The 72,089-nt window shown below is 38.9% G+C and overlaps 1 protein-coding gene across 3 annotated transcripts; it reads right to left on the reverse strand.

Moving 5' to 3' along the window:
• Positions 1-2,527: 2,527 nt before the first annotated feature.
• On the reverse strand, positions 2,528-57,445 carry LOC115258208 (uncharacterized). 3 transcript variants are annotated; one of them, XM_062848873.1, is made up of 4 exons: positions 56,696-57,444; positions 42,431-42,846; positions 3,182-3,556; positions 2,528-3,097 (listed from the first exon to the last, which is right to left on the reverse strand). In XM_062848873.1, the coding sequence occupies exons 2-4, from the start codon at positions 42,555-42,557 to the stop codon at positions 2,910-2,912; spliced, it is 690 nt and encodes a 229-aa protein (XP_062704857.1). In that variant the 5' UTR covers positions 42,558-42,846; positions 56,696-57,444; the 3' UTR covers positions 2,528-2,909. The 3 variants fall into 3 exon arrangements, with proteins under 3 accessions (XP_062704857.1, XP_062704856.1, XP_062704855.1); XM_062848872.1 differs by having other exon boundaries at positions 3,155-3,556; positions 56,696-57,438; XM_062848871.1 differs by having other exon boundaries at positions 2,528-3,556; positions 56,696-57,445.
• Between the last annotated feature and the right edge of the window lie 14,644 nt (positions 57,446-72,089).

Here is a 72,089-nt window from a genome sequence, read left to right on the forward strand (position 1 = left end):
CCCTACCTGTGAAAAAATGTCATTGAAATCTGAGAATGATAAAAAAAATCCCCATTTTACAGATAAACGATTAGATTTTACCGAAATTTTGTATTTTTTACACAATTTCTTTAAAAAAAAAAAACATACCGTACGTACGCAATTAGATGTGCACATAAAAACCTTGCGAGGATAAATAAAATTGAACTTTATAGCTTAGAGGGTTCGAAAAGTATGTGCAAGATAAAACAAAATCTAACTGTCTTTAATATTAATCTGAAAGTAAACTAGGGTATGAGCACCCTTGTTCTGCCCTATGTGATTAAATAAAAATAAACGATTTAAGCACTGATTACTTTCGTTCTTTCTGTTATCAGTAACGCTCTCTCCTAGCAAGAAATACTGAATTAAAATTCCGGTCCCCTAGCTAGACAATACACATTCCAAATTTCATAAAGATCGGAGCTCTAGAACCAAAGTTACAGCCCACTGTAGCGCGCACCCTCCATAGGGGGCGAAGCGCGAAACGCGATTGTCTCGAAATAGTGTTTTTAAACTGTGCCGTTACGGTGATCACCATATCTAGGTATATATCTACATATCTACATATATAAAAATGAATTTCTGTCTGTCTGTCTGTCGGTCTGGCTGACCGACAGACAGAAATTCATTTTTATCTATGTAGATATGTAGATATATACCTAGATATCGTGATCACCGTAACGGCACATTTACGGACCGTTATGGATTCGACAACTACTGCACTGCCGTTCTACGCATAATTGTCCCATGTTATATGGGATTCCCATATAACATGGGACAATTGGGCGTAGAACGGCAGTGCACCGATCGGTGTGAAATTTTGTATGTGGGTATTTTTGGGGCCGGGGAAGGTTCTTAGCTTGGTGCGGGACCTCTGGTCTCTGGAGCGGGGGGCTCCCATACAGATGACTTTGCGGGGGACGTCCCTATGGAGCTGTACGTCAAAAAAACACAGTAGACAGGCAGTACGACGTTTGTCGGGACAGCTAGTATTAAAATAAAATTGACCGATTTGCAATTTTTTTTTCTATTAATCGTTTTTTAAATCTCGAGACACTGAACGGTTCAATTTTCACAAAAAAAATGCTTAGTTGACTTTGGATTTTAAATAAGAACAATTAATAAAAAGAAAATCGGTCAACTTGTTTTCAAGAAATTGTGATCACCGGCTCTTTTTTAAAACACCATTTCGAGATAATCACGTTTAAAGTTTCGCGCTTTGCACTACATTGGGTTGTAACTTTGGTTCTAGTGTTGGAATATTTATGAAATTTGAAATGTGTGTTGTCTAGCTAGTATACTTTTTAAGATTATTTATCCTCGTAAGGTATGTAACCTATTAATCTTTCTATTTCCTCCTTCGTATATTTTGTCCAAATGAAACTATTAGGATTTGTATGGACCGTTAACCTTGACCACAGGCTGTCCCTTCTCACAATTTACGTATTACACATAAATTCTGATTATCCCATTCAGTTCAGTATTTTTTTTTATCTTTTACTGAGTTCTCAACAGCTTATTTAACTCGGTACACTCGGAAATCGATTTGTACTTTATCAGTAACTTTTCAAAACTACAATTGTACAAATTCTGTTAAATTTCACCAAAAGATACAACGAAGCGTTCCAAATAAATTGTGCTGTTGAGAATTCAGCTGGTTAAAAAATACACAACACGTTCAAGTGTGATTTATCCCTTTCGTGACGAACCATCACAATTGTGCTGTTGAGCGGTAGTATATTTTTTCATCTGTTTTGACTTTATGTTATGTGATGTAAACTGTTTCAATAATTCAGCCATTACTTATACTTGTATGTGTGCAAACATTCTTTTGCTTACGTTGCCTGTGAGATTTACAACAACAAGGTAACCAAAAAGTGGACAAAAACAGTAGAACATGAAAAAGTTTCATCTGTCGCATATTTTTTATTTCCGATTTATGTAGATAGCCAAAGCTAAAAATCGAAAGACGAAGAGTAGCTCATTCAAATGAGGAAAAATATTTGTTGTTTTGTTCTGGAGAGCCAAAGTTGAGCAAATTGTACTGAGGTTTCACTTCTTGCACTCCGTCCCGAAAGGGTAATAGATGGTATCCCCATATGATAGCATGATGATACAGGGTCATCAGGGTCATCTACGTAGAAGCGAATATTGTTCAGCATATGTATAAGCTACAAGCTAGTTTAGAACTGCTTGCAGAAAGTATCACGTTAAACAGCATTCAACAGGAAGCCCTATAGAGATCGGTGACGTGAAGATCGCGAAAAGATAACGAATGAAGAAAAGGACCTAGGCTTCCATGAGTTTGGGGAAAACTGCAAAACTATTGGCAAATATCAATTGGCAAATATTAACAAAATTGAGGATCTACAATAATATATACTTCAATAGTTTACACAAGGAATTTGATAAATTACAAACTTACTCCATTCTACGGTGCTCTACTTGATTCTACTTAAGTGTATGGATGTGATTTCTCCTCGGAATGATTTTTATACAGCTGAAATACAACATTGAGATAAGTTTTATTTAATCTAAACTTCTGTTATGTACAAAATATTGCTTGTATTCCTCATTCACATGTCATCTAATAATGTATAAGGTTCTGTAAATCAATCTGAAAATTAAATTATTCATACTGAAAGAAACAAACTGAATGGTTTGTATTTACATTCTTCAATCTGCTCTCATGCGGTTCCATTCTCATACCAGTCGAAACAATAATCTACAAATGATACGTATCTACCCTGAAAATTTGTACAAAAGTTTGCAGCAATTCTGATACCGTGGATTTATAGTTGCATGCCGCTACCACACGATGAACGAGCGGGCGAAATTAGGTGATTTTGGTTGTGCGTGCGTTGCCCGAAATTGTATCAGTGCCGTACTCACGCTTCTCGTTTGCTCTCGTCATGGCCAGAGTCCGGTTTCACCTGTTCGATAACGGTCGCCGCGGAATCAACGGCTTCGGACTCGGTGGCTGCACCGTCCGACGACGACACGAGGCTGTTCATCGTGGCTTCCGGCGTCGGGGGGCATTGCGGGTCGTTGTCCAGTATCCGTTCGATTTCCGGTTCTGGTGAAGAGGTTTTTAAGCTATCAATGGAATGAGTCGGAGAGCTAGTGCTATTACCTTCTAAGTTGAGAATTTCAATCGTACCATCTTCCGATGAAGTTATTCGCGTTAACATGTCTTTCCCTTGATCCACAATGCCGGTCTCGGCGTCCCGAATGAGATCTTCCGTTTCCTTCATGATGTCGTCGGCCATTTTTTCCGTGTCATCGCTGAAGCTTTGTGCCTTTTTCAGAAGATTATTTTTCATATTTTCTAGGCTTTCGTCGACGCTGGGTTTATTCGGGTCTTTCAGAGGAATAATCTGATAGTCCGAGTCGTCCTTATCGTGTCCGTTCAGCTGAGGAAGATCGCTTTCGTTTACGTGATCGCTCTTGTCTTTGCTGACTGCCTTGCCTCCCAGTACACCTTCGATTTCACTAGCCACGTTTTTAACTGCATCTTTCATGTGCTCTCCAACATCTGTAAAAAAGTTAAAAATAAAGAAAAATAATTATTCAAGCATTTTCAAAAGATGTGACGTGACAATAAATCTCAGTATTGACAAGAGAGGAATTATAGATGTTGTAAATCTCCCATTATACAGACTTGGTCATCCTACACTTAGAGGAATGGCTAAATCTATCGCTACCTACTTATTTATTTTTATGGACTCCCCCTCGTAACCGAACAGTGAACATCAAAGAAAAGTAATATTTTAATCATTTATATTTTCGTGTTAATTGTGCGAGCATTTTCAAAACGAAGCATTACTTTTTACTTCCAACCATTTCATAAGTGCAACCAAATTGAAGCTATAATAAATATAACACTAGATACTATATTTTCCAATAAAAACAAAAACAATGATCTCCCATACGTAGTGCCATCCATCCTTATTCGTATTCTTCAATAATGGTCAGCGATGTAACCCACTGACCACCGGAGGTATAGGAACCAACAGTCGCCCACCACCGAAAGCAAAAGCAAACGAGCCAACATGTTTTGACCGACCAGACAGGAAACCATAAATAACCACATGTCTGGTCGTTTCCAAGTAGTGTGCATCAACGGGTGGTCCAAGCCCTATAGCTTTTCGTTTATATCGTCATTTTTCCACCATTTATAGCCCGTGGTCATTCAGAATCCACCACCATCACGGTACCTACAGCCATTACCATTGGTCGAAATCAACAACGTAAATTACGTTAATTAACATTCAAGAGTATTTTTTCGCCATCCACATTCAAACAGTGGCAGCACAGGTTCCCTCTACTCAGAATGAATTATGGTCTACATTTTTCCACGTTTCAAGCCTTTAGAACAAAAACCCATTTCTGGTGCATTCAATTCAACCACGTTTTCGGGAATACCCACTGCCAAATGCAACGCGAATGAAAAGTGAAAGAAAATATCCAGGTCATACCTACCATGCCATTACGATGCGACGGGTGCAAGCACAATGCATTGCGATGCATTTCTAACGGAAACCGGAGAAGGGGGAATATGTGTGTTCTGAACAGATACAGAAGAGAGGCTTGTTTTGACGGAAGCTAATGTTTTCTTTACATTTCCACCCACATCGAGGTCTGGCAGGCGTATAATAGGAAAGATGGTTGCATTTTTTTATTCAGACTTCTGTGTTTCAGATCACTTATATTCGTCAGTTATTTTGTCAGGCAGCATCATTTTTGCTTTAATGTAAAAATATTTGAAGACTTATGCATCTATTTGCACAACATCACATTTGAGATAAAGCATAATAAAAAAAAATACTACGCCACACTCCCTGAAAATCAAATCCCAGAAGGATTTTCTGGAGGAATACATATATAGAAAGATACAAATTAAGAGGAAAGGGACGGGCCAGGGATTGAACCCGGGATCTTCTGCAGATGAATCAGAAGCGGTAGCCACTAGACCACCAATCCTGACTAGTGCTGGGAATGGTAACAGTCTGTAACAGTAGTTTTCTTGAATTTGATGATTGAATCGCTGGCTTTTCATATCCAGGAGCAATTTTTTTGAATCAGTATAGTAGGCGATCCAATAAATTGCTACGTAGCAACAACGCGGGAGCTACAAATGAGTTTCATTGAAATTCATTTGTCGTACTGGCGCACTTCAGTAGGATCATCGTCCATCATACCAGAAGCACCGCACCGTACCGTATGCGTGATAATGTTTGCACCATCGTTAAATAAAATTCCAGTTTTACTTGTGAAGACAATGTATTGGTTTTAATTGCAGGCATTTAAGCTACAACTCATATCATAGTAGGCTGTGAATAAAAAGTGTTGAATTTCTAAGTTTAACACTTGCATAATGACTAAGTGGCAACCTAGCTCGTGATATGTCCACGCGCAAATGTCGAAAAGTATACGTGGTAGTGTTAAAGTCAAGATTAACATTTTTTGAATTTATTTTTTTATTTTGACATTGCCTAATGGTGTAGTCATTGACACACAAACAAAAGTTTGATTCTGGAATTTGGTACGGATCGATAGTTTTTCGGAAATCGAAAAAAACGGAGGTTGCGTTCGGGCAAATTCAAGACTTTCTTATATGGCGCTACACGTAGCTCCTGGATGTCATTGGTAATAATTTATTTTTTTTTTCTTTGGTCGAAGGATCATAAAGGCCACCGTAATTTTCCTTTTCGATATGCCATGCCGTTAAGTCGCTGATTTTACGTTCTTTGCCATTTTTCTCATTGAGCGCATATAATTCACCCAAATCTTATTTTTGGTGGCAGCGATAGCTTTCTTAATCCATGTTAACATTGGACGACCAGTGGACACCTTCGGGAATAGTTGTCCTTGCTTTTTGCCTTTCTCGTACACTAAGTGTACTGGAAAGGCTATATGTTCACTCCAAAAATGACTTTTTGATAGAATGCCCGGAGGGTCAAATCACATATACCAATCGACTCAGCTCGACGAATTGAGGTGATGTCTGTGTGTGTGTATGTGTGTGTGTATGTGTGTGCGTGTGTGTGTGTCTGTATGTGTGTGTACAAAAAAACTCACATCACTTTTTTGCAGTAAACCTCATCCGATTTCAATGACCGACGGTTCATTCGACGCGGAATCTGGTCCCATTGTTTCCTATTGAAAATGGTTCGGATCGGTTCAGCAGTTCCGGAGATATGGCCATTTAGGTGTTCCGGAACGGTACCCCAGGAAGGGACCAGATATGAAAATGCATCAAACCTATGCATGCGACACATAAAACCACGGCATTTTCGATAACCTGATGAGCGGTAAGCAGAAAAATAGTCTAAGACCATATCTGAACCGGTAGTGTTCCGGAACCGGTTCCGGGTGTCCCGCCGGAAGTGGCAAATATCAAAGTGAACCAAACTCATGCATGAGACACATCAAACCACGGCATTTTCGATAACCTGATGAGCGGTAAGCAGGAAAACCATCTCAGACCGTATCTGAACCGGTAGTGTTCCCGAACCGGTTCGGGGCGTCCCGCTGGAAGTGGCCAAATATACAATTGTACCAAACCCATGCAAGCGACACATCAAACCACGGCATTTTAGATGACCTGATGGACAATGAGCAGGAAAATCATCTCAGACCATATCTGAATCGGTAGTGCTCCGGAACCGGTTCTAGGCGTTCCACTGGAAGTGGTCAAAAATACAATTGAATCAAACCCATGCATGCGACTCATCAAACCACGGCATTTTCGATGACCTGATGGACAATGAGCAGGAAAACCATCTCAGACCATATCTGAACCGGTAGTGTTCCGGAACCGGTTCTAGTCGTCCCGCTGGAAGTGGCCAAATATACAATTGAACCAAATCCATGCATGCGGCACATCAAACCACGGCATTTTCGATGATCTGATGGATAATGAGCAGGAAAACCATCTCAGACCATATCTGAACCGGTAGTGTTCCGGAACCGGTTCTAGTCGTCCCGCTGGAAGTGGCCAAATATACAAGTGAACCAAACCCATGCATGCGACACATCAAACCACGGCATTTTCGATAACCTGATGAGCGGTAAGCAGGAAAATAGTCTCAGATCATATCTGAACCGGTAGTGTTCCGAAACCGGTTCTAGGCGTCCCGCTGGAAGTGGCCAAATATACAATTGAACCAAACCCATGCATGCGGCACATCAAACCACGGCATTTTCGATGACCTGATGGAAAAGTAAACCAAATCCAGGCATGTGACACATCAAATCGTGGCTTTTGCGATAACCTGATGAACAGTTAGCTAGAAAACACTGAAGACAACTGGTAGTGTTCCGGAATTGGTTCCGAGAGTCCCGTCGAAATTGCCAAGCCCTGCATGTGACACCTTCAATTTGCAGCGTTTTTGGTTAACCGATGAGCAGTTAACAAGACAATAATGTTAGACCATATTTGGTTCAGCCGGTAGTTACCCGGAATCAGATCCGGGTAGTAAAATGTAAAATTTAACCAAACCCATGGATGCGGTACATCAAATCACGACCAGTCTTGTAAACATTCGACACTTTTTACTACCTTCATTTCGTTGCCGCAGTCGGGTGTCAGTCGGCTTTGTTACATTCGTGTGCTATCGTTACCTCTTACCTACACACAACACGAGCAGTAGAACGAAGATCAATAAACATAAGAAAGGGTCAAATCAATGTCATCTGATACGATGACATGTGTCTAATTCTAGCTTTACGCATAGATTTTCAGCCAATTCCGATTATGAATGTTAATATTAGTTTATTATTGCATGTTGCATTGAATACGACACACAGATGGGCAACATTAGCTCTTATTATGGAAGAAGACAGGAATAACAAAGCCGAACCGTCTCCCGAAGCCGCTATCGTGGTGAAGTGCATTCGTTTGATATTTTTGTTACGAACAGTAGTTTGATTGCTTGTGTTGCGAATGTCGGAGACAAAGGAGGCCGAATATCGACGAAAAGGTTCAAATGACTGTGATCTCTAACAAGACTGATCACGACTTATCGACAACCTGATGGAAAAATAGGGTCAGACCACATTTGATTCCCGGTAGTGTTGCGGGTTCAGCTGTGGCTTCGAAAGTGATTAGAAATAAAAGTGAAGCAAACCCATTCATGTGATATATCAAATCGCGGTGATTAGGTAAAGGTGAATAAATAGCAATAAAATATTCTCAGACCATAATTTTGACAACCGGTAGTGTCATGGTCCATGACTCATGGAATCAGATCCGGCTATCCCACCGGAAATGACCAAATATAAAAATGAATCAAACCCATACATACGACATACAGATCGCAGATATTTTGATAATCTAATGAACGGTTAGCAAGAAAATACCCTTAGATCACATTAGAGACTAGCTGTTGTGTAGCAGAACCAACGTTCATGTGAAAAATTAAATCGTGACTTTATGGCCTGATAAACATTAGGTATGAACAGTGACGAATAGGTCTAAGTTCTCATATATGAGAATAAAATATAGACAAAACTAAAGCGATTTCATCAAATCGTACCATTTCAGATTCCTAAGGTGTAAATTTATAGCAGGATGGGTCAACGTTGAATGGCAAAATAAGTATTTGATCGCGTCAACAGAAGATGATGGCTGTTTTAAGGAATTTTCGAAAATAAGGGTATTTGGTATGGGAAATATGTTCGGAGTCCACCAGAGTATCCAAGATAGCGTTCCAAAGTCCAAGATAATAGCCCAGTATTCAAGTTAGTGCCTATTTTATAGGATTTTTAATTCTTGCATTATGGGCATATTTTGTATGAAAATATGTCCAGAATTCAAAATTTGTAGTCAGAAAACCCAAACTGTGCGCTGTTTCACAAGGTCTACAATATGACTATAGTTTGAATGGGGAAGAATGCCGGTCTTCGTCCAAAACTGGTAACCAGAAAATCATAACCGACATGCCAAAATTCAATACGGCGACTATTTTATGTAATTTTAGGTGCAGAGTCCAAAAATGAATACCAGAACATCCAAGATGGTGTCTCAATGTTCAAGATGGCAGTTAGTTTAGTTGGGGTAGATATCCGGAGTCATAAAATGATGACCGGAAAATCTAAAATGACGTTTCAAAATTTTGCGGCTTCATGACACTTGTTTGGTTTGAGTTTTGGATCGTTGTCTTATATTTTCTGAATATTGGATGTTATGCTAATATAAAATGTATCCATATTGAGTAGATTTAGTAAGCAGTTTTCATTTTGTATTTATGTCTATGTCATCAACATGTCGCTCGAGTTTTGTTGAAAGGATATTTTAAAGCTCGAGAAAGGCACCATCACCACTAGGTGGATTAATTAGGGTTTTTGTAACTACGAAGACTTACGGGGCTGCTCCGCAGCCACAGTGGCTCCCAATTACTCCCGGTTTCAAGCTCAGTAGCATGAGACCCCTCGAGCTGGGTCTCAGGGCCGGCATGCTACTAGGTAATCGGAGGGGCTTCGCGGACAAAGTATGAAAACTAAGAAAATTCACATTTTTAAAACAATTTATTTGAAATCTAGTGTGGCGTGTGGGTGTGGGTGTACATTTTTGTGTGGCGTGTAAGCGAGACGTGGACAATGGAAGGTGTACTCACTACCGTTGCTGCAGATGCTTCTTCGCTTCGTCGCTTTGGCCCACACGGCTGCTCCTGCACTACCGTGTGGCCGGTATTTCGCCGCCGGGGCAGCTTGGGAACGGTGAATGGCAGTATTTGTCGGGCTTAGGCCGGTACTCTACCGGCAGGGACCAGCGGGCGTTGCTGGGTGGTGTCGGGCGATCAGGCGTCTTCCCTCGTAGACACGATCGGCCGGCCGTGGCATGGCCACTTTGGACGGCCGAGAGGGGAACTCCTCCTTGACACTTAAGGCCAATGGCCTGAGGAGATCGTCCTGCATGGACGATGGCAAATCCTTGACTATTAGGCTCGGAAGCCATCTTGACTTCCGAGCCGCCGTGTGTGACCGTTCTTTTAAAACGGATATGAGGTCCTATTGGAAGTGTAATTTAGGAATTCCGTCAGGGGGATCAAAAGGTGATATTTGGACCCAATTACCTGAACGGAGGTAGTCTGGTAGCTCTGGTTTTCTAATCCCTGCCCCCACAAGGGGGGGGGGGGGGTTGTTAACGCTTTTGCACAGAACTACACTACATGAAATGAACTACACACACGGACGCCTGGTATACTTCTGACTAATCTTCAGTTTATGAAGATGGCTGCGCCCATTGGCACTCACCTGATTTTAAATTCCTTCTTAGCGCCAGCCATCTTAACACCCTTTTGAGAGCAGCGGTTTATTTACAGCGGTGAAGTTTCTCGCTAGGGTGCGTCCTACTGTATTTTTGTTTACATTTAAAAACGTGAATTTTCCAAAAACAATCACTCATACAAACGAAAATCTTTGAATTGGAACCAACCGGTTACATTTTTTCGGTCTTAGACTGTTTTACGGTTCTCCTGAACATTCCTGAAATGTCTTTTTTTAACATTTGCGCGTGGACAAGTCCCGACTACCGCTGCTACCTCTTCATGGTGCAAATTTTAAACTTAAGAAATCGGATTGTTTTACCCGCAACCTACTGTGATATGAGTTAGAGCTTACGTGCATGCAATAAAAACCAAGACATTGTGTATACAAGTGATATGGGTACATTATTTGTACGATGGTGCAAACATTATCACGCATACGGTACTCCCCGTGACGCATTCCCGAAAAGCTCGTCTATGCCTGCCAGCAGAAACCTTTCCGTTACACCAGCATTAGTCCTCGTAGGCCTCATCCGTGATTCAGCAGGATGAGATTATCTAAACCATCTCTCATTTCAGTGTGAAATCGACGCAAATCGGCTTGCGGTTTCCCCAAGTTCTCCAGAAGAAAGTATATTGCATCCATGATGAATCTGGTGGTGGACTCAGTTTTTAGTAATGATGTAAGACGCTGTTTCAGAAAGTACCGGTGTGTTGGCGGCGTGAAAACCCCACGCCAATCGGCGTATCGCTCTACTCAAAAAAAAAAAAGAAATAAAAAAATTTGAATTATCACATTACTAAACTGCCCATAACCGCATAACAGTAACATTCGACAAAAGTAGGCATTGGAGAAAATGGAACCCAAAGTTGCAACTTTGAATAATATAGGAATGAATTGAAATTTTAAAAATTTCTCATAAATTTGTCATCAGTCGTATAGCAATCAAATTTTCTACAGCAGTTCCTGTATGCTGGGGGAATTGTCAAAAAATAAATCGAACCTCAGTATGATTGATGTCACGCTTTAAAGCCAATCTATTTTCCTAGTGTGACTGTTATGCGGTCACATTGCTCATTGAGACAAAATGACTTGGTATTTTTTTTTCATAAATCCTAGAACAAACTTGATTTTTTTATGCAGGTTGTCGAAAGCACTTGTGATTTGATGATGATCCCCGATATTAACTCAATACCAGCAAAATATGCAAATGTTACAAATATGCAGTTATGGGCAGTAAATATCCTGTTGTTCTCATTAATCTAATTGAATCATTAGGAGATATTTAGTGTTATTGTATGAGAAGTCACAAGCCGATGCACGCTGGTTACAACTACGTACAGTGTTTCAAGAGGTCCACCCGTTGCCCGTCCGACTTTGTCAGTGAAAAACCTTCCCATCAATCGGTCATGGTAACGGTCCTAAAATCGTATCGTCCCAGGAGCCCGACCGATTCATCCAGCGGAGGTTTATCTAACCTGAAATCAAATCATCACAAAGCCTTGTTCCCAAAAAGCCCGTTAGCGACATAGCGATCTACTAAGCGAAATACCGCAGCAACATAGGGTTTTTAATGAAATTCAACAAACTAGACTACCGTAGCGAACGGGTTTGCATTCGAAACCTAGGGTAGCTGTTATTATTCTTATTATTATCTATTAAAGAGGTTTTAACTTGAGTAATTCGCCTCTGCCTAGGGCAGCTGTGATTTGAATAATTTTGACTCCGCCGAATGAACTTCGTGATTTTTCCCAGCACTGATCCTGATTTATTGTGGTATGTATAAGTGTAAATTAATAAAAAAAAAATGATCATACCACCTAATTCAAAATGTTAGTCGGTGGTTTTCTACGAAATTTGCTTGGAAAAATATGAAAACTATTGTTTTTCACTGTTTTCGTGTTATGGAGGTAAACTTTAATTTCGGTTCCTAATGTTGCGGTATCCCATTGAATTCATACGGAATTTTTAAAGATAGGAGCAATACCGCAATAATAGGAACACAGCAGCAGAAAGAATTATGACACATAATTTTTAAAAAGAGGTTTTTGGGCAAAGGTTATGGCTTTTTACGGCATCATCAGCATCGGCAGCCATATTGGATATGTGGCTTGAAATTTCAAAGTGATAATTCTCAACCACGAAAACGAATATTCGTATGGAAAAGTTTCATCCTATATGCTCACACGCAGTGATTGGGGAGCGTCCATAAATTACGTCACGCAAAATTTGCCCATTTTCAACCCCCCTCCCCCCTATGTCACACTTTTTGTATGAGACCTCTAAGATTTTTGTATGGGTTGTCACACTTCACTGAACCCCCCCTCTCCCCTAAAAGCGTGACGTAATTTATGGACGTTCCCTTGCGAAGATACTTTTTCAGCTGCGTTATTGCAGAATTATCAGTTTTTTATCACTTCAAAAACGCGAGGCAAACAATCATTGAAGAGCAAAAAGTCAATGATTCGTTTGAAAACTCAGTGATGCATCATGACACCTTAAGCACACAAATGGTGCAATCTCATAATTGAAGCATAGTACATCTATTAAAAATGCCTTTTGGTAACATTTCAGACGAAAAAGTGCTTAAATGCCACTACCGCAACAAGAGGTGCTCAAAAATCAACTTTTTTTACAACTCGTTACATAAATAATCATTTTGATGGCGATTTCCTTTATTCGTGATTTCGTGATGTTTTTTTTTATTTAAATTTTTATTTTTAAACATCCCGAAACTTTTATTTTTGCAACAAACTTATTTTTTTTCAGGTCCTTCGGCTCGCAGGAAACCCCCCAATCCGTGGTGGGATAGCGAGTGTACAGAAATCTATCGCGAGAAATCCGCTGCGTTCAAAGAGTTTCGGAAACGCGGTTCGGTTGAAAACTTTAAACGGTACGTTTCCCTTGAAAGCAAGTTCAAGAACTTGATCAAGGCGAAGAAAAGTGGTTACTGGCGTCGGTTCGTCGAGGGTTTATCGCGCGAGACATCAATGAGAACTCTTTGGAACGTCGCACACTGTTGCGGATGGCCCAAAAACGTGATCGAAATTGTTTTGACCATGAAAACATGATTTTTGATCTTTGGTGTCTTCGGCAAAGTTTTTCTATAAAATAAGCCCTAATTTATGGAAGTATCAGTTTTGTGATCAATCCCCCTAAAAGTGAGAAACGATTTCTATCTTTTTCATTTGTATACCAAAAAAATATGTTTGTTCAGAGAAGTTGTAGACAATTTTACTAGAAACAACTTTGCCGAACATACAAAATTTCTATCTTTTGATTTGTATGTACATTTGAGGCGTTTTTTATGAAGCACCCCTAAAAATCAGTTTTTTGCTTATAACTTTTTCTATGAATTTTTCACGATTTCCAAATGTTCTAGCAAATGTTTTGCTTTATTAAAACGCGTAACTTTTGCGAAGAAAGTATATATTTATCTCTCATATTTATCATGTTATTGGAAATTTCACTTTAAAAAATGCTTATGTTTGACATACCCATTTGTTAACTTTCGCACGTTTTCGCAGACCAGGATTTTCACATTTGAAAATATGGAACGAGTTTTATCTATTGCAAATATAGCGAGTTTTAGCCTGATTTCGCCTGCATATTTAAATTTACATACTAGAAATGACTATCATTATAAAATGTGTTATTGTAAAATGATCAAGATATCAAAAAAAATGTACTTAGTGCTTTTCTTACATGATTTTCCCACATGAACACGCAAAAACGTTTTCACAGAATCACTTGGAACTGCATCAGATGACTTTCCCATAAAATTTAGGTTTTTTTTCAGATGAACAGTGGCTCTCATAGTAGTACGATAAGTCCCTTCCACAAAATAATCGATATTTTTATATGCTCTTGCTAATGCTCATAAAATTTTTCGTGTTCATGTACACTTTGCGAAAATGTTAATTTGCAGAACGTTCAAATAACAACAACTGATGTTTCGATTAATATTGATTTTTAATTTGTTTACTTGAAAAATGAAACTTATCTGTTAATATTAACACATATCATTGATTACTGTCATCATAAAATGTATTGCTTCCAGTTACTGTATGTATGTTTTTCTGTCCGAGGAAGCACAAGAGCCACGCAACAAAGACACCAGGAATTACAGAGAGGATCATAGACGTAAGTTTCCAAAAATCTAAACTAACACAGATCTCCTACATCGTCTGCTTGAAACATCTGATCCCATAATAAGGAATATTGGACTATTTCCTAAAAAAAAACTAGAACACCATAAACGTAGGATGCGAACAACCTTTTGCTCTAAACATATGACGAGATAGTAACTGGAAGCCATGAAATAAGTGATGACGTTAATCAATGATATGCGTTAATAATAACAGATATGTAATAATTTTCAAGTAAACAAATTGAAACCCAATTTTAATCGATTCATTAGATGCTGTTATTTAAACATTCTGAAAATTTACATTTCTGCAAAGTGTACATGAACTCGAAAAATTGTATGAGCATTAGCAAGATCATTCAACAATATCGTTTATTTTGTGGAAGAGACTTATCGTACTACTATGAGAGCCACTGTTATTATTTTATGGGAAAGTCATCTGATGCAGTTCCAAGTGATTCTGTGAAAACGTTTTTGCGTGTTCATGTGGAAAAATAATGTAAGAAAAGCACTGAGTACATTTTTTGACATATTGATCATTTTACAATAACACATTTTATAATGATAGTCATTTCTAGTATGTGAATTTAAATATGCAGGCGAAATCAGGCTAAAACTGGCTATATTTGCAATAGATAAAACTCGTTCCATATTTTCAAATGTGAAAATCCTGGTCTGCGAAAACGTGCGAAAGTTAACAAATGGGTATGTCAAACATAAGCATTTTTTAAAGTGAAATTTCCAATAACATGATAAATATGAGAGATAGATATATACTTTCTTCGCAAAAGTTACGCGTTTCAATAAGGCAAAACATTTGCTAGAACATTTGGAAATCGTGAAAAATTCATAGAAAAAGTTATAAGCAAAAAACTGATTTTTAGGGGTGCTTCATAAAAAACGCCTCAAATGTACATACAAATCAAAAGATAGAAATTTTGTATGTTCGGCAAAGTTGTTTCTAGTGAAACTGTCTACAACTTCTCTGAACAAACATATTTTTTTGGTATACAAATGAAAAAGATAGAAATCGTTTCTCACTTTTAGGGAGATTGATCACAAAATTGATATTTCCATAAATTAGGGCTTATTTTATAGAAAAACTGTGCCGAAGACACCAAAGATCAAAAATCATGTTTTCATGGTCAAAACAATTTCGATCACGTTTTTATGCCATCCGCAACAGTGTGCGTCGGGAGAAGAATGCGTAACGCGTCGTCGGTAAACGAGGATCGAGAAAGCTCTCCTCGGTGGATTCTCGAGTTCGCAAAAAAAGTTTGTCCAGATTCCGTACCCGTGGAGCGAATAATTCGGGATGTTGCCGAGGATAGGGACGACATGGATAGGCAGTTTTCGATGGTTGAATTCTCACTTGCTCTTCTTTCATGTAACAATTCCGCTCCATGAATGGATCGAATTAAGTTCAACTAAAAGAACACAACAGTGGGAACAATATAAAGAGTCCCTCACAATCTATAACCGGGAAATTCGAAGGTCAAAGAGGATAAATTGGAGGCACACATGTGAAAACATTGAAAGTACTCCGATCGTTGCTAGATTGCAAAAAGTCCTCGCTAAAGATCATTCAATAGGTCTTGGAACTCTTAAAAAAGAAGATGGTTCTTTCACGAAGAGCTCCGAAGAAATCTTAGAAACAATGATGAAAACACACTTTCCGTGTTCAATCGTTGCTTTCACTGATCAGAATGCATCTATATCGCAAACTGAGGCCAATGAAACCAGGAGATATATTCATGAAGATGATGAATCAACTGTGTTAGAAGGTGCCAGGAGTGATGCATGCATTCTGGCTAATCAAGTTATTACTGAACAAAAGGTTGAATGGGCGATTGATTCCTTTGAACCCTTCAAAGCGCCTGGTAGGGATGGAATTTTTCCTGTACTACTGCAGAAGGGTAAAGAAATCTTAACACCTATTTTAACCAAGTTATTCCGATTAAGCTTATCATTAAGCCATATCCCTACAGCTTGGAGAGAAGTGCGAGTCACTTTTATCCCAAAGGCAAATAAGAAGGATAAATCATCACCAAAATCCTTCAGACCCATAAGTTTATCGTCCATTATGTTGAAAATAATGGAAAAAATACTAGGCGAATATATCAAATCGTCATATTTAACAAAAAGCCCATTGAGCCAAAACCAATTTGCATATCAAGAAGGCAAATCATCGGTAACAGCACTTCATAAGCTGGTTACAAAACTGGAAAGATCCTTTGAAGCAAAGGAGATTTCACTTGCTGCGTTCCTTGACATTGAAGGAGCGTTCGATAACACTTCTTACGATTCAATGAGGACTGCTATGTCACGACGTGATTTTGACAGATGCATTGTTGATTGGATTGGAGAAATGTTATCTAAAAGAGAGATTTCATCTAACCTTGGCAGCTCATTTATTACCGTCAGAGCAGTAAAAGGGTGTCCACAAGGGGGCGTGCTATCACCTCTATTATGGTCTTTAATAGTTGATGATCTCCTCAAAAAACTGGAAGCACAAGGCTTCGAAGTAATTGGCTTCGCTGATGACTTAGTCATACTAGTTCGTGGTAAATATGACAACGTTATCACTAACAGAATGCAAACTGCCTTAAATTTGGTCTCCTCGTGGTGCGATAAAGAAGGATTGAACATAAATCCTTCTAAAACCACGATCGTACCATTTACACGACGGAGAAAAATAGCAATTACAAACTTAAAATTGAAAGGAACTTTTTTGGAACTTTCAAATACAGTCAAGTATCTTGGAGTATGTCTTGACAGTAAACTAAATTGGAACTTACATCTCGAGCAGGTACTTAGTAAAGCTACAAGTGCTCTATGGATCAGTAAGAAAACTTTTGGTAAAAAATAGGGATTGAAACCGAAAATGATCCACTGGATTTACTCGGCAATTGTGAGACCCAGAATTACCTATGCGTCACTGGTATGGTGGCCTAAAACAAATGAAAGATTAGCACAAAAGAAGCTGGGAAAACTTCAAAGATTAGCTACTCTTTCAATTACCGGTGCAATGCGAAGTACACCGTCTAAAGCGCTTGACACTTTACTTCATCTACTTCCACTGCATCAATTTGTTCAATTAGAAGCTGCAAAGAGTGCTTTTAAGCTCAAAAGAACTACACAACTCTTTGAGGGTGACCTGAGAGGGCATCTCAGTATTCTGAAAACAATTAGTATCGGCTCTCTAATCTTACATAATAGTGATTGGATAAGCAAAAGATACAATTTTGAACGCTCTTTTGAAGTGATTAATCCTGGGCGAAATCTGTGGACAAATGGTGGCCCAGAACTACACCCAGGATCAATCGTATTTTACACTGATGGTTCGAAATTGAACGATCAAGTAGGTGCAGGAGTGACTGGCCCCGGGATCAACGTATCAATTCCTATGGGCAAATGGCCTACAGTTTTTCAAGCTGAAATCCAGGCGATTTTAGAATGCAGTAATATTTGCCTTCGCAGAAACTACAGACATTCAACAATTTGCATGATGTCTGATAGCCAAGCAGCTCTAAATGCTTTGAAATCAGCAACATGCTCTTCTAAACTTGTATGGGAGTGTATTCAGTCACTTCAACAGTTAGCTTGCCGTAATCAGGTGAAGCTATTTTGGGTTCCAGGGCACTGTGGAATTGAAGGAAACGAACAAGCCGATATGCTAGCAAGACTTGGATCGTCTCATCAATTCATAGGGCCAGAACCATTTTGTGGTGTGTCTGGTTGTTCTCTCAGAATGGAGTTTAAAACATGGGAACATGAGAAAATAAAATCCAACTGGGAAAACACCACTTTTGCGAGGCAGTCGAAACGTTTCATAAAGCCGGACATTTCAAACACTCGCAAAATTCTAGAACTTTCTAAAAAAGATCTTAGTTCGTTTACTGGCCTTATAACAGGTCATTGTCCGAGCCGGTATCATCTGAAGCTAATTGGAAAACTTCAAGATGATGTATGTCGCTTCTGCGGCATAGATACAGAAGACTCGGAACATTTGCTATGCCATTGCCCGGCAGTTATAGCTAAAAGAATTAGGTTCTTCGACAAGGGGCTGATTGAACCCTTAGATGTCTGGAGAACAAACCCCAATGCGGTAGTGCAGTTCATCCGAACTGTATCACCGTGTTGGGATCACGCTTACAGTCAAGGTTTGATTATTGCTAATACCAATGGTGATACGTCAACTTGACATAGCTAAATAAAACTGGGGCATTTGTCACAATAGATCTAAAAACTGGTCGCAGTGACTTATATACCCAACAAGGAATAAAAAAAAAAAAAGTTCAACTTGCTTAAAAACCTCCCCGACGTCGCTAAGAGGCGCTTGTTGAACTTGTTCAATCAGTTCCTGGATGACAACATCATTCCGGATGATTGGAGGCAAGTGAGAGTGATAGCTATTCAAAAACCCGGGAAACCCGCGTCGGATCATAATTCGTACCGTCCAATCGCGATGTTGTCGTGTCTACGGAAGTTGTTAGAGAAGATGATTCTCTTTCGACTGGACAAATGGGTTGAATCAAATGGCATGTTGTCTGATACACAATTTGGTTTCCGCAGAGGCAAAGGAACGAACGACTGCCTTGCGTTGCTTTCTTCAGAAATTCAGCTTGCCTTTGCTCAAAAGCAGCAAATGGGCTCAGTGTTTTTGGATACTAAGGGAGCTTTTGATTCAGTTTGTGTCGATGTTCTCTCCGACAAACTACACGGAAGTGGCCTTTCACCAATTTTGAACAACTTTTTGTATAATTTGCTGTTTGAGAAGCAGATGAGTTTTACTCATGGCGACTTGACAGTTTCACGAATTAGCTACATGGGTCTCCCCCAAGGTTCATGTCTAAGCCCCCTTCTTTACAATTTTTATGTTAGAGACATAGATGATTATCTCATGGAAAATTGCACGTTAAGATAGCTTGCGGATGACTGTGCTGTTTCTATAACGGGATCAATAGCAGTCGATCTGCAAGGATACTTTGGACAATTTGTCTACTTGGGCTCTCAAGCTGGGTATCCAATTCTCTCCGGAGAAAACTGAGATGGTTGTCTTTTCTAAAAAACACAAACCGGCAAAGTTTCCGCTCCATCTGATGGGTAAGACAATCACTCATAGCATGTCTTCTCAATATCTCGGCATCTGGTTCGACTCCAAATGCACCTGGGGGAAGCACATTGTGTATCTGATACAGAAATGCCAAAAGCGAATCAACTTTATGCGAACTATTACACAAGTTTACAAAATAAAACGAAAGTCGTGAACTTCTGTCAACGACCAAAATTTTTGAAGCACAATTTAGTGCTGATTTCGAAACCGATCTTCAAAAAAATTAAAGTAGAACAGTTTTTGAGATTTAGCTCAATATCGAGTTTTGCAACTTTATAAAATATGTAATTTACTAAAATTCAAATATATTACGTTTTGTTCAACCAATTTTAAATCTTTTTCCATAAATTAAAAGCTGAATACAATACCATTCGGTCATCTGAATACATGTTTTGCGTCAGATTGATGAAATTCAAGATATTGGCGAGTTTTAGGGACGATCTTCTTGAATTTTAGCAAAATTTCCTAATTTTTTTGAAGAAATGTATTTTTTTCAATAAGAAAAAACCAACTTAAAAATTCTTTCTCGACGTTTATTTGACAGATCATATGTAGGCGAGTTACAGTAAAAAATTCAGCTCAATCGGAGCATTGATTACGGAGAATGAGGTGTGTGAAGTGAGCGACGTTGCTTAAAAATAGAACGAAAATCGATTTCAAATCATCAACCTTGTATGGAAAGTCGAAAAAATTTCCGCTCTACTGTAATTTTTTTCCTTCGCGTTTTCGAACTCAGGGCATGATTGTACACCAAAAATGATCATCAGCTTACCGAGTTCAAAAATGCTGTAAACTAGTGTTACCGGAACATGGTGGGGAGCACATCCGGAAGATCTGATCAGGCTGTACCAAACAACCATTCTGTCGGTGTTAGAATACGGTAGCTTCTGTTTTCAATCCGCGGCGAAAACACACTTGCTGAAGCTTCAACGGGTTCAGTATCGTTGTCTTCGGATCGCGTTAGGTTGCATGAACTCAACTCACACTATGAGTTTAGAGGTACTCGCTGGTGTACAGCCTCTGACAGACCGCTTTGCGGAGTTATCGTTCCGGTTCCTCATCCGATGCGAGGTTGTGAATCCATTGGTCATAGAAAATTTCGAAAAGCTGCTCGAACAGAACCCTCAAACTACATGACGCTGGAGGTAAGCCCATCTCCGGTTAACACCAATCGTGACAATTTCTCAAACTTCGACAGTTGCTCTGTAGATCTTGATCTGTCCATGAAGGATGAGATCACCGGAATACCAGAATCTTTTCGTTCCGTGTGTATTCCACAAATTTTTGCAAGTAAGTTCGGGCATGTTAGCGGGGACAGACAGTTCTTCACAGACGGTTCGAAAACCGATGATTCGAGTGGTTTCGGTGTCTACAACGAATTTCATAGCGCCACCTACATGCTTCAAAAGCCATGTTCAGTATACATTGCTGAGCTAGCGGCTATATACTACACCTTAGAGTACATTCGCACTCTTCCACCTGAGCACTACTTCATTTTTACCGACAGTCTAAGCTCTCTGGAGGCTGTTCGGTCAATGAAACCGATGAAGCACTCAGCGTACTTCCTGAATGGAATACGCCAAGTCTTGAGTGCTTTGTCCAAACGCTCATACATCATCACCATAGCTTGGGTCCCTTCACATTGCTCAATTCCGGGCAATGAGAAAGCGGACTCTCTGGCTAAGGTGGGCGCTAGCGGAGGCGATATTTACAAGCGTCAAATCTCCTTCGACGAATTTTTTGCATTGGCCCGTCAGGAGACCTTGAATGGAGAGATGGAGAGATGGGTAGATGGTTGCACTCCATCATTCCACAGGTGTCGAAGAAGCCATGGTTCAAAGGGTTGGATTTAGGCCGCGATTTCATTCGTGTAATGTGTCGGCTGATGTCCAACCACTATTTGTTGAATGCACATACCTTCCGTATTGGGCTCTCAGAAAGCAATCTCTGTGTCTGTAGCGTAGCTTACCAGGATATCGAACATGTCCTTTGGGGATGCAATGAGTATCGTGAGGTCAGATCTGAGCTGCATGAAATTCTCCGGGTCCGAGGAAAACAACAGAAACCCGTTAGAGAAGTGTTGGCAGGACTTGATTTGGAATACATGAACCTGATTTACCAGTTTTTGAAACGTATTGATGTCAGAGTTTGATGTAGTACGTTCCTTGTTTTCGTTGTCCGCCTTTTGGTTTTGTTGTTCGCCCCTGTCTGTCGTCACCCCCCTTCCGTTTGTCCTCTTCTTGTCGTTTTCTACCGATAAAGTCCTTTCTTTTTGGTTCCGTTACAGATATGGACAATTTGTCCCATCAATGTTTTAGTATAAGTTAGCAAATAATTTAGTTTTGAACCCATAAATCCCTCCTTCCTAATTTTATTTTTTTTTCAATCCTTAACCTCGAAACAGCCGCGAGTACTTCGGCTTCCCAAACTAACATAGCTTAAGGCAGTAATATATTGTAAAATGTAAAATCATTGTAAAAAAACAAAAGATTTCGGCTCAGTTATGCTCATGTGGCGCCCGAGCCTTCCAAAAAAACGAATAAGTAAAAAAAAACTTATTTTTAGATTTTATGATTCTCTCTCTCTTCTTGGCGTAACGTCCTCATTGGGACAAAGCCTGCTTCTCAGCTTAGTGTTCTATGAGCACTTCCACAGTTATTAACTGAGAGCTTCCTCTGCCAATGACCATTTTGCATGCGTATATCGTGTGGCAGGCGCGAAGATACTTTATGCCCAAGGAAGTCATGGAAATTTCCTTTACGAAAAGATCCTGGACCGACCGGTAATCGAACCCGTCACCCTCAGCATGGTCATGCTGAATACCCGTGCGTTTACCGCCTCGGCTATATGGGCCCTGTAGATTTTATGATTCTTAGGCTTATTAAAAACAGAATATTGTGTAAGCTGGTGCATCGGTTTGTTGGTGCACCTAGCTACGCATATGTATGCAAACTGAACTCAAAAATCATGCTATTACTACGGTATGATTCTTAATGCAATAACACCGAAACGCCATTCAATTGAAATATCGTTGCAAGTTTCTACATCAGCAAAAAGTCCTTCTTCACAAGACTGAAATGTATAGCAGTAGGAGTCACGATGCTAAGAAACTTTTCGCAAAGACGTACTTATATTGCGGCAGCAGAATAGTGCATCCTGGAAAATGCTATACATAGCAGCACTGCTAGCGGGTTGATGAAAGAGCGTGGTGTCGAAAGGAAGAAAAGTGCCTCATTAGTGAGGGAAATTTGGCACGCTTCGTTGAACCTTTTTAACCGGCACACGATGTGGGAAACTAGAGCACCGAGCAGTGTAATTTCAAGGAAAGGATTCAATTATTATCGCATTTACCGACACGCCAACCTGACGGCGGGGAGCAACGATGAGTTATTAGTGTTCATTCGGGTTAATAGTGCTTTGTTGAACATGAACAGAACCTTGCAGTTCTGTGCCCTTCCACAGAGGGTGTTCCATTATGTAGTGGTATATGACGCCTCTGTTTACATTTTTTTTTTTCGTTCGAAATATATGATACATCCGAATACCCAATCGTCGTTAGCGTGCCTCCCGACACCTGAATGTTGTTGATTAGATATTTCTGCTATCTGACACGGCAGGACTTGCATCAATAGTTTGGCAAGGGCCTTGAACCGACAGGTGTCTAACCCAACGAGAATCGATTCTGTGGAACCGATAGAGTAATGCCGGAATATAATCGAATGGAAACAGACAAATATGTAACATCCCATTGCGCATCACCTCAGCGCGCCTCGGTCCTTTATTTTGTATTTCCTACAGTACAGCGCCTTCCCACATATACCTACTGAACTAATGTTCTCCGTGTCATTGGCCATTGTCCTGAAAGGGCAGTGTTCGGGTTTACCCCGATGAATCAATAATATTTCGATCAGGTGTTTTCCGTTTTGGTTCGACATGCTATAATTGGTGTTGCTTGATAAAAAAAATGATATGGTGTTACAGTACAGCAGAGGATGGAAATGATCCAACTCCCACGCTGAGGGACGTGGAGATGCCATTTATCAGCTCAAAATCAACAAAGTGCAACGCATGGCCATGTTCTTGGAGACAGCAAAATAGATTGGTCGTAGGGCGTTTTTGTTCGCCAGATGGTGGGCGCCGAACTTTCCAATCGTTGGTCTGAAGTCCTCCTCCAGGCCTATCTAAACGTTTAGGTTTCTTGTTGGTGAACGTTGTGGCTATGGCAGTGGTCGTCTTCGCGTTCGATCTGCTACACCCAGGCTTGTCATCATAAGTGCGTTTAGAGTGTGGGATGTGCACGCAAGGAATTGGCATCCCTATCCCACCATGCAATGTTTTCGTAGCCAGCATAACAGCGGCTCAAGCGTAGGGCTCAAGCTGACAACCAATCTTTCAACACAGCAGCATAATTTTAATGCGGGGTAAGAAAACAAGAAGACCGTAACAGTCTCCTGTGTGCACGTTGATTATGCTGAAATAGAAAAATGGGCGATTGATCTTCAACCTCCCCATTCTTTCGTCGATCGGCCACCCAACGATCACGCGCCTTTGCATACACAGCGCAACATTTGTTGGAAAAAGTATGTTTAAAATAGGAATCAGTAGCGTGACGTTACAACGTTGTAACGTCACGCTACTCATTCCCATTTTTAACATTCTTTTCCGATGAAAACGAACTGTTCAACAGATCATACTTATTGGTAATTTTACAAGGATTCCGAATATGCAATACTATTTAAGGATTTACGGTCGAATTTACGAGTTATAGTGAAAAATCTGACCAAAAAGGCGTCAAAACATTGTAACGTCACGGTATACAGGCACCCTAGAGGTTTTGAATGCATTTTAAAAAAATTTCTTTAGATTTCTTGGAAGGAATTGGTTTCAAAATTTTGAACTATTTTTGGAGTTCATGAGTCTGATTTTACTAGGCACCTTACTCAAATCAGAGAACACCAAAACTGTTGAAACATTTTTTTAAAGAAAATCTAACAGATTTTTTTAAAGAGTTTCAGTCCATTTTTTTTAAATTGAGAGATTGGCATACTGAAATAAGGATGAATTCATAATGACCTCCTGATTAAATTAATAGATTCTTTGAGAACTTTTCAGAAGAAATTCGTGGAAAAATTGATCAAAAATTTATCCAGATTTTCCGCTGGAGATTTTCAAGAAATTTAATAGGCAATTTTATTGGAACTTAAGTCAGAAATTTTTTCGGGAGTTTATCATGGATTCCCTTCAAAATTTCTTCAGCTTTTTCTAAATGATTTTTTTTATTATTATTAGTTCGGAGTTTTGTGAAACTGCTCTAGCAGTCGCGCAAGAACAATTATTAATTGTTCATTCTTCATGGCGACCGACCAGAAATTTCTCCAGAGATTGCAGCAGGGATCCATTAGAAATTGTCTTTGGATTTCGTAGAAGCGACACAACTGATTGATCTACAAATTTTACTGAAAGTTAAAAAAATAGCTTTAAATCCATCTTGCAGTTTCGATAAAAACAGATCAAATCTGACTATACATGTCAATGGTTGCTCCTCCGTTATTGATCTGAGCTGGTACCAATTGCATTGAGATCCAAATGAATAAGGGCTGGGACACTCCACTTATTCTCAAAGTGCAATTTAAGCAGCTCATACATTTTTGATCAATAACGGCGCCGGCCACGTCCTTATAATCAATTGGGAAGGGAAAGGAATATTAGAGTGTGCTGGTTATTGCTACTAAAGACCGAGATCACCTCTGCATCCCCACAACCAGCACGGAATGGGGTATTTGTTAGACGGAATGAATGGGAGATCTGGGAGTCACCGTTGGGTCGGTGATGCGATCCATGGATAGGGGATATTTATTGTGTTCTTAAGGTGATAGATTGTGTATTGATTACTATAAATGACAAGCGGAACAGTTCGCTTTGGTTGCATAACTTGTAGGCGTTATATACACTGTGCTGTGGAAGTTGTAAAGGAAGGGAAACGAATTTTTGCAATTCCTTTCTGGTTCTAGCGATGGCTTTGAACATATGAATATACAAGAGTTGTCTATGTAGAGAAGAGAAATAGAGAGAAAGTGTATAGAAAGATACAAAGTAGCATGAAAGGGACGGATCAGGGATTGAACCTATGGCCTTCTGCATACGAATCAGAAGCGGTAGCCACTAGACCACCAAGCCCGTCTTTTTAAATCTTCTTGCAGTTTCACTATGAACTCTGGAATAATTTTTTACTAAATCTAAAATCTGATATCCTGAAAAGTATTTTTTACTTTATTTTAACTTCATTTATCATTTAGGGGATTCACTAAATAGATTTAATAACTGCGTAGGTGATGATTAGGTGATTATTCAAATGTATCGTAAAATTGCGAATGAAATAATCCAAGATTGCCTTGATGATCGCGGCGTTTAATCAGAATACCTAATTAGCGGTTTGCGCTATTGATAGCCATCTTCAATTTTTTGATATACATATTATGTATAAATGTCTCAGCTTTCAATTGATGCAAAAATTTTGAAAATCAGTGGTTGCCAACATGGTGAAAAATGTTTTGATATAAAAATCCAAGATGGCGGCCAAAATCAATATGGCCGACCCATTTTTTATAACTGTAAATAGTAGCTCCATATTTCCTCTTTTCAACAACATTTCGTTTTGAGGTGACTTTCGGAGTAATTTACGAGTTGTTATAACCATTTAAATGAATCACCGTTTGCCCAAAATCGAGGGGTATACAAAAATTGTTGTGGCTCTAACTAACGGGGAGTGCATTAATTTGAGTAACCAAATGCATTTGCCTTACTTTTTCGGCAATGACTTTAAGAAAATCGCCACCTTAAGCATTTTTGAAAACAAGGTGTAAATAGTGGGCCGGTCTCAGCGAGAATTACTCAGATGCAAAGTTGAAATCAGGAACCCTTATAAACCCTCGGTAGGCTGCAAAACGGTGAGTCGATAAGGAGAGCGTCCAACATAGCTCTGGTCCTCACAAGTTCCTACCTCATGCTTCCACGGGTCAAACGATGACAAAGACCGCCAGCTAAGAGTTGTGTGCTTAGCTGGTAGTGCAGCCTGGGCACTGTTGTCCTTCTGACTTCAGCTAGGAGGTACGTCCCGAGCGTCTGTTCACCAAGGAGGTGCGGCTCAAACAGCGTCTGTTCTGGCATCCAGCGGCTGAGTATGAAATGCTGTATTGCGTCAGCTATACCTAAGAAGGCAGCCCCTTCAACGCAATGTAGGCAGCGCGGCCCCGGTAAGGTAGCCTGCTGAAAACCTTCAAACACCCAGAAAAGCAATAGTAGAGTAAACGGATTGATTCAACGGCAACAGACCCGGCAACGAATAAAGGACAACGATTGGAAAGTCGGATCTTGGAACGTGAGAACTTTGAATGAACCCGCACGTGTTGGGCTCCTGGCTCGTGAACTGCAGAATGTCGGCGTTAATGTGGCCGCTATCCAGGAGATACGCTGGCCCAAAACTGGAGAACGCGAATTCCGAGCGGTGGATCCCATCGCCAACACTTCATTCAAGTACCACATCTACCACAGCGGCGGCGATAAGGCAGAAGTTGGCTTTATAGTGATCGGGAAGCAGATGAAGCGAGTTATTCGGTGGAAGCCGATAAGCGACCGAATCTGTGTGTTGAGGATGAAGGGCAAGTTCTTCAACTACAGCCTGATCAGCATCTATGCGCCAACGAACGACAAACCCGATGACATGAAGGATGAGTTCTATGAGAGCCTTGACAAGGCCTACGGAGAGTGCCCAAAACAAGTTGTCAAAATAGTCATCGGAGATGCAAATGCGCAGATCGGCAGAGAAAGTTTCTTTCGGCCTGTCATTGGAACGGAAAGCCTTCATTCTGTTACCAACGATAATGGTCTGCGCCTTGTGACATTCGCTGCTGCTAGAGGGATGGCAATCAGCAGTACCTACTTCGCACGTTAGAATATCCGAAAACACACCTGGCGACACCCGAGTGGTGACACTTGCTCCCAGATAGACCACGTGCTGGTCGACGGGCGACATTTCTCGGACGTCATACACAGATAAAAATAATGAGGTTTACACGTCATGTAAACTTCATTTTAGTCATGTAAACTTAATGTTATGATGGTTTACATGATATATCATGTAAATTTGTGTTATATGTCATGTAAACTCTCAGAGTCATGCTGAATTACATGACATATAATGGAAGTTTACATGATATTTCATGAACTTTACATGATATGTCATGTAAACTTCTGCGATATCCCACGCTCCAATTATGTGCATCATATGTCACAGAATTTTACACTCTTTTTTCGATCTGTGTAGATGTGAGGTCCTACAGAGGCCCGAACATCGACTCGGATCATTATCTTGTAGCCGCTAAGATTCGGGCGCGATTATCCAGCGTCATGAGTTCAAGAAACAACAGGACGATGCGTTTCAATATCCAGCGCTTGTCAGCCGAAGGGGTTGCTGCACAGTACCATCAGAAGCTAGACGAGAGGATAGGAGAGACCAACGGATCTGTAGATGTCAACAGCTTTTGGGGAATTATCCACGAAGCAGTGACAACAACAGCGGTGATTGGTACCGCTCAGCGACGCCATCGTAATGGTTGGTTTGACGAGGACTGCCAACGAGTGACGAACGAAAAGAATGCCGCCAGAAGTCGAATGCTAGTGGCCGGTACCCGGCAGAACAGAGAGCGGTACAGGGTTGCAAGAGCAGAAGAGAAACGAATCCACCGCAGGAAAAAACGGCAACACGAAGAGAGTGTTATTGCAGAAGCGCAGGAAAGTATGGACAGGAACGATATGCGGAGGTTTTATGCAACTGTCAATGGCGCGCGGTACAAGACTGCGCAAGTGACCGCCATGTGCAATGACCGGGAAGGAAATTTTCTGACAGACAAAACAATGGTGGCAGCCAGGTGGAAGGAGCACTTCGAAGATTTGTTGAACGGTAGCAGCGAAGGAGCTCCCAGGAACAGGATTAACATAATGGATGACAGTCAAGCAGTGGAACCACCAACACTGGCTGAGGTTAAAAAGGCCCTTAAGGAGCTGAAAAACAGCAAGGCTGCTGGGAAGGACGAAATCCCGGTCGAACTTCTTAAGCCCGGAAGCGAGCAGCTACATCAATCAATCCACCAGATTATTATAAAGATTTGGGAGGATGAAGAATTGCCCACCAGTTGGTTGGATGGCCTCATATGCCCAATCTACAAGAAAGGGCACAGACTGGAGTGTGCCAATTACAGAGGGATTACCCTTTTAAATTCGGCGTATAAGATACTGTCGCGTGTCCTGTTCAACAGACTGCGACCTCTTGAGGAGTCCTTCTTCGGCGAATACCAGGCTGGTTTTCGTGAGGGCCGATCCACGACGGATCAAATGTTTACCCTGCGGATGATCCTAGATAAATTTCGGGAATATAACTTGCAGACTCACCATCTGTTCATTGATTTTAAAGCAGCGTACGATTCAGCGAAAAGAAATGAGCTTTAGCAGATAATGTCAGAACATGGTTTTCCGGCGAAACTAATTAGGCTTATACGCGCAACGCTGGATGGATCACAATCAAGTATTCGGATCGCGGACGAAGTGTCTACGTCGTTTGTGACCTTGGATGGATTGAAGCAGGGGGATGCTCTTTCAAATTTATTGTTCAACATTGCACTTGAAGGAGCGATTAGGAGGTCAGGCGTGCAGAGGAATGGCTCTATCATCACACGGTCGCACATGCTCCTCGGTTTCGCGGACGATATTGATCTCATCGGCATCGATCGTAGGGCAGTGGAGGAAGCTTATGCTCCTCTGAAGAGAGAGACAGCGAAGATAGGCTTGACGATTAAGTCTACCAAGACGAAGTACATGATAGCGGGTAGAGACAGAAGCAGGCCTAGTGGTGTTAGTGTTGAGGTAGTGATTGATGGGGAAATGTTTGAAGTTGTTGAAGAATTTGTTTATCTTGGAACACTTGTGACATGTGACAATGACGTTTCTCGTGAAGTGACAAGGCGTATTGCAGCTGCGAATAGGGCCTTTTACGGATTGCGTAGCCAGCTTAGGTCCCGTAACTTGCAAACGCAAACAAAATTCGCTCTGTATAAGACGCTGATTCTTCCGGTAGCCCTGTACGGTCACGAAGCGTGGACGTTAAAGGAGGTAGACCGAAAAGCTTTCGGAGTTTTTGAGCGCAAAGTGCTGCGGACAATTCTCGGTGGGAAACAAGAAAATGGAGTGTGGCGCAGACGCATGAATCACGAGTTGTACCAAGTGTACGAAGATACGAATATTGTGAAACGTATAAAATACGGCAGACTTCAGTGGGCTGGACACGTAGTGCGAATGTCAGAAGAAAGAATAGCGAAAACAATATTCAGCAGAGAACCCGGTAGAGGTAGGCGACTTCGTGGGCGGCCGCGATCTCGCTGGCTGCACGCGGTTGAAGAAGATCTACGATCCCTACACGTTCGAGGAAACTGGAGGAACATCGCCCAAGACCGACGAAGATGCCCAGACAACCAGTAATCGTATAAGATGTTGCATAAGATGATAAAGTGGAGGCCATATGCGTGCATGCGTCCATTTAGGCGCATGTAAAATGTACGCATAACGCCTCCACTTTAGCATCTTATGCAACATCCTATACGATCGCTGGTTGACTGGGTGGTGCTCTACTATACGCTCGGCATTGGAGTTAAGTTACTTTGTAGCCAACAAGGTAAGGTATCAAGGTAGGTATAAACCCTCGGTGGTTCCAAGATAAATTATAGAAGAAGATGATCTCTAACATGAATGTTACCTAGCGATAATTTCTGATTTCAAAATGCACACTTTGGAAGTAAAGTTCAAATAGTAGTATTATTGTGTCAAAAGCAATGCATCGTTTTACTACAAACCTTCATGGGAAGTTTGACTGAAATTCCTTGACCAAGGAATAAAATGTCCTTACTTGCTAATGCATTCCATAAATACCTGAATCTACATTTATAAGTTTTATGCTACTTTTAATTTACTTTTCCCCTTCAAGGATTTCCATCCCCCATCTATTTGCCCAGCCTAACCCGGAGCTCAAATGGAAAAATGATTCCTAGGATTTATGCTTCATTCCTATTCCAAGAGCCGAAAAAAGAAACGATCAAGCTCCCCACGAGCGGATTTCTTCCGCCTCCGCAAACGTGTCGTTATTTCTATAATGATTTTTAATTACTTTTTGCCGGATTGTTCGGTTTATGGTTTATATTCGTCTGACACGAATGGGAAATTGATTATGGCCACCAAAGGAAAAAAACATAACAAAAAGGGGGTTGTTTTATTTGACACACTGGCATTGGGGTGGGGTGCGGAGGGTGGGAAGGAAAATCTGTGACAAAGTACCGACGACGAAAATCGGTGGTTGACGCAACAAAAAAAAACTTCTCGAGCAAGGTTTTTCACGCGACAGGAAAAGCCACCAACAGTGACATGATGGGGAAAGTGGCGTTACTTGTACGCTTGAAGTATAAAATAGGGAAGAAGAACGGTTTATAAAGACTGACTTTTAAATTAGTAAACGAGACTTCAATGACGTATCCCCCCATGTGTACAACAACAACAACAAAAAAAATACAGAATGTGATGCTCATTCGGTCCCAATTTCCCCACGCCAAAGAATGGGGAAAAATGTGACGGGATTGGGATACCAACAGGCTATCAAGGTGCTGGACTCTTTACTAATTTGTTCACTCCTTTTTGGTGGTAGCTGGGGGATTTTCGTGCGGTCGAGGTTTATTATACGAAGCTATTTATAGCTGCGTCTGTCAAATCCAAGCACAGGAACTTGATGGATTTTGGGTGGGTTTGGATGGATAAAAAAATATTCCAGAAAAATGTATAGAGAAAAAACCAAATTAAATTAAATAATAATAAGTGAAATCATTATCTTTTACTCTTTTTTCATCTATCATAACAAATACAATTTAAATCCAAAAAGAATCAGAAACTTTTAATTTCTTTTCAATATAGAAGAAAAAGCATTAGCATAGTATATTGTATTTTTTTTTTGCAATTTATAAACTCTTCTAATTCATCACACAATTGCAGACTTCCGCTCACTCGTTAAAAACATTATTTATAAATCCCCAAATATTCTGTTTTCATAGCACTACACTGCATTTTAGAGTAAAAAAAAACCTTAAGGCACAGAACTCGCAGCGGACTCTCTCCTCGCTAATTGAAAAACTTTTAGATCCTTTTTAATATTTAATACAAAACAAACCCTCGCTCGTACCCGTGATCATAGAGCACCCAGAAGAGCATCCATCCATTCTTGGCAACATCAAACAGCTATTATTATCGATTTCATTCAACCCAGACCTTCTGGGAAAAAGTTTCGCCCCAAGAACGATCGATTGATGTGGTCTACGACGACGTAAAAAGAGGCAAAAATCAATCGCCAAATTTCATTAATCCCACGTCGAAACGCCACCATTACGAGGGTTGCTGTATTGGAAATAAAAGCTGCGATTTGAAATTTTGTCATATTCAACCGTCTGCTAGCCGGTCAATGGAAGCAAGATGCCGATTTTGTACCATCTTACAGTCCCAGAATCATTTTACTCGTGAATACCCAGGTGGAACGAACGAGAAAATAGCGAATGTGGAGAATCAGCTTTCGGTTTGGACATTTTCTAAATAAATGGGAAATTCAAATGAATACCAATCGCGGAAAATGTTTCAGCAGGGGCATTGCTAAATTGAAGAGATTTGTATTTCAACAGACAACCAATTTGGATTCGTGATTTCGCCCCTGTGCGAGAGGAATCAAATGGAACGTCAGCTACGTAAGACAATTGTTGGCAGCAACCACAGTATTTTCTTTCGTATTTTGGTTCTTGGGGGGATTCCTATTTATAATAAAAATTTGCATATCATTTTGCTTTAGCAGCCTGATAAGCTTATTACATTGGATTCGGTGAAGCTATGCTTGGCGCAGAGAGTGGTATGCAAATAAGGCGTTGTATTAAGAACAGTAATGACTCGCAGCAAGTCATTGCCGGAGGTTTCTACAGGACCAGGTTTGCCGCCAAAAATAGCACTACACAAAAACTGACTTTACGGGTGTAAAATAGTTGATTAATTGTCCTTTCTCGTCGCGAGGTCTATTTTAGTATTGTGGTGTTGTTTATAGTCGCACGGCATGGCACTTCACCTGACTTAGGAAAAGGGTCATTGATTTTTCACCTCTCTTTTGTCTGCGAACCCTTTTTAACATATCTAACCGCCGTCGTCGTAAACGCTACTGCCCCTTTGGTGACGTCAACGACTAGAATGGGAGTCGGAAATCAGACGTCAGTATGGAATGCTGTAACAAGCCTAACAAGCCACAAACGAGCGGTCAGTGGTCAGGATGGACGGACATGCTTAATATATTCATTTGGCATGGGAAAAGGTTCAACAGTTTCCACGACATTACACATAGGATTGCGGTGGCTTTGGTGATATGATTATGCTTTTGGGATCGCTTGTGGGTATAAGTTGAACATGAACGTGCTGGCAAATACGCTTCACCACTTTTGCTCGCATATATGTCTAATAGATGTCTAATCCATTCAAGTGAAATGCATCCCTTGACTCTACAGTTGAGGACGGTTGAAAGAAGTCTATTGCCGAACTAAGTACCTAGTTCTAAATGACGATAATTATTCAAATAGCTATGTCCATTCTATTCCGACTCGATTTGTTGTAAACTTAAATTGATTACCTTAAAAATGATCATTGACGTACCTAGTTTTTTTTTTTATTCTTCTACTTCGCTCTCCTAAACAAACACGAGAAAAATTTCTTCAACAAATCTTCCGAAAAATGCTTCAAATTTTTTTTGCATGTCTTAAGTTCCTCCTTAAATTTTTCAAAGATCTTCTATAGCGAACCCCGAGCAGAAGGGAATAACAACAGCATAAAGAGCTGTGTTTTTTGGGTAAAATAACTGAATCGATTATTTTTAAGTTATTAACATAACATATTTGGATATAAGCTTGTCTGTCATAAGCGGCAAAATAATAAATATCATAACATAAAAATGTTCCTGGAAAACCATTTTAATAAATTGTTTTGGTAGTTTCAATAACAACTTAATAACAGTGAATATTTCAATAACAAATTTTGATATTAATATGTAATTGATAATAATCGAAGAGCAAAAATTGTTGATATCAAACTCGTAACTTAGTAAGTTATGATACTTATTATATTAAATTTTTCACTGTGTCTCACAAACCCACCAATAACATGAGTAACAATATTTTCAAATGATCAAAAAATACTACATTTAGTATTTAATTTATTCTAAGAGATTTAAAGTTGGTTCGGTACAACGAAAGATAATTGAACTTTAGTAATTTCAATATTCTCAAACAATACCAGCATCGACTTTCAGCTGTAATTTATGAACCGTTCTACTTTCATTTTTTTCGAGGCACGGTTTTGAAATCAACATGCTGCGGTTTTGAATTTAATTATGCTTGAAAAAGTTTGGTTGTCGATAGCAATTTGTGGCTTTCGTTTTGTTTATTTTAGCACTGAAACTGAAGATTTTTGGAATTCTCAACAATTTTGCAGAACATTTTTGGGATATTGTAAATATTTCAAAGATTATTAAAAAAAATTCTGGAGACTTCATTTTAATTGCTCCAATTTTTCCCTGGATTCAAGATTCTGTGCATAATTTTGGAGGAGTTTATAGAGGAATCTTTGAAAATCCGTGAAATATTCCATGGAAAAACTTTCGGAGAAACTTGTGGAAAATTTTTCGGAAAAGTTTATGACATAATCTGTCGATGAATTTCTGGAAGAATTATAGGACTAATTTTTGGAAAACTTCTCAGAGAAGTCCCTTGATAAACATATGTAGAAGGAATTTCTGGCGGAATTCTTAGCGGCTGTCCATAAACCATGTGGTCACTTTTTAGGAGATTCCGAAGCCCCCCCACCCCCTGGTTCTTTCGTTTGCACAAAAAAAAATGTATGGACCGTGGTCTTTGACCGAACCAGGGCGCAAAATTTTCGAGCAGAAGAGCTGAAGTTCACCGTGCGGCAATTTTCATTCACTTGCCTGCATATTCATATTCAGCTGCTCGATACTCGTTTGTCAACTGAATGAAAGTCAATGAATATTTGTAAACATCTTACAAAGTGCTAAATTGCTGATAAAATATAAACGTTTCGACTACATTTAATGGTCCTTCACACAGATCTTTTCCCATTTGATTGTTGTGGAGTGTTTTTGGAAGGAATCGTAACCATAAACGTTGGTAATTATGAAGATGTTGATCGATCGGCTTCATATTGAATGACTACGAATTGACTGACTGTGTGAAGAGGGAGAGCGTAAATGAATTTGTTTGTTTTGAATATTTAGTACAGAATCATTCAAATTCGTGCTGATTTCAGTCAATGACTATGAATATTTTGCACCCTGGTCAGATCACATCACCAACCATAGGTGACTCCTAGACCTGACAATGTACCCTACCATACTAACAAAAAATCCTTCCCAAGACATTCGTGGAGACACTGGGATTCCCGGTCTCTATAACAACGGTTGTCTTACTAAAAATTCGAACCCTCCTCGATGACCGTAAGGACGTTGCCAGCGCCGTTATTGACATAACTTGTGAGTTCTCGAACTGTGCACATTGAGAATAGTAAGCTAGTTCCAAGCCCTATTCATTGGTTCCTTGTGAAATTTCGATTACTCTGATTAATCACGGAGTAGCAACTACGAATTGTGCGGTCGTCTATGCTCATGCTCACAATTTAAAGTAATGCTTCGATTTCTATGAAATTTGGCACAAATAATAAAACTACACCAAAGAGCTCTCAATTACCCTTCTTGTGACAAATCATCCCGTAGAAAGCTTGACAAGCGATGTGAATCTCATTATTCACCCTGTTGGAAGGAGATTCTTATAAACCCGCGAATTTCGCGTAAGTGTCTCTACTTACGGGTTCACCACACCCCCTTTTGGCCCTTCATACAGTGGTATGTTGAATTCAGAGTGGTAATGAAATTTATTCTTCACTGTTAAGTGGAACTGCATGCAGAGCAAGACTCAAGCTAGGATGGTGGCTACCTACATACATACATACATACAATTTTACCAATTAATTACAGAGCTACAGCCGTAGCCTATTGCGGATACAGGCTTTACGTGCACTTGAAAAACAATTATTTTTCGCACAGTTCGGTTTTTTACTATAACTCAGTCTATTTATTATAAGTTAAAATTTTGATCCGATTCTCATGAAAATGTGTAGGCACGATTAGTTTAACCCATGTACGACAAATCAAGTCATTTGGTGCAAAATTGACTGAGTTATATCAAAAACACGACCCGCGCAAAAAAAAAATAATAATCGGGTGTATATCAAGCTCGCTATACCGTCTTACCTCGCTCATTCAACATTCGTCGATGTTACTTAGATGATGGATATAAAAATCATAAGATAGAGTTGCCGTATTCCCAGTTTTGGCACCATGGATAAAATGTCATCAAAGCAGGCTCCTCCAAGTCACGTTCTGTAGGCCATTCACGGTGTGTCTAAAATAACGAAATTAATAACGAAACAAAATACCCATCTAAGCGGTACCCACCAATAGAAATACACTAGAATTCTAATGGCGCTGAAGTCAAGTTTCTTATTTAATTATACTAATTACCTTAATCGTAATAATTGATTGTTTGTAAGTGTCCATCTTGTAGAGGACCTTTTGTTTTGGTAAACAAAATTTATTTGACATTTCTAGTACCGCCACTGACGCTGTAGGGACGTGGCAAACTAAATGCTAGTCACACGAACAGTCGCGAAATTGGGCTTCTGTGGCTAGTTATTCTAATTATTCACCATTCGTAGTATCCAGGTATCATCTCTGAAATTTTGGAAGTGTTTCATCCGGGGAATTGATATTTTGAGCAATTTGAAATTTTAGGGCGATTTTCTATGAAATTCTTTTTGAACTATTAATATTCAATCGTGATTGTATCTCGATCTTGGAAATCAATCTGTCCCTCATAAATTTAGAATTCAACATTCGAAACGTATGATATTCCAGCATTCTTACTGAAGATTTGAGAACATTTCATTCAATCCAAATCCATAGGTTTCTACAGTATTTATCGCAAATAAACGGTTACCATTTACTACAAATAATTAAAATCAGTTTAAATTCCCGCTATTGTAGTCAATCACAGCATTCAATCACAGACAAACAAATGTAACACTCTTCAAAACGGCTTGGCTCATGCATTTAACGATCAATTCAAATTTCATTTGGTTTCAGCGATCCTTCCACCAGAGGCGCAAGTGTTCGATCGCTTTGACGTTTGCCATTGTTGCAAATGAATGATGCAAACAAACATTACAGGCGATTTGTGTAGTAGTGTGTGTGTTAGATAAACGTCAATATCTATTGCCGACAGTATCTCGCGCGGTTCTACCAACAGGTGGCAGTGTGCTCATGAAAAAGATACCGGGCAAAAGTTTTTGATAAATTTCCTATAAGAGTTACGTCTGTTTGTCTGTGATTCAATAGTTGGATAAAATAGGATTTCGATGTTTTAAACGTACAATATCTCCCCCATATTTCGGCAAAATCGCTGGGAACCCTCTCTATAGCTTGCGCTCTGAACACACCAAGAGATTTCCCAGTGTATTCTCAGAAATGCTTAACGTGGAACCGTTAAAAAGGATGTCAAGCGGATTTGTAACAACGCTTATCAGAGATAGAGAAGGTGCAGCAGTATATTTGTAATGTGTCCGATTTGAATGCGGTCTTCGGTGAAGTTGCAGTTGATAGAGTAGCCTAGCAGTACCAAGGGTCAACTTACTCTTTAGGGCGCTTGGGAAAATGCTATGGTCGATTGAATGAAAAACATCGTTTTCCCATAGTAATTCCCATACAAAATTTGAAGGGCTTGTGCACTCTCAATTTTCAACCAAATGAGCTCAACTTTTGGCAAAAGGCATAGAATCTGGATACGATCCGAATAAAGCGGTGTGAAGCAGAAAGATTTTTTAAACCATGCTCATAGGGTTTCGAACTACTTGGGCAACCGCGTCTATTTCCGGCAGCTCACAGCAAAAAAAAACAAACAAATTAAAATATCACTTGCGCATATTTTCCAAACGCGCTTCGGTAGGTAATCATCTGCCGCAACGGGATTCACAGTCAATGAGCTGCACTTTCACTCTGAAGCCGAACAAGTGTTCAAAACAAATATTACATGCAGACGAATGCACTTCGGCAGCACAAAGATGGGTACCGAAGTGATTTCCTATTTGATTTTGGTGGAAGTTCTGCACTGGTGCCGAGAATTGGCGCTGGACTAGGTACAGTAAGGCTGGAACAAATCTCATTTTCTTCTTTTGTCACTTTGCTCTCTGACTCGTCAAGGGGTGGATGATAAATAATAAATGTATACATATTTGATGAAAAATTACCCAATTGGGCAAAATGGTCAAACTCATCGTATTTGTTGAGGAATTTTCTCGATGACACTAATTTCACTTTAAAATTTTTAAATTTCTTAAATAATTTATTTGTGTCCCCCCCTCAAAATGTCGAATTCCGACAAAAAAAATCCGTGGGAGGGAGGAAGGGGGGGGGGGTGTGACATAAGTGAAAATCGAAAACTCGTTCAAAATCAACTTTCCGGAAGAAAATCTTCACAACAATCACTGTTAACAACAAATTCACGCAATAAGGTATCTGATTCAGATGGAAGAAAACGGTCGTTTCGTTGTGAATTTGATGCACAGTTTTGTTTACCTGTTGTGCCGGGAATGGGGTGGGTCAAAAACCCTGTATAGTTTCTTCTCCGTACTCACTGCTACACTCCCGTGCAAGTTTGGGGTCACCCCCTCAAAAACATGGAAATGTTTTTCGGTCATATCTCAGTCATCTTTCATTTAATCCACTCGTTCTCAGACTAAATCGAAAGATAAAGAATTATATTTGATTCGTAGGTACTTTTCACAAATTTTATATGAAATTTCTAGTATAAAAAGTTTACGTAAACTTACATGTTTTTCCTAAATCTATTCAAAAACTTGTTTTCCGTGTAATTCGAAATTGGGTCGACCAAATTTTAAAATTAAAGTTGCATTAGAACCCTATTTCCATACTCTTTGAGAGCCATTCATTAGATATTAGCGGTAAAATTCATAACATAATTTAAATTATCGAGTTAGGTTTACAAGTCACCGTGCAAAAGATTGGGGTCACCCATTAGGATGTTGCATCGTGCAAAAGTTTGGGGTTACCTTTCAAATAAAGTCTGAGTCGGATTTTTGTTAAAATCGTCATTTTTTTGGTGCAACTTCAATTCTTTCTTTGATAGTTGAATGGCAAGACACAGAAATGGTTATGAAATGTTCATAAATTAAGTTCTAGACTAAGTTAAGGTAAAAAAGGGAAAATTAAATCCATACTAAATCAGCTAAATACGTTATATAAAGTGCGAAAGTGGATGGAAATGAAATAAAAATGACTGATTCGTGAGTTTTACCCTATATAACTGTAAGTGTTATAACCACAAACATAGCATTACCCCAAAATCTATAAGTTTCAGGAATGTTACATATTTTAATTTAATTGGCATTTTCATCAAAAAGTTATCCCTTTGCTTTGCACCAAAACCCAAAATCTCGAATGTATTAGTACATTCGGAGAAATGACATTCGTTGTAATGGTTTTTGGGGTAGTATTTGTGGTTTTAACACTTACAGATATATAGGGTAGAAATCACGAATTAGTAATTTTTATCTCACTTTTATCCTCTTTCGCACTATGTATAACGAACTTAGCTGATTTAGTATGGATTATACCATTTTCTACCTTAACTTAGTCTAGAACTTAGTTTATGAACATTTCATAACCATTTCTGTGCCTTGCCATTCAACTACCATAGAAGGAATTGGAATTGCACCAAAAACATGACGATTCAAATAAAAATCCGACTCAGACTTTATTTGAAAGGTGACCCCAAACTTTTGCACGATGCAGCATACTAAGAGGTGACCCCAAACTTTTGCACGGTTACTTGTATACCTAACTCGATAATTTAAATTATGTTATGAATTTTTCCGCTAAAATCTCATGAATGGCTCTTAAAGAGGAGAGAAATAGGGTTCTAATGCAACTTTAATTTTAAAATTTGGTCGACCCAATTTTGAATTACACGGAAAACATTTTTTCGTACAAATTTAGGAAAAACATGTAAGTTTAGGTAAACTTTTTGTACTAAAAATTTCATATGAAATTGGTGAAAAGTACCTATGAATCAAATATAATTCTTTATCTTTCGATAGAGTCTAAGAACGAGTGGATTAAATGAAAGATGACTGAGATATGACCGAAAAACATTTCCATGTTTTTGAGGGGGTGACCCAAAACTTTTGCACGGGAGTGTACATGCTGTGTGTGCCTTTGTTTAGTGTTAAGTTTCGTTCAGTGGGTACATCCTCTGGCTGAATACGGCGTGCGCGTTGTTTTTTAACCAAAATTGAAAGCATTTGCCGTGACGCATACTTAGACGTATACTTAGTAGATATGTACACATTTAAAATTAGTGTAGAATTAGCTCAGTGTTAAAATACACGTAAAAAATTATATTTAATGTTAGAAAAACGCATTTGTCGAGTACATTTTGTGCGTTTTCCGATTTTTTCTGTTTTACTAGCAGAAGAAGAGTGGAATTTGGAATAGGACCAACATTCAGTTCAATTTGGAGAAAATTTCGATGATTTTTAGCAGTTTTCTTAGATGCTTGTACTCAGTACACGCACGCGACTGATGCCGGGTGAAAAGCGCTGAACATTTTCAATTTAAATCATTGTCTTCTTCTTTTTGACGTAGCGACCCCACAGGAACAAACAAGGGAACAAATGCTAGCTTCTCAGTTTGGTACCTCCACAGATACCAAGAGCTTCCTCCACCAATAATCGTTTTTCATATGTGAACTGTGCGGCAAGCGCGAATATAGTTCATGTACATGAAAGTCAAAGAAATTTCCTTTATGTAAGGAAAAAGGATACCGGACGTTTGAGTATTTGATGAGATCTTTCTAATTTCTATGAGATGCCTTGATGCTGAAAGTGTAGGGCCCCTACTCGTTTCACAGATTATTCACTTAAGGCGAAACTGGAAGCATTTCCTCACTTTTTGATTTTTGATTTTTCATTAAATAACGAAGCAATATTTTCAAAATCGGTTTTCGTACACATGTAGAGTATGGATCAAGGTATCTGCTCAATTTTTTTGTGGTGGAATAGTAGTTTACGCAACAAGGTGCAGAATGAAGATTTTTACAGCACGAGTCGTACATTTATCCAACGAGGCTTGCCGAGTTGGATAATTACGACGAGTGCTGGAAAAATCGAGTTCTGCACCGAGTTGCGTACAACGTTTTTTGCAATTTCATAAATTACCCTTGAGGATAGTTTTTAACAAAACTTTTTCATCAAACTGCACACTGATGTTCATAGCCATGTTTAAGAAAATCTGAACATAACAGGTTATACTGTGCAGTTGTCACAATTTTTCAAAACTGCGTCCACAAAGCATCAAGAAGTTGACCAAAACTGAAAACAGTGCTGTAATGGTTCATTACGCAACGCAAATCAGTGCTGTAATGAACCATTACATTACGCAACGCAAATCAGTGCTGTAATGAACCATTACAGCATTGGTAATTTGGTGTGGGAAAGTAGGCCTTTTCCTGTCAGATTTGCGTGAGGTAAAACAGCCTATTACGATGAGAAATTGCGAAAAATATTTTTCGTTTTTGCAGAAATCATTTTTGAACAAAATTGTACAAAAAAATGGTTTCTGCAAAAATGGAAAATATTTTCTACCACAAAAAATTGAGAAGATACCTTGATCCATACTCTACATGTGTACGAAAACCGATTTTGAAAATATTACTTCGTTATTTAATGGAAAATCAAAAACCAAAAAAATGAGGAAATGCTTCCAGTTTCGCCTTAAGACGAAACTGGAAGCATTTTCTCATATTTTCGGTTTTTGATTTTTTATAAAATAACGAAGCAATATTTTCGAAATCGGTTTTCGTGCACATGTAGGGTATGGATCAAGGTATCTTCTGAATTTTTTTAGAGGTGGAAAATGTTTTCCATTTTTGCAGAAACCATTTTTTTGTGCAATTTTGTTCAAAAATGGTTTCTGTAAAAACGAAAAACATTTTCCACTGCAAAAAAAAAAAAAACAGAAGATACCTTGATCCATACTCTACATGTGCACGAAATCCGATTTTATGACAAGAAAAATGATAGAAGTAGTCGAGTCTATCATTTTCCAGGATTCTTCCAAGTGATGGCTGTGTATGTGTAGACTAGACTAGACTAGACTAAGAAAGTCAAAGAAATTTCCTTTACGAAAAGCTCCGGGACCAACTGGGAATCAAACCCATCACCCTCATTGCAGTCAATACACCTTTACAGCAGTGGCAATATGGCCTATACCATGATATCTAATTCAATAATTTTAAATTTAAAAGACTTTAGGGATTGAACATATTGGACATCATAAATTTGCTCAATAGCTAACATTGTAGCCTGTTATATTTATACCTGTTCATATTTGTTGCTTATAAAACACAATTTGACGTCAACCTATCCACTTATCCACATTCTGCCATCTCATTTGAAATCCATTTAACCCCATTCAATAACTCTAACACAACTAAGAGATTACGTTTTTCCGCCGTTCCACACTGAGTAGGAAAAACTCTCCTAAGTAATTCGAATTTATTTTCCGTCCTTCTAGCACGCCTTCAAAGTTTCCCACTTCACGCCTGCTCTAGGCCACTTACCGTGAATTGCACTTTCCCCGGCGTGCAGAACCTCGGTCGCCGTCTTGCTGGCTGTTTCCTTCGCCGTTTCCACAATGCCACCGGGGCCACCACCGTTGATTAGCGGCGAACTGCTTGCACAACCCATATTTTTTCTATCTTTCTTCCGTCTACTACTGCGAATCTGTACCGGTCGTTCACTGACTTCCTGTTTCGCTGTGCTCCAGGTGCAAGGGGGAAAACTGTTCTCCGGTGAAAATTTCTGAAATTTCACTTTCACTTGTGTTTTTCTGCACTCACAAACGTCGTTTTCGATGATCCTTTTTGACTTTTGTGGTTTACCCAGTTTGTTCTTCGACGAGAAAAGGGTTCTCTGATTTTATCGGCTCCGATCACTCGGCCAATTTGGCTGCGGTTTTTATGATTTCGGATGGCTTCTGAAACGGAATGGAGGGGAAAGAGAAAATCGATTGTGAATTAATCATGGTCCAAATTAAGAACACCGCAGATGGTCAACGGCCAGCCCACCGCACAGGAGGTTGGCTGAGACCACGTGCCACCTGTCGATTATGTTTTGATTGCAAGGTGTGTGGGTGGGAAATTACCTACCCTTCGACAGAATTGATTCTTATCATATGGCGTGAGTCACGCGGAATTCCCCGATCAATGAACTAGGAGGTTGTTCGCTGTGAGTATGGAGCGTTCCTTCGTTATATGACCATTGTTTTTATTTTGACGGCGTTAATTTTTCCAGAAGGTTATACCCTTAGAAGCAGTAATGCATCTTCCAGCTTCTATGTTCTGTGTTCTAATGTTTATGTTTTATTATGTATCATGTATTATTTTCTATATTATAACAGTTACACTCGGCTTACTGTTACAGTCCGTTTCAATGCTTTCATTCCTTGAAAACAACCTAGCAACAACACCCACGTCATTTCACTTTAAATGTGCACATCATGCACCGGAAGTTTGAATCCATCATAGGACGCAAAACGGTGACGGTCCAACCACGCTGACCAACAAGTTCATTACCTAGGTACTAGGTAGGTAGGTACAAGTTGATGACTCGTGGCAGGTGGGTGGCAAAAAGTGGTCACGAGATTAGGCTCGTGCGGTAAAATTAATGACCGCGAATGGAAAATCCCTGGAATGCTTCGCAATTAGAGCTCGCTCGGTCGTTGGAGGGTCAGTTTGACATGGTTGATGTACCAACCAACAATGGTTTTTGCGCCGTCGTCGTGTTAAATACTGCGGATCGAAAACTGACCTTATGATAATTATTTTCCTGTTTTACATGTCGCCCACTAATTTAGGTCAAAACGCTAACATGTACAGCTTTTTTTGTTGAGGGAGTTGAACCACTGCGTGCAATACACGCACTCTGAACTATAAATACAACCTTATAATAAGAGTTTTAAAAGTTGTTAAAGGAGTGTATCAAAAAGTAATTAGCAATGTTTGAGCGTTCTATCTCGGCGCTGGGTTGGTATTTTTTTTTTTGTTTTTTTTTTTGTAAAGAAACATTGAAACGGACGATCTATGATAAAAAAAAACATAGAGGAATTTATGACGAATTCGTTGAAATAGTGAATGAATCTCTGAAGATATTTTAAAGAATGCCCTGAAGAAATTTTCAAATGAATTTCTGAACAAATTTATGAAGACAACTCTAGTTGCAATTATATACCCGAGCAGAGGGGAATATCAAATTAATAACTACGAAATTACAAAACCTGTTTTTATATCTCGTTTTGTTATTATTGTATTATCAAGGCATTACGTTTTCATAACATGTTTTGTTGGACAATCTTATTTTGTTATGACCAAGCTATTGGTATACAGCCATTAAATAATATTTCAATATTACATTTTGTTGTGGAACAAGTTTGATTATTATTGTATTATTGAGAGTGTACCAATACTTTATGCTATTGCTATAAAAACTTAAACAAGTTTTGAAATAAATCCTACGTCATTCAACAACGTTATTTACAGTATTTCGCGAGTTATGCTTACGGTATCATATTTGTTAAGAGGTGTGGTATATTACGTGACGTGGAGGTGCTGTAATGTGTACAAAATCAAGTCCCTGCTGGGCGCCGCGAGGTTTGAAATTGACTGAGTTGTAGCTGAAAAGTTCCCAAAATATCAGCCACTGCCCAAGTGGCGCAGCACCCTACATACATCGAACCGTGAACATAGCGACGATATTGAAGGTGGGGTTTGAAAGGGACGTTCCAAATTCCGCATTTGACATGAGAATTTCAATTATAAAAATGTCAAACTAATTTAGTAAACTTGTTTGAACGAAGCTGATACAGACAGCTGAATCCAAAATTGTAGATGGTTTTGAATGGAATTTTTCAGGAATATTTTATATTTTCACATGTTTTCCCTGTCGTTTTAGAGGATGAAGTCGGATCTACCTATTTGTGGTTAAAGATTACATGAATAGTTTAAAATACGCCTATGAGGGAAGAGAGAAACTTAAGTTCGCAATGATTGTTCCGTTATTCTCACATGCTGGTCCAAATATGTATAGCATTCTCAGCCAACCCCGAGCAGAAGAGAATAATAACAGCATAACAAAATGCGTTATTTTGCATAATGGAATTAGTTATTTTTATGTTATTAACATAACATATTGAGTTATAAACTTGTCTGTCATAAGCGGCAAAATAACAAGTCACATAACTAATTTTGCTTTCGGGATGTTATCAATAACTCTTAAATATCAAAATTTGTTATTGAAATATTTCCCAAATTCACTGTTATTAAGTTGTTATTGACACTAACAAAACATGTTATTATATTGATTTTCCAGGAACAAATTTTTGTTATGTGACTTGTTATTTTGCCGCTTATGACAGACAAGTTTATAACTCAATATGTTATGTTAATAACATAAAAATAACTAATTCCCCTAGTAGCACACAAGTTCTATACAAGTTTATGTAACTCCTATATGACTGAATTTGGTCATATAAGAGTTGCATAGACCTATGTAGAACATGTGTGCTACTCGGGTCCATTATGCAGTTATTTTGCCAAAATAACGCATTTTGTTATGCTGTTATTATTCTCTTCTGCTCGGGTAGAAGCCTCTAAAGGAGTTCTTGAAATATCCCTGGACAATACTCAAGCAATCGAAGGAGGATTTTTTGGAAAAAAAATCCTAGAAGAATATTTGAAGATCGCCTTGGGAAAACCCTGATTTACTTCCTAAAGGAATCTCTTTTTCTCCAATTCTTCAAAAACATTTCGAGGAAACGGCTGATAAAATTCATGGGAGTTCACGGAGAAACCCTGTAAAAGTTTCTTGGAAAGTATCTTCAGAGATTTCTAAACAAAATTCTATAAGATTTACTATATGACACATTCTACCGTGACGTTACAACGTTTTGACGCATTCGTAGTTAGATTTTCCACTATAACTCATGAAAACGAGCGTAAACCTCAAAATATTTTTTCATATTCGGATTCCTTGTAAAATTTCTGATATATTTGACCTATTGAACATTTAGTTTTCATTAGAAAAACGTGTTCAAAATGCGTATTTGTAGCGTGACGTTACAACGCGCTAGAATCCGACCCTCTCTAACGCGCTACCAACATCTTCAAATATCAGCTCGGATTTTTATGATATTCTGAATTTTTTTTCCACCATTGAAATTTATTGGTTTGTTCTTCAACTTAATGGAATAAAACATTTAAATTTCGGATTTGTTTTTGGATAATCGACTTTTACATTTCGTGACGTTACAACGCCCGTTCAGTTTCAAACAGGGTTCTGCTCGCGTTGTAACGTCACGAAAATCCACATCATGTTAGAATCAGAATAATCAGCCAAATTTATCCGAATTTGTGAATATATCATTGCATTATCTTCACTGCTTCAAGGGGAACTTTATTCTATTGAAAATCCGTTTTGTGATAAAGGGCTGGGGGGGGAGGGCAAATTATTGCTATCAATAGTATGAATACTCCTTCATGAAGGTTAATGACACCGGCACTTATGTTCGGTTTAGTATCACCCATATTCTTCTAGTTTTGTTCCAAAGACTAGCGCGCTGAGATCCATTATTTTGCACCGCCAGATATTAAAATTTTCCAGCATATAACTGATCACGCCGTCGAATTAAACATTTTTTCAATAATTTATGCAATGTCATTGATTCATACCACTTAGGGGCATCAATTTCTGTGATTGCAGAGACAAATCGACCTAATTCTGACAAAAAAAAAATCCATCCTATATATGTCAGAGTCATAATTACTTAGAGAGTTAGTGTCTTTGGCAAAGCTCTTTGATAAGTCAAAAACTTACAGCTGATTTACTATTGGATGTGAGATTCCGACACACTGGGCGACGCTAATTAAAAGTTTACAATAGTTTAGAATTTCTTAAAAAGTTTTCAACAAATTTTGACTAGTTGAGAAACTTTGTTTTGGCAAAATCTTTGGGTACTTTATAAGAAGTTACAACATGTTGAATATTTTTTGAATAAATATAAAGTGCATAATTTTTCAAAATTTCAACTACCACTAGTCAGTTAGAAACTTGATCCAAACGGCTTTTTAACTGAAAATTCTTGACAAGATAAACAACTTTTCCAAAGACATCAACATTCTAAAAGTTTAAAATCTAAGTAAAGTCCTGAGATATATGAATTTCAATTTCGTAGGTGTTACGTCTGTTTGTCGGCGATTCTTGTTATATCAAAAATAGATGTAACACTGACGTAATATCCATCCCATATATTTCAAGATCCTAACTATTTAGACAGTTGGTGTCCTCGACAAAATTGTTTGGCTGGTCAAGAACTTTCAATTGATGGGCCGTATGATTTCAAATCGTTCCACTAGGAGGCGTTAGAGGGCAAACACGTTTTTAGTATAACTTATCTCAGGATCGTGATTAATTGGAAAGTTGATTGCTTCATTAAAGTTGTTTGGTAGATCAAGGACTTTCAGTTTAATTGCCGTATGGTATTAATTTCTGCCACACAGTGGTGGTAGTTGCAAATTTTCAAAAGTTGCAACTACCACCACTGTAGTTGCAATTTTATTAATTACCCAAAACATATTCAACAAGCCGTAACTTTTTGTAAAATATATCAAATATTCTCGAATTTTGACTGATAGTTCCTGATCTTGTTATCTGTAATTTCCACAATATTGGACTTGATTGGTTAGCTCTACACAAAGATGGAGTGCTTTAAGCAGAATCATATTCTTGACTGTTGTTCTATTAACTCTTATATCTAAGGAATAAGTGAATCAAATCAAATTAAATTTTGAAAGTTATATATTGAATTATATATTAATCTTTGATTACAATTTGATTTGAATACAAGATGTCCAAAGTGAAAAAAGTTCCAGCTTGTAGAATACTTTTCAAGAAATTCTAATCCCTTGCCTGCTTTTGCAAAATGGACTTCTAGTGGCAAAAACTCGCATCTATTGGTAAATCAACTGCAAGTCATTTACTTACCAACAACTTTGCCGAAGAAATCGTATTTCTATGTAATAGGCGTCCTGAGATGTATGAAATTTAAAATTGGTAAGTTCTTCAGCGCCGCCTGTTGGTGGAACTCAAACTATCCATCAACTGTAAGTCTTTGACCAACTTAATATTTTTGTAATTTCGTCAGTGTTTCGTTTGTTGACCACTGATATCACAGAAATTTTCGGTTTAAGTGGTATTTTATTACGATTGAAAAAATTTACAATATCGTATTACAATTACATCGGAGATTTTGGCCAAACACCATCTCCCCCGTCCTTCAAAAGTCTACGTAGTTTATGAACGGGCAATGGTACGTAATTTATGAACGATATCTCGAAAAAGAGCTCATACACAACGAGAACGAAACTGTTTTGAATATAGAACTACGTTTGACCAATTCAGAAGCCGTCCAAGCCAGAAAGATTTGGTCTTTTCCACAGAACTTTTTTTCGTGACGTTACAACGCAAACTTCAACCAGGTGAAACTCAGGCTTCCGTGAACCGATTTACTTTCTTTTAGTCTCATTTGAAAGGTCTTTTCGAGTACAAAGAGCATACAAAATTTCATATTTGTAACGTTTTCCGTATTTGAACAAAAATTGAAAATGATGATTTTTCGTGACGTTACAACGCAATAAAAACCCATGCTATGATCAGCTATATTTCAGAGTTGTAAAGTCTTCCGATTAAAAATCTTTTTATGCTAAAAAATCTTCATACATTTATGTACAAATGATTGAAGACTTTTGAAAAATCAGTGTATTGGTGTTTAAAATACGACAGTTTGGATGAAAAGTGTGCCTAAAAGACTTAAAATCACGATTTTAATGTTAATCTTGATCGTCGTTCAATTTATATTTATTGTCACACTAATATCATGTCGAATACATTTTTGGATGGCAAAAGTATTGTAGAATGTGATAAAAATGTCAAATATGCCATAACTCAACTTTGAAAAATTGGTATTGATGATACGGGGCCCGTAGAATGTGTCATAGGGTATCGCGCTACTTGGGCGGTGGCTTCTATATTCGTCTGTTTTCCACTATAACTCAGTCAATTTTGAACAAATTGACTTGAAATGTTGTACACGGGTAGATACTATACCTATCTCACCACATTCCAAAAGTTGTGTCAATTGGTTCAAATTGATTATCGATTATTTCTGGACAAATTCTAAATTTTCCGAAAAATCTCATAGAGAAGTACCCAGACGAATTCCTGAAAGAATCTTTGTGAGAGCGTCCATAAATGACGTAGCATTTTAGGGGGGAGGGGGGGAATCTGGGAATGTGTGACGAGTCATGTATTAGATATGAGAAAATATGTTACGATGGGAAAGAGGAGTGAAAAGTCGCCTAAAAAATGATACGTCATTCATGGACGCTGCTTATGTGAATTTCTACAGAAATCCTTGTTCGAATTCTTACTAGAACATTTGAAAGAAATCATGCGAAAAGCTATGAAGGAATCAATGAAGACATTCCTGGGCACATTCAAGCTGGAAGAATTTCTGAAGAAACTATGTACTGGAGAAATTTCTGAAAGTAACAAAAAAGGAATAATTGGAAAAATGACTGAAAAATCTCCTGAAAAATGTCTAAAGGAATTCCTAAAAGATTTTCTGTATGAATTCATGGGATACTCTTAAAAGAATCCTAGGAGAAATTTATAAATATTTTTTTTTTCAGGAATAGCCGAAGGAATGTCTGCAGGAAACTTATAAAAATATTGAAATATTCTACACACTTAAAAAATAATCGCGGGCTCGGCTTTCTGCGCACAGCCGAGTACTCAGCAAACTCAAAAACTGATATATCAGTAAAAATTGCATTTGTTAGCTAATTCTCAGCAAAAGATTTTCCGAATCTCAGTAATGAGTTATCAAAGTTGCTGAGATTTCGGCAATGCTCGGCTGTGCGCATCTCGGCGAAAGTTTGAGAAAATGCTGAGATCCCGGCATTTCAAATTTAGTGTGTATTCCTGGACCATTCCTGGACTAATTACTGAGAAAGATCTTTCCGTCTAGAACTTTTCGAAATATAGTCTTAAGTAATTTCTAAAAAAAACTTGTGGAGAAAATTTGGAAAGAATGCATGAGAGGTTTTCTTAAGTAGTCTTTGGAAAAAAAAACGTTTGTTCAAATTACTTGATGAATATCTGAAGCAAATTCTGGAGTAGAAATACCATAGAAAAAAAACTTTAATGGAATATCCTAATGTGAGGGACCTTGATTTTTTTATGGATTCTTGTTTTAAGGAAATTTTAAAGAAAGTTTTTGAAAGAATTCTGATTTTTTAAGGAATCATTGGCGGGTAAGTTCATTAAGGGTTTTACAGAGGAGTCGTTGTATAAATTTCGAGAGGAACCCATGCAACATTTCCTTGAAAAATACTTGAGAATTTGTTGAAGGCTTTTAGAATGGAATCCCTGAAAAATTTTCAATTTCTTCAAAAATCCCTAGATATTTTTCCGAAAGAGCTCCTGGTGAGATCTCTAAAGAAATATCTGGATGACGTTCTCTACTGGGGAAATTATATAAAGATAGTCCAAAACAAACATTCGAGATTTTTTGTAGGAATCTGTAGAGGATTTTTTAAAGCTACTTTTGTAAAATTTTCTATGGAAAAATATTCAAAGCAAGCAATAATTTCTTCGATAAAAATATAAAAGAAACGGTTTCGGGAGGAAAGGAATCCCTGAATTAATCCATGCAGAAATTTCAGAAGCAATCCATGGAAGATTTTCTTATGGAATTTTTGAAATTATTTCTGAAGGAATCTCTGGAACTTTGAAGGAATCCCCAGAAGTTTTTCCAGAGAAATGCTTCTAAGATTTTGTAAACGAATCCGTGGAGGGATTTTTTAAGGAATTTGTGCTTAAGGAATATTCTAAAGGAATCCATGGAAATGTATTCTAATAGGCATTTTAAAATGAATCTCAGGAAGATTCTTTTCAGCTCCCTGGATTTTTTTAAGCTTTAAGGGATCGCAATATTAACTGTTAAAGGGGGATTTTCAGAAAAAAATCCCTGAATGGATTTTTGAAGAATTCAATATATTTTTTAAAGGAAATTTCGAAATTTCTTAGGTGGAAGGTTTTCTGACGGAATACTTAGTAAATTTTTGAAAGAATACTTGGGGACTTCTGAAGTAATCCTTGGAACAATTTCATGCAAGATTTTCTAAAATATTTTTTCAAGGGTTTCTGAAGGATACCCAGGAGAAATTTATTAGATAATTCCAGGGCACATATATTTATAAACGAATTCCTGGAAGATTTTTAAAGTATCCTTCGAGGAAATTCCAAACAAATCAATGGAAGATTTTAGAATTTCTCGAGAAATCTTAGACTCATTTCCGTAGAAATTCGTGGATGCTAAAAGCCAGTGTGGCGGAATTCCTGAAGAAATCCCTATAGATTTTCATTTAGAAATCCATGGAAGGTTATTGAAGTTCTTGAAAAAATTCTTGATGAATTTCAAAAATAATTTCCGGAGGAGTCCCAGGAGAAATTCTCGAAAGAATTCATTGAGCAATATTTGAAGCAACCTAAGTTTAAATTGTCTGGAAGCATTGTTAAAGATATTTCTTTTGGGATCACTTGTGGAATCACTACAAAATGCCTGCAGTATTTACTCAAGCAGTATCTGAAGATAATTACCGAATGAAAATGAATCCTTCGCCTGTGCAAATTGGTCGGGCTCCATACAAAGGAGCGGCCAAAACTCCCAAAAACGAATTTTGATGTTTTTATACTGTATTTCCCCTTATAATAAAGTTAATGTATTGTACTTTTATGAGCCTCGATTAAAAATATACCAGCTTTTGAATTTCAATGAAATTTTCACTGCCAAAGTGACCAAAGTCATAATATTTAAAAATGAATCATTTGAAGAAATTAAAATATTGATATTTTGAGAATGGAATATATGTTTCATGTTATCCAGCATATGAAATCTTATTGTTGGACAGTTTGAATGGACGTATGATACAAAATTAATATGTCTCAAAACTTTTCAAATTTTCATATATTGTAATTTAGAAATTTCGGTAATTTTTAAGTTAAAAAACGGTCCATGTCGTCACGTGTTGCCGCAATTTTGAATATTACATCTTGAAGATCATGCTTAGGGCTGCTTAAAAACGTTTAAATATTTTGCAGAAATTTGCAGTTTTTCAAGTTAGAGCGATTTAAAAAAGTCATGTTTTTCATATATTTTACGTTATTTTTCTATTTTTAACTGAAATAAAATTTATCTTCCCGCATTTTTTGACTCTTTTGGAACAAACTTGATTGATTTGAAGCGAAAGTTGATCAGTTAATTGAATTTAAGTTGTATTTCTAATAAAAAACGCAAAAAATATGGGGTTTACTGAATCATACATTTTTTTGAAATTTTTGAAGTTACATGATTTTTGAATACCCCTTTTGAAACATTAAAAATACTATATAACATATCTAGACAACCTATAACTTCGATTAAACACATAAAAATAGTTTTAGCCAAACTTGATTTTTTTCCGACCTTTGTGCTGTGTTCTTAGAAGAATCCATGAAGCTATTCCTGGGTAAATTTCAGGAGGAATCCTTGGAAAAATTTTTGAACGTCTCTGATTTTGTTACAAAGCATGTATTAGGTATGGGAAAATAAACTACGAAAGGAAAGTAGAGTGTCAAAATTCATTAAAAATGCTACATCATTTATGAATGCCCTCTTGGTGGTTTTCTTAAAAACTTACATGTATAGGGGCACCAGAAGTTGAGAAACTCACTGAGATTATTTTGTTACGTTTACGAGATCACAAGAAATTCGTAGAGCATGAGTTATTAAAATGATGCTTTTTCGAAGAAGCGCTGGCATGCATAGAAAGCAGATAATAATATTTTTCGAATTCGGTTTTGTATCCCATTGTGAAAATTGTATTATTGGCGAGTTCACGGGACGATCTCCTTAAATTTTCGCAAGAACTCCAAAAATGTGGAATTAATTATTTGTATAACCAAAAAGTACAATTGAAAAAATATTTCTCTACGTATATTCAGAATACAAGTTGTTAGCGAGTTGGAAAAACATTTTTGAATAAATCGGAGCATTGGTTACGGAGAATGAGATGAAGTGTATAAAAAAGAACAAAAACTGCTGAACTTCGTGAAACTTATTTCTACATCATTTTTTTATTCATTGTCTTTTGAACTTTATGCAGCATGGTTTGATAAATCCAGCCAGAATTTTTGGCCAGGATTTTTTGAAAAATGGATCATCCAAGAAATTAAGTCAAACAGAAATCAATTTTGCAACATCGTCAACAAACTCTTATTCTTCCAGAAGCAGTGTTTACAAAATTCTTGCAGTAATTTAGCCGTTAATTACGTTTAATTTTATTTGTTTTTTTTTTATTTTCATTTCATTAGTCTGCAGGGATTCGCTAATAAAAACCAGTTACATTTAAAAGATAATTAACAGCTGATAAGAACCCCGGAATGAAGCACTTTTTGATGAACTAAACTAACTAAAGACAACTTTAGGACTGATACAAAATTCTATGTTCTTCTTAGTAGGGATAGGTAATTTTACTTTTAACTGAATTTCGGCTTTCCAAAATGTGGGCATTTTAGTGGTTTTTCTCCAACGTTGAAATTATTTACGTAGGGTAAACCATTTGTGCATAAAAGTTTGCATTAACTATTAACTAAAATTCATGATTGTTTCAGAAATTTTTCAAAAAGAATTTTAATCTTAAGGTGAAACTGGATGCATTTCACAAATTAGATTATTTTTTTTTTTATTGAATAACGAAGAGATATTTTTTTAACCCTTTGTAAGGCCGAGAGAACCAGGCACGAAATTCACTCGTTCTACATTGGAATATAAAATACATGTGGTGTAATGAACAAAAACGTTTTTATTTTCAAAAAATTCAATGGTCGATTTTGTATGAAAAAAAAATGGTCTAAATTTCAACTTTTTGTCAACAAAGTTTAAAATGTTGTTATTTTGTGATGCGTTAATCAATCATGCTGATTTTTTGAAAGGTTATTGCCCTAATATTCATGAGTTACTTGTGTGGATTTGAACTCGATTGGTCAATTATTTTGGACGTTATGGCAATTTTAGTACATGCCCATTTATTATAGTACATTTTTTCAAAAGGCTGAGTTTCTAATAATAATGAAGCAATCAAGTTGAAATTTTGTCCACAAGTAAAAGGAACATAGGCCTTTCATTCCCCATCATTCGATTTTCAATTCGCTCACCATAACAGAATATCGAGCTTATAAACCTTCATGCACTCAAAAATGGATGTTTTTGGAGAGACATTTTGTTCTAAAAAAGCCCATTCATATTTGTTATGGCTCAAAAAAAATCATGAGTGTTCACAAAGGCCTAATGTGTCCATCAGTTAAAACAGAAGTTGTAAAAATTTTCTAAACGAACAGAAAAAAATATGTGTATAAGGTGGCAATATAGTTGCCACTGCCCTATAAAGGGTTAAAATTGATTTCCATACTTATTTAGTAGAGGGATCAAGGCATCTTCTGCCTTTTTCCTGGTTGAAAATAGTTTTCTTATTTATTATAATAACCAGTTCTTAACAAAATTTCTAAAAAATGGTTTTTGGAAAAACTTAAAATATCTTCCCCTAGAAAAAAAAAAAACAATCAGGAGATACCTTGATCCTACCTCTAAGTGTGTATGGGAACTGATTTTGAAAATATCAACAACCAAAACATGAGAAAATGTATCCAGTTCATCGTAATCTTAATTTGATAGCCCATTTCTATACTTGTCTTGGCAGCTACTACTGACGGCAGCAGCTCAATTAGCAGCTAACTAGCCAGTTTAATGTCAAACAATTGAGTATCGCATGGATCTTCGAGGTCGAATAACGGTTTTAGGAATCTCAACTCATTTTTAACATTCTCATGATTTTTTTGAAAACTAAAACTAACTTCAAACTTTGTATATGATTATGAATTTGGGCTACAAAGTGAATTCCATATGCGTACATTCTTCCATTCAACCGTATATAGAGTGTATGCACACCACTTTCAGAGGAGGTCCTCCACTTTGTCATTATATTCAAGATCATGGGTGTTGAAAACGATAGTACGGAAAATACACAAGGTGCTGAACCTGCAGATTTCACAGTTATTTAACTTTCAAACGTATGTCTAAGCCCCGAATTCATTCTACCTCTAAAATCTGCTTCGAAAATTTCATTAGTGATTCTGCTAAAAACACATTTGCTGGAAAAGCTATTTTCACCATAAACATCATTCACCAGTCATTTCTTTTCGCAATAGTTCTGTTATAATTTCCTACAAAAAAAAACTCTGTAATTCATTCAACATATTTCAAACCTTCTTTATAAAATCATACCAGTAAACTTTTTAAAGATTCCGGCAATGACTCCAAAACCGTCATTCCGAATGGTTTTTATCAACCCTACACTCTCCTCCTCTTCTCTTCTTGGCGTAACGTCCTCACTGGGACAAAACCTGCTTCTCAGCTTAGTGTTCTATGAGCACTTCCACAGTTATTAACTGAGAGCTTCCTCTGCCAATGACCATTTTGCATGTGTATATCGTGTGGCAGGCACGAAGATACTCTATGCCCAAGGAAGTCAAGGAAATTTCCTTTACGAAAAGATCCTGGACCGACCGGGAATCGAACCCGTCACCCTCAGCATGGTCATGCTGAATACCCGTGCGTTTACCGCCTCGGCTATATGGGCCCTACACTCTACTATTGTTTAAAAAATCTAGAAATTCTTTATTATTACATCATTCAAAATAATTTCATCTTTTTTATTATTCAAAAATGTTGGCAATTATTTCAATAAAATCTACTTCTAGGATTTTTAAGAAACACCTTCAAGAAATTTCTCATCGATCCATTGAAGTGTTTATTCAAGTATTGAGTCAAGGATTTGACTGGAACTTTCTCCTCAGATTACTGTGAAAATTGCCTCAATGTTAAACCAGAGAGTAGGAGTCAATCCCCACCTGTGAATCCCTACGCAGTCATTTGAGGAGAAATTTGGTTTTGTTTGTTTCAGTCCAATTTCCAACACGTTCTACTCGCCACATCACGCCCATCGTTATTTATTATGTATTGTCTGACTACTGAAAAATTACGGTGGGTATGAGGTGGGTGTCAGAATTTAGATTTTAGAAGGAGACAACAGAACAGTTTTTCTATTCCCTTGCAACTAGATTTTACCAGTTTCAAATTAGAAGCCAAACATTTTAAAACGGAATAAGAAATCACCCTAGATAATTAGGTTGTTTTTTTTTTATTTCTCTTGATATTAATCACTTAATACCTTCATTATGTATTGAATGAGTGTAATCATTTTAATGATTTTTTTTTTAATTTCGCCTTTTAATGCTTATCATTTGACAGATACACGTATTTCCACTACCTGGTGTGATGATTAAAGTACGCGACGATCACGCCGAGGACCTGGGATCGAATCCTACTCCCGATCAACTTACAAAATGTGAGTTCTTCCTTCAGAAAGGAAGTAAAGCGTGGGCCCCGAGATAAACTAGCCTAGGGCCAAAAATCTCGTAAATACAGATAAAAAAAAAACTACCACTTGTAATCTTCCTTAGTGTCAGTTAAGCATTAGAGGGCGGAATTAAAAGGTACAAAACTGATTACACTCATTCAATAAAGGGTATACTGCTTAAAGGATTCGAGAAGTCGGTACAAGACGTTCATTATGATTAATTTAATTGCACATTCAGAAATAGTTTATACATACCGGTAATTTTCCGGGGCCTTATTTGCTATTCATTGATTTGCTCTACACAAACTTGAATATTACCAACAACACACTGGAATTGGTTTCATGTAACACTCCCAATGCACTTTCACTCTAGTACCAATTCATTAGCCTATCAGCACCAATGACCATGAAAATTAACTATTCCTCGCAGAAGACCATCACCTTTTGGCTACCGTCTCGAATCGCGGTCACAACAAAACTGACCAAAGTCCACACCACGCCAGGCGATTTCACTGGAACTCGGATCCTTAATTTCCCACCAACAGCCCTGAGCCCTGCCGTGCCACTTCCGAACTCATTCCACTTCCCTCGCCGAGAGGTAGGTAATCTACGTCACTACTTCTAGGCAAGGCACCTCAAGTACCGGTCGACACCTCATGCTACACCGTATCCAAGAGCGCGCGCCCAACACAAAGGGTGACTTCCACTTGCTGTGGGAGCCTTGGTACATAGCACCTAAAGGAGGTCGGAAGGAGGCCCACATGTAGCGAGAACCCTTGTAACAGTAAACAACTTCAGAACTATTAGGAGCACCGACCAACGACCGACCGACCGACGACGACCAGAAAGGAGGAGGCTCGTTTCGTGTATTGGTACCATTTCTCAGCGCGCGTGCTGGATGTCGTCGGTCGCAGTTCACCCTCCCGGCATGCCAGCTCTTGCACCACAGCAGCTACCTCCGTCCGGCCATCCACCGCTGGTGATTGCTGTTCACGGTCCCAGGAAATCAAACAATTATATCCGCGGAGTGCTCGTCGAGAACCAAACGGTGTTAGTTGTTCGGATGTCGGTTTGAGGGTTTTGGATAAGGGTTTTTTTTTTCCGATGAATGGTGTATACCATTAAACACTTTTGATTTCTTTCCTCATTGGGTAAAATTTTGAACTATTATAAATATTTAAATAACACATTCCTTTTTATTTGTGTAGCCGAACTTTGACTAATAGAACTAGTTTATAAAATAAAACGAAATTCGTGAACTTCTACCAACGACCAAAACTGTTCATCCATAATTAAGTGCTGATTTCGATAACGTGCTTAAAAAAAAATTAAGTAGTACAGTTAGGGGCGCACATACACAGCTATTGAGGTGGAAGTACAATCATGTTTCGTTATACACGGTGCCGTAATATTTTGTTATCCTCTTTCCTCATCTGGAGATTAGTCAGTGCCTGGGAATTGGAACGTAAGCCTTGTTTGTTTTTATTTCCAACAGGTAGCGGTCTGGTGCTGTAGCCTTGTTGAGTTGTCTGTAGTCCCGAGCGAAGCGAAACTGTCCATTTTCTTTGGGACACAGTGCAGAGGGCTTGCTCAGGAACTGTCTGACTGCCTGCATATTCGTAAGTCTATCATTGTTTGGAATTTGTCCGGATGCATCCTTCTAACTTTCTCGGCTACCGGTGAACCTCTTGTTAGGATGTGATGTGTCACGTTGTGTTTGACAGTCGTCGGCTAAGAATAGGACTACTAACCCCAATTCAAGGTGTCAAGCGACCCGTGCCGAGGAATGAGTGATCGAGGGCACTGAAAATATATTTTGTTTCATTGTACGAAATCGCTCGTCATGTTTACAAATGCAATTCGTTGTTTTCAGCAACGAAAAGCTCCGACACATTTTTCTGTCTCTTTTTTTTTGTCGGAATGACAATAAACATGCTTAAAAAAATACCACACGTTCGTCCACTTGGATATCACAGGCTTCGAATCACGTATCTTCTGATTGATACCTACCAGTGCTAACCACCCATCTGTGGGCGCTTGTTGAAACCATCCGAAAACAACCAGAACGCTTTCCACTTTGGTTATGTTTATAAATAACTTTTACGTCCAACCGAGTGCATGTTTCCTTTCCTCTTCTCGCACACGCACCGGCATATGCTCATGAAAACAGGTTGCTTTGTTTTCTCTGCGATCCATTCAATCGTCAGTGATGACTGCAAAACTTTGTTGCATTCTACGAAGCACAATTTTCTTTTTACGCATGGTTAGTAAAAAACGTTTGACATTTGTATGTTTTATTTTATCCTACACAGCTGGAGCTAAAATCTACGAATGAGCAAGTTGACCGCGTGTCGGATTCGTGATTTCGTACATGATACTACTCCATTTGTATTGTTTCAGCATGGTGGTACGAATGGACCGTACATTATACGCAAATTGCTTTCAATTTATGAAAATTAGTTTTACGAAACATATTCGTTGAGGTTTAACGAAAGAATATTCTGAGTGGGGGTGAAGAAGATGTTCGATCTTTAACGGCACACTGGGGCAGGATTGAAAATACATGGAACAATTCTCTAGCTCGTCGAGATGTCGAGATCCACACTTGGTGTCTTCAGAGAAAATATTTCTATGAACAAGGTCGATATTCTGAACGGTAGCATATTTTTCTTACGTTATTCGCATAAAAGTCCTATAAGTCATTTTGGCCACCTTTCATTTTAGCGGTATGGTGTCTTCGGCAAAGTTGTTCGGCTGTTTATGCTAAAAAAGTTTGCCGAAGACGTCAAATTTCAAAAGCCTATTGTTCTTGAGATATTAGCCGTTTTATAAAACGCCTACTTAAAATCGAGTTTTTTCATTAAATTACGTTTGTAAACAAATTTAATGTCCGTTTTCGAGTTATAATAATGAAAAATACTAAAATTAAACATAAATCAAAGAAATTAGTTGGAAAAAACTAAATATGCATTGATTTTTTATAGAAAGTTCCTGAAAATCACGCAAAATGTATATAGGACGTTCTTGCAGTCGGGCAAGTTCGGGCAAGTGTTTTCATCGGCGATCACCTAAAAAATGCATAAGCTTTCATGTAAATTTTTTTCACCGACATGATATTTGATGATTTTTTTTTTAAATAGCGTTCAAAGTTTACTGTTTTGTGTGAATTAGTTCAACATTTTTGCAGATATATTACCATGTTGCATGATGCCAAGTAAACCATGAGTAGTATAAATGCAATCTAGTCACAGGTTTAGTTATTTTTAAGCTTCAAACAAATTGTTAAACACAAAAATGTCCGAAACGCCAATAAAAGTGAGTTTTTAGATCATTGAACACACAAAAAATATTTCTATTGAATAAGATTATATATGATAATGATAAAACCAAGGCTAAATGGCGTGTTAGAAAACCCATAGCTCAGAACCCTGATAACTTAGAAAGTTGGTGTCTTCGGCAACATTGATCAGTATGACATAAAAATAAACACTTGTTTCAAAATTCTGCCACTAGGTGGCGTTTACCGGTTTTTTCGTCTTTTTCTGACTTTTTTAGGGGTTTTTCGGCTTGGAAAAACTAGTGTCGCTCCCCCCGATAACATAGAAAGTTGGTGTTTTTGGAAAAGTTGATCAGAATGACATAAACTTACATAAAAATTAACACTTGTTTTGCAATTCTGCCACTAGGCGGCGCTAGTGAACATGCAAATTTTAGAAATTTCATAGGCTAGAATGCTGATAACTTAGAAAGTTGGTGTTTTTGGCAAAGTTGATCAGTATGACATGAACTTACATAAAAATAAATTATGAGATATGAGGTTTTGAAAAATTACTTGCTCACTAGCGCCGCCCAGTGGAGGAATTTCGAATTTCGCAACTCATCGTCAGTAAGTTATTGGCGTACCCAACAACTTTTCCGAAGAAACTATCCTTCCAAATTATCAGTGTCTTGAGCTGTCGCATATCGTAACGTTTGCTTGACAACCTGATATGGTTCCTGTAGTGCAAGTTCAATGTCCACAAACCCAAATCTGTTTGTTGATATTGTGGACGAATTAAAAGCTTGGTCAGCTAGATATATGGCCCCTATAAGTGCTGAACATAATTCACCGTCATCAATCGAGTCATGCTCTAGTTTAGAAGCCGAGCTTAATAGTGTACTTCAAAATCAGAATGACAAAATAAACGAAAAAAAAGTAGTTCATAAGAAGGTAGTTCAAAAAACTGATACCGCCAACACTGATTCTTCCGGATGGAGAAAATTAGGCCTAAAAGATGTATGGAAGGCAAGTTGGGTTGAGTACGACGCACGCCAACGCCGGCGCTTGGAACAGCAAAAACAGGCAGAAAAGGCGAGAAGGCGACGTAAGCGGAATGTGACACGAGCAAATGAACCACGTCGCACGGTCTTCGGCAATCGTAAACGTGAACACAAAAACAGGGAGGAAATTCAACACCGCAACTGTGTTATGAATCATACCAAGCAAAATTAGGCAGCATCCATTTATTACGTAACGCTAAAATCGACATTTTTAGACCCCCCCTCCCCCCTCCGTAACGCTTTTTTGTATGAAAATCCTAAATTTTTTGTATGAACCGTAACGCTTGGCTGCACTCCCCCCCTCCCCCTAAAGCGTTACGTAATTTGTGGACGGCGCCTTATCTTCCACCTGATCGAGAACTGCTCGCAGCGGCCAAGCATCAATTTTCACGGGACACTTTGAACTTTCATCACCTGGAACGTCCCACTAATTCGCGACATACAACCTCCAGACTGCCAACCAACTATCCGGTTATAGAATTTCGAAAGGGGGAAACTTTAAATCCCTATTCGGACATCCATTGTCATAAAAGCTGCGTTCCTGTTAACTCAACCAATTGGGGGTACCCGTCGACTTCAAACGCATCGTGTGAATCGTGCGGGTGTACAAGGAACTCGAGTTTTCAACGCAACTGACGCTATCCCTAGATGAAGTAAATGACGAAGATGAGACAAATCGCACATCTCAAGAACAAGAGGAGGTATCTTTTTCAAGTAATTTCAATTTTCCAAGAATATGTTCACAACTTCTACAAAAGAAAACAGAAATTTTAGTATATTGCCAAAACTTCAATCGCATAAAAAGTGCGTCTAAGATTAAAGAGATCCACAATAGAATTCTAACATGTCCTTTCTCAATAATTCTGGGAACGGAAACCAGTTGGGATGCAACTATTAAGAGCGAAGAACTATTTGCAAACAAGAACAATGTTTTTAGAGATGACCGTGATTGTCAAATGTCTTAGAAGAAGTCAGGTGGCGGTGTCTTAGTCGCTGTATCAGCAGACTTAAATGCAGATATTATAAAAATCACAAAATTTAAAGAGTTCGAGCATGTATGGGTTAAAGTTCGCATAGCTGACGAAACACATGTTTTTGTTTCTGTGTACTTCCCCCCAGAAAATGCTCGTAAAATCATATTTGAAAAGTTTTATCAAACTGCTCAACACATCATTAGCACTTTTCCTCCCGAAATTAAAGTACACATTTATGGGGACTTCAATCAACGTGATATTGATTTCTTCCCAGATATTGACAATGAGAGTATCCTGCTTCCAATTGTTGGTGAAAACGAAGCTTTGCAATTCATATGTAATACATCAGCAAGCTTGGGTCTAAATTATATTAACCATGTGAAAAACCAGAATAATTGTTATTTGGATCTTTTAATGACGAACACTGATGAAGACTTTTGCGTAGTAGAATCACTCACACCTTTATGGAAAAATGAATCTCATCATACCGCAATTGAATATTCTTTATTCATCCATGAACACAACAGACCCGAAAATTGTGATTTTGAAGAGGTTCATGATTATCAATCAGCTGATTACGAAAATATAAGTAGAAAAATGAGTCAAGTAGACTGGCAGCATATTTGAGGAATGAAGAAAATGTTGAAACTGCCGTTGACACTTTTTACAAAATACTTTTTGAAATAATACACGATGAAATACCTTTAATAAAAAGAAGACGGCACCGTAGCTCAAAACATCCCATCTGGTTTACCAATGAAATTAAAAATCTAAAGAATTGTAAGCAAAAAGCCCATAAAGCGTACAAAAAACATAAAAGTAATGAATATTTGACTAACTATTTGAATATTTGTGATCAATTAAACCTCGCCATCGATATCGCATCTGAGGATTACAATGCAAAAACTGAACGAGAAATAAAGTCATGCCCAAAAAACTTTTTTAATTATGTAAAAACAAAATTGAAATCAGACAACTTTCCATCGGAAATGCATCTTGATGAAAAATCTGGCGACAACTCCGAAATAATTTGCAATCTCTTTGCTACTTTTTTTCAAGAGGAGGACCGGGACCGTGAATATTTTTCATTTCTTCCGGAATTTTCAAAAGATATACAAATGACCCAAATTAAAGTACATGACATTATGGATACACTTAAAAGTCTAGATGTTTCTAAAAGTGCAGGTCCTGACGGGATTCCACCTGTCTTTTTAAAATCTCTATCAGCGGAACTAACCATCCCGTTATTTTGGCTTTTCAATATGTCGCTGCAATCTGGTGTATTTCCGAAAACATGGAAAAGCTCTTTCTTAGTACCTATTTTTAAAAGCGGTAAGAAATCTGACATACGTAATTATCGTGGAATAGCTATTATCTCTTGCATTCCCAAAGTTTTCGAAGCAATAGTTAATAAAACTTTATTTCATATGGTGAAGAACAGAATAACTAATAATCAACATGGGTTTTTCAAAGGACGCTCAACATGTACAAACTTACTCGAATTCGTAAATTATTCTTTAACTGCAATGGATAACGGTAATCGCGTAGAAGCCCTCTACACAGACTTCAGTAAAGCATTTGACCGCATTGATATACCAATGTTACTGTTCAAATTAGAAAAAATTGGATTCGAACGAAGTCTTCTCAAATGGGTAGAGTCATATCTAACTAGCAGACAACAAATTGTTAAATTCAAAGGGGCAAAATCAAAACCAATTCAAGTTACATCAGGAGTTCCTCAAGGATCTCATTTAGGCCCTTTACTGTTCATTTTGTACGTTAACGACCTTTGCTTTATCCTTAAACATGTAAAAGTCCTCATATATGCCGATGACATGAAACTCTACTTAGAAATATTAAACGATGAAGATGTGAACATTTTCCAAAATGAAATTAATATATTCTATGATTGGTGCATCAAGAGTCTACTACAACTAAATGTAAAAAAATGCAACTCTATAGAGTTAAGCAGAAAACGTAGTACATCCAATAGGACAATTTTTCTAGGAAATCAATCTGTGGAAAGATGTACAAGAATAAGAGATTTGGGAGTGTTTTTAGATTCCAAACTAACATTCATAGACCACTATAATACAATTATCAATAGAGCAAACAACATGTTGGGTTTTATTAAACGGTTTAGTTATAATTTTTATGATCCATATACTATAAAAACGTTATATATCGCCTATGTGCGTTCAATTCTAGAATACTGTAGTATAGTTTGGTCACCATTTTCAGTAACACATGAAACACGCATAGAATCATTTCAAAAACAGTTTTTACTTTTTGCACTCCGCAAACTAGGCTGGACAAGGTTGCCTCTCCCATCCTATGAAGCACGATGTATGCTCATTAATATTCAAACACTTAAGCAACGCCGAGAATTTGCAATGTTATCGTTTGTTAATGATATGGTTTCGCAGCGTATCGACTCGATGGAACTTTTATCAAAATTAAACTTTTATGCTTCTCCTAGACCACTACGGAAACGTAGCATTTTTTCCACCAACCATCATCATAATGATTACGCAAAATTTGGCCCTTTAAACCGAATTATGTCTATTTACAATAAACATTGCCAAACCATAGACTTTACAATGACAAAAACAGAACTGAAAAAACAATTTATGTTAAATCGTAATACAAATTAGTTTAAGTAAAAACAATATATAATAAGCTTAGGTTTAAAATGTAACGAAACGGTCTACTTCTGATTGACGTCAATAAATAAATAAATTTAGCATCAAATTGTTGATGGTCCCTCTAGCGGCCAAATTGCCAACTAATCATATGAACCAAAGTTCTAAATGGTAGATCTCATCAAGCCCTAAAACTTTGCCGAAGAAAGTATTGCGTTAACTCTTAACACACCCGAGATAATAGGCCACACCCCCAAAATGCCGAAATCTCATAAGCTCTTAGTCTCCTATTAAGCGGATTCCAATTGCGCCCCCCGACCAGTGATCTTATAAGAGTCTCGACTGTATTTCAACGTACTTACTTGAAATCCACGCAAAGAATCCGTATTGTGTGGCTCAAAGGCTGCCATCTCAGCGAGCAACTGCTCCACCCAGTGTTCCGCCGGAGTTTTTTTTTTTTCGGCTACGGCGAAAGTCTTCCAGTTTTGCCTGATGTTTTCCATCCCGTCTCACTTGTCGCGCCAGCGCACCGGTGATAGCCGGGATCGTAGTCACTAAAAACTTATAATCTTTTCAGAATTACCGACACTGGCACTAATTTATTGCCTTTGCACTTGCCTAAACTGCGGACCAAAACAAACTAAAAATGTCAAACTGTGTAAGTTCACAAAAAGTTCCGCGTAAACTTCTTCCGAACTTTGGGCTTCAAAAAGTTTGTCTGGTAGAATATTTCAAGTTCAGAGAAAGTTCACACGCGAACCTGATTGAACACTAATAAATGATATCAGCACATTGAGTAAAATCCCTCAGTGCTTAACAATCCAAACATGGAGTAGTGGTAAGGCGTCGGCATTAAACGAGGAAAACCCGAGTTCAAGTCTCAGTAAGTAAAAAACCCAAATTAATCCACCTAGTTGATGATAGTGCCTTTCTCGTCGAACATGTTCTCACAATCTTTCCGGCAACGTAAGTCAAAGTGTTTCTGAATCCGAATATTTTTATAGAAAAGCAAGCATTTTATCAGACATCTTTGAATTGACTTAAGGTTGAAGGATTCGTCATTGACATAATCGTCATCATTGAAAATACGAAAGCAGTTTTCTCGCTCAAAACTTTAATGTTTGCATTGAAAATGTATTCACTGCACTCCATTCTCCACCCGCGAAACAGTGAATACTTTTTTACTGCGAAAAATTCAGTTTTGAAAGAGAAAACTGCTTTCGAAATTTCAATGATGACGATAATGTCAATAATAAATCCTTCAACCTTAAAACTTATTGATTGCACATAGTCCGACATTATGTTCAACGTATAAGCAGGGCTGAAAAATATCAGACTTCTCAGTTGACTGCTTGAGCACCTTCACTAGCACTGGAGGCTGATCAATATCAAGACGATACTAACAAGCTAAGCTATAACTCTTTACACAATCACAGATCACAATTTTTTTCTGAACATTTGGGCTGTATCTTATTGACCGTTGTAAACAAGAGCGATAGGTAGTGAGTATTGTGCGACGTCTGTTTGTATGTGGGTTTAATTTGTAAGATTTTGTTCTCTTACACATATTTATAGCTTGCATTGGCTTTATTTACTTTCGTAGTTCCGGCGAAGCACCAAACGCTGGTTGTGCAACCCTACCAGTAGTCTGTAATGTGGTGTGAGCCTATTTTCTAGTTAACCGTTCCTCGGGTTATTCAAAAAGCCGTGATGTAATATGTTGCATGGTACATTTGGTTACTTTCGATGCGGTACCGGAACAGGTTCCGGAGCACACCGGGTCTCCCAAATATAGTCTGAGACTATTTCATTGCTAACGTTCATTAGGTTACCCAAAAAATACGATTTGATTTATCTCATGCATGGGTGGGTATAGATCACTTTTACATTTGACCACTTTCAGTGGGACACCCAGAACTGGTTTCGGGACACTACCGGTTGTCTAAAATGTGGTCTGAGGATATGTTCTTACGAATCGATCATCGTGTATTCAAAAAAGCTGCTATTTGATGTACTGTCAAACACTTATTTGTGCATTTCGCCAGTTCCGGCGAGATACTTGAAAGTGGTTCCGGTACACTACCGGTAGTCTTAAAGTGGTCTGAGACTTTTCTTGCTGATCGTTCTGCGGGTCATCTAAAAAACCGATATTTAATGCGCGGTGTGCATGCGTTTGGTTCCGTTCCACATTTGACCACTTCCAGCGAAGCACCTGGAACCGGTTTCGGCACAGTATTGGTTTTCCAAAGTCTGGTCTATGATTGTTTCTCTTGTTAACCGTTCATCAGGTTATCAAAACAGCTATTCATGGGGTTGGTTCTCCATTACATTTGACCACTTCCGATGGGGCACCCTTAATCGGTGAGGAATACTACCGGTTGTTCCAAATATGGCCAAATCAAGATACTTAAAAATCCGCGACACCCAGAACCGGTTTCGCATCACTACCGGATCAGATACATATGGTCTGAGATTATTTTCCTGCTGACTGTTCATCAGGATATCAAAAAAGCCACTATTTGATATGTCGCATGTATGGGTTTGGTTCACTTTGAAACTTGGCCACCTCTGGCGGGACATCTGGAACCGGTTTCGGAACACCACTGGTTCCGATATGTTCTGAGAATGCTTTCCTGCATACTGTTCATCAGGTTATCGAAAAAGCCGCGGTTTGATATGTCACATGCATGGTTTTAGTTCAATTTTATATTTGGCCACTTCCGGCGGGACACCCGGAACCGGTTCCGAAACACAACCGGTTCATATATGGTCTGAGAATATTTTCCTGCTTACCTTTCATCAGGATGTCAAAAAAGCCACTATTTGATATGTCGCATGCATGGGTTTGGTTAACTTTTATACTTGGCCACCTTCAGCGGGACATCTGGAACCGGTTCCGGAATACTACCGGTTCCGATATGGTTTGAGAATGTATTCCTTCTTACTGTTCATCAGGGTATCGAAAAAGCTGCGGTTTGATATGCCGCATGCATGGGTTTTAGTGCACTTTTATGTTTGGCCACTTTCGGCGGGACACCCGGAACCGGCTCCGGGACACTACCGGTTCAGATATGGTCTGAGGCCATTTTTCTGCTTACCGTTCATCAAGTTATCGAAAATGCCGTAGTTTGATGTGTCGCATGGATGGGTTTGTAGCGTTTTCATATCTGGCCCCTTCCTGGGGTACCGGTCCGGAACACCTAAATGGCCATAACTCCGGAACGGCTGGACCGATCCGAACCATTTTCAATAGGAAACAATGGGACCACATTCCGCGTCGAATGAACCATCGGTCATTAAAATCGGTTGAGGTTTAGCTCAAAAAAGTGATGTGACCTTTTTTGTACACATACATACATACATACACACATACACACACACATACACACATACACATACATACACACATACATACATTTGCTCAATTCGTCGAACTGAGTTGATTGGTATATGTGATTCGACCCTCCGAGCTTTCTATCAAAAAGTCGTTTTTGGAGTGAACATATAGCCGTTCCAGTACACTTAGTGTACGAGAAAGGCAAAACATCCAAAAAAGTGTGTGATGGAGATTTCGTCCGGGTGCCGGTGTCGCGCGCTTTTGCTTCGGTCGTTCGATTATTTTTCATTTTCTCTATTCGGAAGTGAGCTTCGACGGCGGCGGACCCAGCGTGCATCAGTGTGTGATTGAGATTTCGTCCGGGTGCCGGTGTCGCGCGCTTTTGCTTCGGTCGTTCGATTATTTTTCGTTTTCTATTTGGAAGTGAGCATTTCGACGGCTGCGGGCCCAGCGTGCATCAGTGTGTGATAGGATTTCGTCCGGGTGCCGGTGTCGCGCGCTTTTGCTTTGGTCGTTCGATTTTTCTTTTTCCCTATTCGGAAATGAGCATTTCGTTGTGTCGCGTCTTTTGTGGCAACACTGAACGATCACCTGACGTGGGTGATCAGTTGTTTGCTTCTCATATGAAGTGAACAATAGTGCATCAGCTTGCATGTTCGTTCGTGTCATTTGCAGTTAAATATTTGGCGACTTGCTTCCGCGGTTCGAATCGAAATATTAAGTGACCACCTGACGTGGGTGATCGATTGTTTGCTTTCCGAGTGAAGCGAATAATAGTGTGTTAGATTGCATATTTTGTCGCGTCGTTTGCAGTAAATATTAAGCGACCACCTGATGCGGGTGGTCGATTGTTTGCTTTCCGCGTAAAGCAAACAATAGTGCGGCAACCAGCATGACACGAAGGTCATATTACTTATCAAAGTGAATCCAGACCCAACGATACCTTTCCTACTAACAAACACTCCTTCCTGCAGCCTTTGGTGGAGTCGCAGCGGTAAACGCGGGCCTTCACTTAACAAAGGTTGTTACTAATATTCCTTCCCTCTTCCAACCTGACTGCAAGGACGTGGCCGGCGCCGTTATTGTACCATTAAAGAGAGTCTCTGAAGCGTGCACAGTGAGAATATTGACCACTCCCAGTCAATTATTCAGTTGATTCATTGTGCAACTGTCGTTGGTTCGGGTCAATCACGGAATAGCAACCATAGATGTGTGCAGTCAGTCTAAGCTAAGCTAAGCTAAGAGAAAGGCAAAACATCCAAAATGTATTTCAAGATAATAGTCAATAAGGATTCCACATAGGCTAATGTCTCTCAATCAAAAATTACTTTTGAGGACTAAGCGCCTTTTTTTATTTTATGGAAGCTTATTGTTAAGTTGAATAGCGTTCCTTTCAGCGGCACAAGTGTACTTTTTATGAACTGAAGTTCGATTAACTACTTCAAAAGTGAGCTGTATAGAACGCTATTCATCTCCCTTTGAATAGCTGGTTAAGCCCAAACATGCTATTTTATCCGAACTTTTGGTTGCTTGGGAAGCGACGCCAAGCTTGACGGTCTGGGAGCCGACGTACGCAGTATTAGACGTACTCGTATGGGCGAAATGATCCTGGAGCTGAAGCGCGAGAAGGATCATAAGAGCGCCGCCTACAAGACGCTGGCAGAAGAGGTCCTTGGTGAGGGAGTAGAGGTGGGGGCTCTCACACATGAGGCGACTCTGAAGGTCCAAGACATAGACGAGATCACCGAAGTGGAAGAGCTCATCACGACACTGCGGCAACCTAGGCGGCAACAGTGCAATGTGCAGGTGGCCACCGCAGCCGTTAGGCTATGGACCTGTGGCGGACGTTAAAAAGTCCGTTAAAGTAGGGAGAATAAAGTTGGGCTGATGCGAATGTCACCTGACATTCCACGAGCCACCAGAGGTTTGCTTTAGGTGTCTGGAACCAGGACACAAGTCGTGGGACTGCAAAGGCCCGGACAGGAGCAAACTGTGTAGGCGATGTGGCGCTGAAGGCCTTAAGGCCCAAAGCTGCACGAGGTCACCCATCTGTATGATCTGTAACGGGAAATCCGTGAACAACAGACATCCGACGGGTGGTCCAAGGTGCCCGGCCTTCAAGAAAGCCGCAGTGAACAAATCACAGTGCAGGTAACGCAGCTGAACCTGAACCAGTGTTACACGGCTCAGCAACTGCTTTGTCAGGCAATTTCTGAGTTGGAGACGGATATCGCCATCATGCCGGACCCATACCGAGTACCTGCTGGCAACGGCAACTGGGCCTCAGATGGGACCAGAAAAATGGCGGCGATATGGACGACGGGTAAATACCCCGTTCAGGAGTTGGTGTCTACTACCTATGAGGGCTTCGTGGTCAACAAAGTAAACGGGGTCTTCTTCTGTAGCTGTTATGCGGCTCCGTGGTGGCCGATCGAGCAGTTCACGCAGATGTTGACTGTATGACCGTGTTAACAGGACGAAGGCCGATGGTAATGGCGAGTGACTTCAATACCTGGGTCGTGGAATGGGGAAGCCGTTTCACGAACCAGCGGGGTCAGATCCTGGTAGAGACACTGGCCATACTAGATGTCGACTTGGCTAATGTCGGTACCAAGAGTACCTTTAGTCGAAACGGTGCGGAGTCGATAATTGACGTTTCTTTTTGTAGTCCTGATCTAACGATTAGTTCGAACTGGAGAGTAGACGATTGCTACACTCACAGCGATCGCCTGGCGGTTCGCTACGGTATCGAGTGCAAAAACAGCAGGCAGCAGGTAGAGGAAGCCGCCTCTATGCCAAGGCATACCCTCGCAGGTGGAAGACATCATATTTCGACGAAGGGAAATTTAAGGAGGTGCCCCGCCGTGAGCGAAACCAACTTGGTTTAGACGGCAACGAGCTGGTAGCGGTGCTCTTGCGTTTGTGCGATGCGACCATGCCTAGGCGAGTCCACCCTAGAAATGAGTAGCCACCGGCTTACTCGTGGACTCAAGCAATTGCGGACCTACGCCGAGGTCTGCCTTCGGGCTAGGCGGCGGATGCAGCGAGCACGATCAGAGGAGGAGCGAAACGAACGGTGGGTGGTGTTCGCCGCTGCAAAAGGCGCGCTGAAAACCGAGATAAGTACTAGCAAAAAGGCAGAGAGCCAATGCAAATCCATGGGGATGCCTACAGGATCGTTAAGTCCAAGACAAGAGGTGTAATGGCTCCTACAGAGCAGTCTCCACAGATGTTTACAGAAGGGGATCATCGAGGAGCTTTCTCCACATCATGATCCTAGTCCTTGGCCTCCTTTCGTAAGACAACTGGGGACTGGGGCTGGCGATGAGGAGAATGTCACCGATGGCGATGAGTAACTTGCGGGGAGAGCAAAGTCCTTTAGCGTAGATAAGGCACCAGGCCCGGACGGGGTTCCGAATTTGGCCCTCAAAGTAGCTATTGCAGCTCCCGGGATGTTTAGGTCTGCTATGCAGAAATGCCGAGACGAGGAATATTTCGCAGAAGTTTGGAAGACATAGTGCCTGGTTCTATTTCCAAAGGAGGGAAAACCACCCGGAGACTCATCGGCATATAGAGCAATATGCTTGATCGAAACGGCGGGGAAGGTGCTCGAAAAGATCATTTTCTCAACAGTATGTTGAGGTACACCGAGGGTGTAAATTGTCTCTCGAGTAATCAGTTCGGCTTCCAGCAGAGGAGGCCGACCGTAGACGCTATCTTGGCGGTTACAAAGACCGTAGACTATAGTTATTCAACACAAAACAACGAAAGTAGTCAACATCTATTAACTACCAAATTTTTTCTTGTAGTTTAAAGTGCTGATTTCGATACCGTACATCAAAAAATTTAAGCAATACAGTTTTTTAAGTTCTAGATAAAAATAAAACTTTAGAGTACAGTTTATAAATACGATAAAATGCATGGCCCTATTTTTGTGTCCCGATTATTGTGGACACAGGCTTTAATGTTGACTTATCTCACGTTTCTATTCAATATGCAATGCATCAAACTTAATCCATAGTATAACATGTTGAACCAAGCATGCTTCCAGTGTTTGTCAACAAACAGACAAACACCCACTATCCCTCGATGATTTCTTCATATAACAATCAGTCCTAGCAGAACGCTCAGTCATGCAAGAAATATGTGAACTACATTTTGATTATGCTCCCCGTCGTGTATACGTAGGTATAATGCACCTGAGGAATACAACACATGTTGAATCCTGTGAGGAAAGTACAGAAGGTACAAGTAGGTATAGCCGCAATCGCTTTATAACCCTGTTACAGTCCTGCAATATGTACATACGATGAAGAAATGCAGCAAGGCAGCCATCGCAGCAGGGCTCACAATAATCGTCGTAGAGCATTAGAACC

The sequence above is a fragment of the Aedes albopictus genome, chromosome 2 (genome assembly GCF_035046485.1).
Source record: "Aedes albopictus strain Foshan chromosome 2, AalbF5, whole genome shotgun sequence".
Classification (NCBI taxonomy): domain Eukaryota; kingdom Metazoa; phylum Arthropoda; class Insecta; order Diptera; family Culicidae; genus Aedes; species Aedes albopictus.

Coding starts and splice junctions, on each gene's coding strand:
- LOC115258208 (XM_062848871.1), bottom strand. CDS start 42,557: ATGGGTTGTGCAAGCAGTTCGCCGCTAATCAACGGTGGTGGCCCCGGT. Junction 3,557..42,430: donor CGGGGAAAGTGCAATTCACG/GTAAGTGGCCTA, acceptor ACTTTTTTACAG/ATGTTGGAGAGCACATGAAA.